The sequence below is a fragment of the Zonotrichia leucophrys genome, chromosome 12 (genome assembly GCF_028769735.1).
Source record: "Zonotrichia leucophrys gambelii isolate GWCS_2022_RI chromosome 12, RI_Zleu_2.0, whole genome shotgun sequence".
Taxonomy (NCBI): domain Eukaryota; kingdom Metazoa; phylum Chordata; class Aves; order Passeriformes; family Passerellidae; genus Zonotrichia; species Zonotrichia leucophrys.
The window spans coordinates 4,424,535-4,485,482 of NC_088182.1; the positions used below are offsets into that span (position 1 = coordinate 4,424,535).

General features: G+C 43.6%; 2 protein-coding genes and 1 long non-coding RNA gene across 3 annotated transcripts; 1 reads left to right on the forward strand and 2 right to left on the reverse strand.

The window, feature by feature from the left end:
• Positions 1 to 15,921: 15,921 nt before the first annotated feature.
• LOC135453401 (D-threitol dehydrogenase-like) lies at positions 15,922 to 42,019 on the reverse strand. Its single transcript, XM_064724424.1, has 9 exons — positions 41,813 to 42,019; positions 34,686 to 34,922; positions 33,984 to 34,061; positions 32,587 to 32,803; positions 27,733 to 27,941; positions 27,148 to 27,220; positions 22,384 to 22,501; positions 16,154 to 16,388; positions 15,922 to 16,066 (listed from the first exon to the last, which is right to left on the reverse strand). Exons 1-8 carry the CDS (start codon positions 42,017 to 42,019, stop codon positions 16,193 to 16,195), a joined length of 1,335 nt encoding a protein of 444 aa, XP_064580494.1. The 3' UTR covers positions 15,922 to 16,066; positions 16,154 to 16,192.
• A 1,062-nt stretch (positions 42,020 to 43,081) lies between these two features.
• Positions 43,082 to 48,784, reverse strand: LOC135453383 (uncharacterized). Its single transcript, XR_010441850.1, has 3 exons — positions 48,571 to 48,784; positions 44,802 to 44,961; positions 43,082 to 43,153 (listed from the first exon to the last, which is right to left on the reverse strand). It is a non-coding gene; the product is annotated as an uncharacterized LOC135453383 (long non-coding RNA).
• Positions 48,785 to 50,631: 1,847 nt separating this feature from the next.
• On the forward strand, positions 50,632 to 57,569 carry LOC135453101 (2-epi-5-epi-valiolone synthase-like). The gene is made up of 5 exons (XM_064723795.1): positions 50,632 to 50,807; positions 53,144 to 53,777; positions 55,153 to 55,386; positions 56,043 to 56,295; positions 57,430 to 57,569. Exons 1-5 carry the CDS (start codon positions 50,632 to 50,634, stop codon positions 57,567 to 57,569), a joined length of 1,437 nt encoding a protein of 478 aa, XP_064579865.1.
• Positions 57,570 to 60,948: the final 3,379 nt, after the last annotated feature.

Below are 60,948 nucleotides of genomic sequence, written 5' to 3' on the forward strand. Positions count from 1 at the left end.
CAGCTGTCACTGAAAGGAAGACACTGACGAAGAACCACACAGCCTTTTATTGAAGAACTGTCAAGATTGATCCTACAGCACTCAGTTTGTCTGTAGTATTTATCAAAGACCTAGATCAGATGAAGGAAATTTAAAAAAATAATAAAATTCTATCCACTGGACATTTATAAATGGTATCTGAAAATGCATCACATTTAAAACACCTATGAGAATGGTTTTTTTAACAGTTCAGGGACTGGAATGTAAGTACACTGGCATTTTTCACTAGTCTTGGAAAACAGTAATTTGCCATTGTTGAACAAACCCCCTTAACTGCTTGCAAAGTTTTAAGCAGCAAACTTGATTAAAAATCATTCTGTGCTAGGAAATAAATTAACTCATAAAAAGTTCAAAATCTCCTGAAAAGAGAAGCAAAGCAAGCAATGCACTCTTCTAAGTACTGATATTCACATCACAGTTGCACTGCAAGAGCTGAAAACAAGATCAAGGCACAAGAGTGCCAGAACCTCCCCAAACATCTGGGCAGGGGGCAGATGGCCACATGAGCAGAGGGATTAAGGTGTTTGCCCAAGGTCACACAGGGAGCCCTTTGGACAGCCAAACCTGCATCCCTGAGGATTTCAATCCAATATTCCACCACAAGGCCAGCTGCTAACTGAACACCCTTGCTGGCCTAGGGATGAAGCATGTGATGCATTTCTCACAGGACTGTCAGTGAATGGCATTGAAAGGATATTGAAAGCCAAAACCCTCTCTGGATCAATACCACAAGTCCTGATCCTGAGCTCCTGGAGAAGCCAGCACTCCATGGTGGGTAGCACAGCAAAACCTGTGGTTACTGTGTGATGTCTCTTGGCAAATGCTGACAGTTTAATGGTGTCAGCTCTGGAGTTATCTCCAACACAGAGAAAGACCTCTACTTAAAAGTAACAAAAATACCTTCTTTTCTTTCAAAAAACAGCCTTTGCTACACAAGGTGCTCTGAAATATTATTCAAATGTTAATTAACACTCAGATTCTACTCATCTACACACACACACTTCAGGAGAGCAGGACAGATTAGGGTTTCTGTCAGCCATGGGCAGAAATTGCACTAAATGGAAGTTGCACTGAGACACAGAAACCTACATTAAAAGAAAAAATGCTTTAAAGTGCTTTGTGCCATTGCCCTTTGTGAATATGTACTCCTGGAAATTATGGTGTGAAGTTCTGCTTCCTGGGCTTTCTCTGGCACTGTTTCTCATGGACTACAAGAGGAGTTGCTGGCCTTTCTTTAGCTAAGGCTCACCTGAAGTCAGAACAAATCTGCACCTCATTGAGTCCAGGTCCCTACATCACCCTCACAGATTTTCACTCATGATGGTTAACACCTCCTAGCTGCCAAGGCTGCCAAAATTCCCACCTCTCCTCCAGAGCAGTAAACCCACGTCCCTGAGCAGGGTAGGGCATATGGCCAAGGGAGGCAGATATAAGGAACATCTGAGAGCTGCCCACAGAGGGGTCAGGCACTCTCCTTGCACTGCGAGGAGGGATGCTTGCTAATAAGGAAGTCAGGCCTTCATCATTAATTCATGTGCCTAGGGATGAGCACAGCCCTGGCCTGCCTCTCCCATGAGAAAGGGCCCTGGGAGACGTGGCAGTGGGTTAGGCAAAGCAGGGGTTAAGGAGTTGGATTGGGAAGAGACGTGTGTCTCAGTTTGACAGTCATACGCTAACTGGGGATGGGTGAACAGATGCTCTCCGAATGCTAATGTCACTCATGGTGTTCTACTTTGGGCAGACTTTCTCCACCAGCACAAGTCATTTGGGAAGCAGCTGAGCTTGGAGGAGCTGGTGGCCATCCTCCTGGGACGCTGGGGCACTGCCCAGCCAGAGCTCAGCCCAGCACCCATGGCCAGACTAAAACATTTTGCTCAAACATTGCTTAAGTGCCTTAAGCCAGCATTGCCCATTTTTGCCAGCCCTTGGCAGGGGGAGGGGGTAATTTCTCTAAATCACCTGGGAATGTCGCCTAAGCCATTCAGATACTCTTGGAGGAATTAAAAAATACATTGGACTTGCCATATACCTTGTAAAAGACATTTACAAGTCCTTAGCCAGCATATCTTCATCGATTTAGACAGCAGTTCTGTATTCAGACCAGCTCCTACTCAGACTCCACTTCTGAAGCACCTTTTGAAGCTGAAGTGTCTGTGCTATCAAAGCCAGTGCACGGTCAAGACCTCAAATAAGAGGCTGCTTAGATCCAGGATGTACCATGGCGACCTGTGACATTGGACAGTGATCATTAACGAGGCTGGCTTAAACTGCAATGGGAGAAAATAGATATTTATATAAACTTTGAGCAGAAGACCCCGAAATTTTAAGATCACATTGGAGCTGTCCATAATAAACAAAATAGCAGAGCTCTTCCCTTGCTCTACCCATGTAAGAAGCAGGCAGAGGCTTTCTCACATATGATGCTGTCAGTGCAGTAACACTGCTTTACACCACTGAGAATCTGTCCCAGAAATTTGACTTTTTCTGAAAAACACTTCCCGCTGTGGCAGACATAACGCCATATCAAAGGCATGTGCTGTAATACACAATAAAGATATAGCTTTCATAATTTTCAATTACACTTCCTCTGCAATGATGTTAGTGAATCTCACCCAAAAGTAAATTATTCAGTGCAGATGATATAGAAATCGTTTGATGAGTGTCACTTTTCCATTTAAAGTTTTACCAAGATCTTCTTGGATAAAGGGTCTCATTTTTTTTTTTTTCACATGACACATTTTATATTTTGTTTCTCTTCCTTACCTTCATTCAGCAGGCTTTTTCAACTTTTTAATATACTTTTCTTACAAAACATTGAGTAGCCATTCAAATAGGTCTATTCAGGAGAAGTGCTCTTTCATTCTGCCAGAAATACTAATATATATGTTTTATTTCGTTTTAAGAATACTATTTTTTTCATTTTGAGAACGTTGAAAGCTGGAGCCAAATATGAAAAGGCAACCTTCTTTCAAGGCAAGCTTGGAGGGAGAAGTATTGTGGGCTGCACTGGAAATCCTTTTCTTTCATGTAAATAAATAGTTCATTTACAAGAGCTTTTTAAATGGAAAAAACATATCCAATACACCAATACATTTAAACTCAATCATATGGTAAAATACAGCAAACTGAAAAGCTGAATTCCAGAATGTTTTTATCTTTCCTTTCACAAAGTTACAGATACATTGAAATCTAATTCCAAAAAAATTCAATGTCCCTTCAACTTCACAGGGTTTTTTTCCTACTTGCTGTGCTTCAGAGATGTACAACAATTAATAATTTCATTTTTCAATCATTCCATTTTCCAATCTGGTCTTTCTCTTCTACCAAGCTATTCAGAATGCTGCCTATGTAACATGCCCAGCAAAGGATATCCAAGTAAAATTTTTATATGATTCAAACTCTTACTCTTACGTCTGGATGACTAAAACATTCCTTATTGCCTCAGTTTTCCTGGTCAAGAAACAGGTACCAGTCCTGTAAGGGTTCTGTCAATTATTCCTGGTTGGAAATGAGTGGGTAACCCTTTATTCCAGCCATAGCTATTTTTTCAAGTGTGGAAGCAAGGGAAGGAGCTGGAGGAAGAAAAGGAGGCTTGTACATTATTACAGTGTTTAACCAATAGACAAGGAAGCCTCTGTTCCATTGTAGTAAGTCAGAAAAAAGGCCCCATCTCTATTTACTGGTGGAATGGTGGAATTCCACTGATGAACACAAGGTCAAGAGAGATCAAGAAGAGCCTTGAATAGGAAGAGCAGCAGCTTGTGTCTAACACTAAAAGGGGTTACAACAAAAGAAATAAAAAGGTGATGGAAGTCTGGGCAAGAGAGATTTAGCTTGTGTTGATGTACAGGAAAGGCTGCATCAGCCATGAGGTGAGGAGAGATGACTTTCTTCACTGTTTTGCTCCTTCTGCCTTGAGCACTGTGCCTGCTTGCATTTCCCTGACTCTAAAAAGGGCCTGGATCTATCTGCAGCTCATGACAGGTGACACATACCCATGAAAACCTCCAGGCTGCAGCATCTGTCACTGAACACATCCAAAGCTTAGCAAAGTGTACCTGTTCATCCTGGCATTTATCCTGTACTTGCCTTATTTTTGCTCTGCTCAGGCAGTGCAGTGCCAGTCTGGTTCCAGCTTCTTGTAAATAGCCCACAAGCAAAGGTCAAAGGCAGACTTTAATCATGTACCTTATACTAATGTTGTTTTTCTTGATGCTCTAGAAAAGCTTCCTGAAGATTAAGAATTCTCACTAGTGCCCAGATACATAAAAAATTTTATCCTCTACAGTGATAATCTGGCAACAGACATGCAACACCTTTGAAAAAAATCAGGGAATTTTTCAGTAGGAAAATATATCATTAACTTCTGTAAGTCCTACTGAAGTTTTGCATATGCAAATGATGCAGAACTTTTCCATAAGAAACCACAAAATTTGATTATTTTTTCCAGTGTATGGATCAGAACGTGTGTTATGGGCTAACACACCAAAGCTACTCAAAAGTAATTTATAGGTGAGTGATAGAATAATCAAGCCTGTGCAAAAATCTTTATGGGAAGAGCTGGAAATTAGTTAAATTGCATACCTTAAAGGAAAGGACATACAAGAGAAGCAGGTAATAGAGATCAGCTAGGACTTTTGTTCTCCCTGAGTTAAAACATAAAAGGAACATCAAAATGGGAAATTAAAAACTGATGGTTACTTGGATTTTCCCAATTCCTTCAAGGGCAACAGAAAGCTCTTGAAGCCTACAACCCTGTGAGATTCAAGAAGGGACTGGATATCTGGACAAACTATCCAGAGAAGTTTTAGCTCTGCTTAGCAGCCCTCTGGTAAACTCAACACATCTCAATTTAACTATTCTTAGATTTTTAAATGGCAGATCAGTGTGAAAATTGTAAATGGCAAACCAGTCTCCCGGTTGCTGGGCTTCACAATACAAATGTGAGAGTTCCCAGACTCCTGGGGCCCACAGGCCACCACAGAACCACTGATGTCCCTACAGATTGCTACCCTAGCAGTGGAGAACTGATAGACTTGCTAGTCTTGCCATCCAACACAGACCCATCCATCAGCTACAGATCACATCCCCTTGCCATACAACCAGATTGACAGCCCATGCTGGGAAACCTGCTACAAACTTTGACTACTGTTGGCGTGCTCCTCATGCAGACTTTGATTCAAATGTGCACAGTACTCAGAGAAACAAGGCCACAGCTCAAAAGACAACGGGACACCCCTTTCTGCAAGCCGGCTTATCTCCCTAAGCCAGTGATCTATCAGGAACATGATTCCTCTCTACCACAACCCCTCATCTCTGAAAGAGGATTTGTAATTCCCATTCTTGATTTCCTTTCAACCTGTTTCTCTAAAACAATCTTCCCCTCAGGCAACGTGAGTCTCCAGCCTTTGTTTGGCTGAAGATGTAAATATTTGGGCACTCACTGATTTGATATATATACATATTTGTTGGAACATTTACCACCTGCTATTCAAAGTTAAATCCATAGATTACAGAAAACAAGTTCTTTATCACTTTTTGTCTAATGTAAAATTAAAGACAGCTGAAAGCCTACAAGCTTTCTCTTGCTTGTGAATCACTTGTAGCATAATTACCCCTCCAAGGCTTGAGTAGCAGTGAAGAGCCAGATCTCTGCAAAGGCCCATCATCCCAGAAAGAGCTTCAGGAGTTTCTCTGCTCCTGAGGACATTAAAGCAGAGGTCATTAAAGCAGAGGTCACAGACTAATGGAAACTCCTTGACTGTGCTCTGTGTGAGCTCTCATCTGCCAGTGCTAAAAGCTCCCTTGTGTCCTGAGGCAGGGAGACCCAGGATCTCCACAGAACATCATGTGCCTCCTTCTGAGACCAGTGCTGATGCCACTGCAGTGTTGCTTTGCACAGGGTTTTCTCAGCCCCATTCCCAAAGCTGAAAGGAGTTTATAGAGGTCCATTAGATCTTTACACAGCTAAACCCTGCCTACGTGTGAGGTCAGGTCTACCAAACCTGCATTGCTTTCCCAGGATTGTTTTTCTTCCATAAGGCACTGAAGCAGTTCTAGGAACAAGGTCCATCCCTTGCTATGGGCAGGTTTCTCCTCACTCCAGGTTTTTTGGAAACTTCTTCTAACTCAAAATTATCTGGAGACACTGCAGTGAAGTTCGGCCAGCACTCAAAATCAAACTAACAAAACACCACCAATCAAAAACCCAAGGACGTGTTTTCCAGGAAAAATTTGCTCTGTTCTTGTGCTTATTGTTTAAGTAGGTTTCCAGATGGTGATCTGGGGTGGTATGAGCAGAGGAGAGCAAACTACATGGGAGCAGGATGTGTGTGGAGAGCAGGGTAAACTGGTACAAACTGCATCAATGCCATGACCTCCAGCATCAAACTTGGCTTGATGGTCAGTGCTACACACAGGCCTCTTTAGGCTTATTTCACTCTGAAAGGTTTCAAAATATGCTTGAATTAAAAAAATTATGTCCCTAAAAGACACCAGACTTACTTCAGACATTTCAGAATTTCCCAGTCCTTTGTGACTCCTCCCAGCAAACAGGTACCAGCTCTGTTTCAATGCCCACATCCATCCAGACTCCAAGCACAAAATCAAACTGGTCACCTGGTAACTGCTGGTTTGCACTTAATTTTATGTGTGCCAATATTTTGGAATACCCAGCTCTGTGTATGGGACTGACACCACAGGACACACAACAGCACAAGCAATATCCTTCAACCTAGAAGGCTTAGAAATCTGAGAAGCAGAAGAGCTGATGGCTGGTCATTAAACTGACTGTTATAGGAGAGGAAGGGAATGTCTCTGCTCCCTAATGAAAAGGATAGACAGATATTGAACTGGAGTAAGTTGGACTTTAATTACTGGTTTTGATGTCTGATCTATAACTCCCTAAAAGTTTTGTACGGGAGTAATAGGGAAGCATCAGAAAATTCCACTGGGATAGAGATGAGGTCCAGTTTGCAAAAATATCCTCTTCATAAAGAAGCTCAATGCCCTCTTTTACTTGGCAAACCATCATGAATTTATGATGCATTGCATTTGGAAGGCAACACGGCGCACAGCTGAGGCAAAGTAACTGAAACGCCGGGAGAGTAAAAGCAAAATGTTCTGAGAGTGAGGGTGCATATGGGGATGTATTTGAAAAAAAATTATATCTATATAAATATACACACACATTTGCTAGAGAAAATGTATATGTATTTATAAAAAAATCTAAACTTCTCACCAGTCAAAAGTTAGAAATGATGCAAAACGCATCTGCTTTGATAAGTCTGTTATAAATCTCTTAGCTTGAAGCTTTTAACTGACCCTTTCCAGTTCATGAATATTTTAAGGGAACCCAGTTTAATTTAAAACAACCCTGGATCAATATATGCATTTTTTCTGGCACTGTCCAAATTCCAGATCCTTGTATTATCAAAAATTGTATCATACATCTCAAGTTTGGCTCCAAATATAGGGTTCATTCAAGGCTGGATCTCACATTAGGGGTAAACCTAATTGGACTGAGACCTAAAAATGTCTGTATGGAACCTGGGCAAGGAAGACAATTTGGTGAACTATACTTAGAGCAATACTGTGACATAAAATCTCCCCTATTGCCCTATGCTGACGTTCAGAGAAGCACAAAAATGTCCTGGGGAATGGGTCATTTCCATTACCACTTTTAGATGGCATTCAGCATTTCTGCATGCAGAGGAAGGCCACATTCCCCAGCTTCAGAAACTTACCTGCTTCTTCCCCAGAGCAGTAATGGGGAGGGGAAATATCTGCCCCACCAAGAACTGGCATCTCCAACCTCAACAGGAGTTCCTCCCATGTGAAAATCATTTCAACAGCCCAAAACTGCAACTGCCATAAACACCCTTTGGAAGAAGCCCAACATCAAGAACTGCAAGAAGGAGGCTGAGAGCAGCAAGGCTGACTAATAATTCTTTGAAGATTTTTAGGCTCTTGGAGCATGGGCATGACTTTGCAAAGCTTGCAAAAAGCAGCTATTTATAAGAAGAACCCCAAACGTACTGCCCACTTTAAATATTAATGGCATTAACAACTCTTCACTGTCCCACAGATCAGTGTTCTCTGCCTCTGAACTTCACATAAGTAAGAGGCATTTCTTAATAACTACAGTGAAAATTAAATCCTGCCTTCCTCTGAAAGTCAATGAGAGTTTTGCTCTGAGTCATGATTTATTGTGTACTTATGTTTTTCCTTCCTAGCACTGTTCATTTTTTTAAAAAAAAGTTCTCTTGAAAGACACTAGCATATATCCTACTGCAATAAATATGTTTTTCATTTTAGAGCCTCTCTTTCCGTACATCTCCGTCCACTACAAAATTCATTTGGTGCTGCTAATACAACACAGATCCTGTATTAATCCAAGCAGGATACTTCTATCACCATTAGCCTTTGTAGCAGTGATGGCTGCCTGGCAGTCACCCTCTCACCTGGTGACAGGCCCTGCAGTGGGACACCCTTCTGGGCACAGCACCCTTCAGAGGCTTCTTAAAGTCATGGGCACAGATTTACAGGTGTCTCTGGGAAGGGCTGTGGTGTTTTTTTCTTCTCAGGCATCATTTTGATGCCTGAAAAACATCAATTTCCATAGGAAGGGGAGCCTGAATCAGCTTCCAGATGCCTTGGTAAAAAGAAAAGTTATTGGTCATTTTAAATGAATGAATAACAGACATTAAGTCAAGACTGCATCCCAACACCAACATCTCCACCTTATCACACATGCTACCCATGATAAAAAGGCAGAAACAAGCACTGATTTTGCATTTGAGGGGTATCTGTGGGGGTTTATTCTGTGCACAGATTGTGTAACCAACCTCTAAGGAAATACCTACATAAACATCCAGCCTGTGACTTCATTAAGCTGCTCCCTGACTCCATGGGAAGTCCAGAATAATCTCTATAGAAAGAACACGATCAATATGTTATCGAGAAGATAAGTCAGTGTCAACGTTAATGTTTAAATATTCATCTACTTGTACCAACATCTTGTCTGTTACTGAAACAACAGGAATATTCAAAGATTAACTCTACATAAAAGATTCGGTAATTTTTTTCTCCAATTCCTTGTTTTTCTCTCGTCAGTTCCACGAACAGTTGTTAAGTAGAACAGGTTGGCATTTTTTCATCAAAACGTTACTTATTTGAAAAATGGGTCTTGGAACAAACCAAGACTTTTGCAGGAAATTTTCATTTGGGGAAATTTTTCAGCTTGTTGTCAAGAAAAGTGAAAACTGAAAAGAATTCCTTTTCCAGGATACACAATAGTTCTGAATATATAATCAAAAGAGCTAAAAGAACCAGACGGTATTTGTTTTAATCCAAAGAATTTGAAGGGAGAGAATATAAAAGGACTCATATTAACTGCAAGCACATTTATGAGGAGCTTCGGAAGAGAGAAGATTTGCTTCTTCATTCAGGACTACTTAGACTAACTCCAGAAAGTACCGGAGGAGAGAAGGAGGGAGGATGACTCCCGAGCATCTGCGACCCACTCAAGCCATTTCTAGCACTGAGAAGAGACTTTCCAACATTTCTGCAGTGAAAGATCTGTTTAAAATTAGAAATTTAGAAAAAAAAATCTATGTAGACGATTCAGGAGCATGTGAAATGCTTGGACAGAAAGATGCTGAAGTTCATTCAAGCTTGTGTTCTGCGTGGTGCTGCTTGGAGGATCTAAATATAACCAAAGTTTCTGCCACCAGAGGCAACAGTCCCCTGCAAAGGAGGAGAAAAGTGGTCTCCCAGATGATCATCACACTGCCCTGAGAATTCCTGCTGAAAGGCACTGACGTGGTTTCATGCAAGATGATGAGTACATCTGAGGTCTGGAAAAAGTAATGTATAGTGGTGAACCAAGCCCCACATCTAATTCCTGTTACAGCATAGGCACTTTGCAGCGTGCCAAAAGTAAACCAACACTTCCAACATCTTACTCACAGGTAAGCATTAAAGTAGAGCCTCTTACCATTTCTTAGGTGGGATTTGAACATCAGAATTGGATGAGTGAAATGGCAATAAGAGGAGTAACAGAGACAAACCACACTGTCATCAAAGGAAGGCTTGTAATGAAACAGTGTAGTTTTGCCATTTTGCTATTTACCAAAAGCCTTGTTTCAATCAGGGCTGTAATTAAAGCCCTTAATCATTCTGAACAGTTTCAAGTGAATGGCTTCTCTCATGCATTAACAGATCATTGATGCAACAACTGTACATGTAAGGTAGTGTCAGAAGTCTGTCTGGACATTAGAAGTAGCCTATGGAAACATAAATCTATTTCAGTAATTTAATACAAATCTGAAAATGCCAGCTTACACATCTAAGAAGCTGCTACAAACTGTTGAGAAAAAAAAAATATGTATCTTGTGAATTAATGAGGCTTCCCAAAGACACAAAGTGTGTCTGTTCACAGCCTGCTATGCCGGAGACAGGGGAGCAAACAGAGCATGGCAGAGAGCACTTGCAGCTGCAGTGTGGGGTTGTGTCCCAGAGGACATCTCCCAGGGGAGGGAATCTTGCCCTCACACCCAGCATATATTCAACAGCACTTTCATATTTTCAAATAGGAAAGAACTGAAGTGGGAGTTGCTTGCACTCACTCATCAACAAGAGCCTTCCTGCTTTTACTGCCACAGGAGTCCCAGCCACCAGATACAGCATGGATTATGATGGAGTGGTTTAGGGGGAAAGTAAATGAAGGTTAAATCCAGGCCTTGGAATTGAGAGGCATTTCTGGGCAGTCTGCACTCTGCTTGGCCCCTCTGCAGTGTTCGTTTCCCTGGTGTGATGGGGCAGCAGCACTGACAGCAGAGCAGGGGAAAGAGGTCAGGTAAGGCAGGTGGGGAAAGGAGAGCTCTAGAGAACAAGGAAACAGGTATGAATGGACAAAAGACACCAGGTAGATGAGAATCTAGCAGCAAACACTCACTGTTATCCAGGAATTTTGAAGAATTCCAATCTATTGTGGTGAGAAGGCATATACTGTAGGACTGCATTAGGGTTCTCCAAGGAAGAGCATTTCCTTCCCTGCTTTAAAGAATTGAAACAGTGTGAAAATTAGTATATAATCAGATTTATAATTACAGTGTAAAACACTTATGATATTAGGCAAGGCTGGGAAAGTTAGCTAATTTTCAGTCCTCAGCTCCTTGTGTTTCCCCTCCCAACAACAGTTTAACTCTCTTGAAGTTCATAACTTCCTTGTAACTGGGTACTACTGCTCCATTTTGTTCCTCTGAAAAGTTGCTGGAAAGGCAGGAAGAGCCTCCCAGAGCTTCCTGCTCCCTAAAGCAGTGAGAAGGGCAATCCCTTTCTAACTTGCTAGTCAAAGGTGTGGGAATTTGCCAAAAAACCTTTTGCCCTAATTGCACTCCTGAGTTCTTTAAGAAAATGTTTACTGGACTTCCAGTAAAACACTGGCATGTTTCTGAGGAAGAACAAGTAGACTCTGCTGTAGTGGACTTCACAGGGAAGTGCTGGCAAGGGGACGGACTCTGCAAGGTGGGCGTGTCAGAGCCTGGGCCTCCCAAAAGCAGAAAAGCATGAGGACTTGGTTCCTCACAGCTCCTGGAAGGTCCGGTGTTCTTCACACACAGCAGCAAGCCCTGAGAGCCACATCTCATAGTGAAATGTCCCCTCTCCTGCTTCACACTGGAAATTTGAATGGTTCCCACCACATGTGCTCCAGTCCTGTGCTGGAGCAGAAATTTGAAACACACCTGGATGAAACACTTTACTGACCTGCTGCCCTTGGCCTTCCACACCCACATCCTTGAGACATCCTTCTCCCAGATGTCATCCAGCACCAGAAACATGATGTTGCACTCCGGGGCTGCAGCAAGGGGTACAATCAGCAGGTACTGCAGGTCACTGTCCTTGGGTCACCAAATGTCACTCTCAGCACCTCTGCCTTCAGAGGTACAACCTTAAAATATTTTTTTCCATGTGAGCAATGATGGATGGGCAAGCTAAAGGTGAAAAATCCCCCTTTTTCTCACAGAGACCACAGTAACATTCAGCCCCACTTCCATGTCAAGCTCAGGACTGCATTTAAACATATACATTAAGGAGACTGTATTTAAAAAAAAAAATCTAATATTATGCTTTTGAATAGAGAATTTACCTAAGTAAATAATTATTTTTAAACCCAAGATTTAAGCAGCTTTAGTATTCCACATTATGCTAATGTTTGACAATTACTAAGTGTGGGTATCAGCCAGCATTTTTTTTTAAGTTTAATTTAAAGCAATTTGACATGGAAAGGTTATTACTTTAGTTGCCAATAAAAGCTGTACTTTTAACATAAGTGTACACCAAGCCCTAGGGTATGTGACTATTATCTTTTCTGCAATTATGTGGTGTTCTACATAAATGTTTAAAAAAAAAAAAAACTTAGAAATATCAAAAGTACTAACTTAGCTGCAGTATGAAAGTTGAATAGCAAAGCTGGGAAGCCCGGCTCCCGCAGACACAACACAGGTTGAGGTTTCCTCCTAGAGGTACCGCCGGGAACGGCGCTTTCGCCTGCACAGCATCGCATCCCCCGCACTGCATCCCTCTCTCTGCATCCTCCTCACTGCCTCCCCCCTGCACCACATCCCCCGGCTCTGCATGCCCCCACACCGCTTCCCCTGCACCCTGCTGGAGGGGGGAAGGCTTTTCTCACATTGTTCACAGAATCACAGAATCACCATTATGAGCTCTTCAGCCAACAGAACTGTATCAACATCACTTGAGCTGGACTTGGTTTACACCCAAGAGTTGTCTTCAGAATTTTACAAGAGGAAATAGAAATTATTTGGAAGATGACCTTTGCTTACTTCTATCATGGAAAACAAAGACCCAGTTGTATCAACAATTAAACATGCATTTAACAAAGTATTTGAGCAGTCCCTTTTGTGGAAGGGACCACAGTGTGTCTCCTGGTCTCACCTCCATAATCAAGGACGGTGATTGTAGAATACATAACATGGTGTTGAAGCCAGATAGATCTGGTATATCCCCAGTGAGGGAGACTCCACACCCTCTCTGGATAGTCTTCCTGTGGTCTGTCACTGCACAGCAAAGTTCTTCCTTGTGTTCAGGTGGAACTTCCTGGGAATTATTTTGTGCCCACTGCCTCTTGTCCTTTGACTTGGCATCACCACCCTCCTCTTGACACCTTCCTTTTGGATACTTCTAGACATTGGCAAAAACCTCTTGAACATTTTTTCCCTTTAAAGTGGAAATTGGTGCTTCCACTTGGCCTTCGGGCTGCGTCCCAGGAAGAGACCCCATGGCTGTAGCAATGAGGCTCCCCCACAGCAGAGTGTGGGGAGCCCCATACCCAAGGAGCAGTCACCCCACAGCTCCCAACACAAATGCCAAGTTTGGTGCTACCAGACAGAAGCAGCACTGCATGGTCACAGCCTTTGAGTGGAAATCAGCCATTTTCCTCAGGAAATTCTGTGGGAAAGGGTGGGGAGCCACACTGCCATTGCCAGAGCTCCCAAAAGGATGAAGCCCTGGATTCAAGGCCAGGTTGGATAAGGTTTTGAGCAACCTGGTCTTGGGCAAGGTGTCCCTGTCCATGGCAGGGGGGCTGGAACTAGAAGACCTTTAAGATCCCTTCCAACCCAAACCATTTGATGACTCAACAGGCCTGTGGAGGAGAGAGATGAAAGTGTTTGCTTAGGAAGAGACAGACCAGCTCATACATACAGGGAGAAAGACACTTCCCTTCTGACACATGGTCTCCTCCAGGATGTTTCCTTGGCCAAAGCGAGGGTGCCATGAAAAACAAAAGTACTGTGAGGGTATTTGCCAATTAGCTTTGAGACTTGGCACCAAGTGCTGCGTCCCCTTGGGCTGCTTAGTCCTGAGCCCTTCCTGTGTCACGGAGGGAGAGACAGCCCCTTCCACCAGCCTCTCTGGGCCAACATGGGGCAGGGCCAGGGCCCACACGGGCACACAGCAATGCCCCCAGACAGGAGCCAAGCCCCACACCAGCCTGTGCAGGTAATCTCATTCCTGTGCTCTGCCCACTCAGCCCTTCAAAGGCAGAGCCTGGGGGCAAACAGAGCAGGCGAGACAAGCTCTAGTCCAAACACTGGAGGCTGTTTAGTTAAGAGATAATTTTGGTTTTTTTTTTCTAAGTCTAGGTGATTTTTTTTTATGTCTGGGTTTTGTTTTTAACTTGAAACTTGTGAAAATCACAGCATGACCTTTGCTGGCTGAAAGTCTTCCGAAACCAGGGCAGTGAAGTTCAGCTTCCTGAAGTGCCCTGACAGTGCCTTTTGATGCTGAACTTCAACCATCTCCAGGCAAGGAATGGAAGTTCAGCCTTAGCAGTCCATTTAGTCTTTTGTCTTTCTGCTGAAAAAGTGAAAACACTGCTCATAGTTCCAGTGCCAACTGTAGTTCATGTTTCAAATTAACTAAAGTTCATTATTTTACACTTTAGGTAGAAGCTGCAACAAACTGTTCACCAGCAGTCCAAGCAATAGTATACAAGCCCCTCTAGGATCCTTTGGAAGAGCTCCTGATGAGTTCACCAATGTTTGCACATTAACCTCTGGGTGAAAAGCCAGCCAGAGGGATGTGAGAACTCCACCGAGCCCTCCAGAGCATGACACAAAATGATGCAAGTGTGGGAGCTAGGAGAGAAAAGGTTCTGTGAGCCCAGAAAAATAATAAAACGTTTAAATCCTTAATTGTTTTTCTTGAAGATTTATCCAAAATCAAGCTCTCCTTAAGCCTGTGAGTTTGCAGAGCATTGTCAATAAATTAGATCATGCACACAAGGCAAGGATTTCATCCAAAAAGCTCTAGCCCTGAGTCGCTTAACAGCAGCACTCCCCAGAAAAATGACTCAAGATGAAACATGAGATATGTATTAATTATCAATGGTCTAATAGAAAATTTAATGAAGACAAGTATCTTCTTGCACTTTATCCACGATAACGATGATAGTACGTCAGCGAGGCGCATACCTTACAACGTAGCAGTGAATGTGAAGTCTGAAGCCATTACAGCAATTCCCCACAATAATGGCCAGCCAATGCATGGGCTTGTAGCACTTAATCAAAGTAATGACATCCATCCACAATTATTTATGTTATGGTAACAAAGAGCTGCCAAATGCAAAACAAATGACATGAGGATTTGCAAGTGAATTTCTTCCCGTAAATTCTCCTTAGGTTATGCTTTAGGGCCCTCAGGATGGAAGTCTGTCTTTATTCAGAGCAATATCAGAACCATGGGGTTATTGTGCCACATTTTACTGCCTATAAGCAATGAACCCAATGCTATCACTAAAACAAGCTCTTCAGCCAACAGAACTGTATCAACATCACTTGAGTTGGCCTTGGTTTACACCCAAGAGCTGTCTTCAGAATTTTACAAGTGGAAAAAGAAATTATTTGGAAGATGACCTTTGCTTACTTCTGTCTATCATGGAAAACAAAGACCCAGTTGTATCAACACTTAAACACGCATTTAACTTAAAGTATATGAGCAGTCCCTACTTACCTCAATAGGTTTGGATTAGAGCCATTATAATTACCAACCATGAATCTCTATTAAGTGCAGCACTGTTCTTTCAGGGGCATTTATGTGGGTGTTTGTATAAAAACACTGTCAAAAACTAAAGAACACCAGTAAATATTAAATGGCAACATTCAGGTTCAAATGTAATGAACTAATTTATTTTTTTTAACACTACATCCAACTGTTTTTCACCACTCACAGATGTCACTGGAACAACTTGAATACAAAAAAATTGCCTAAGAACAATAAACTACACAGACCAGCTAATATTGATTGCTTTTAAAATGCCCCCTGTTAAACTTAAATAATAGCCAAATCTCACTGCAGTAAATGTACTTTTATATCATTAAATACTAATTTAACAGAAACGTGACTGCGCAGTGAAAAACACGAAAATGCTGGAAAACTGAAAGATTGCCCTTTTTTTTTGCCTTATTCTTCATGTGCATTATACAAGTCTCCAAATTAACACCTGAAAGAAGAAAACAATAATTTCATATTAGCTGGCTATGTAGTCACACAAGGCAAAGCTGGGGCCGAGCTTAACTTTAATACTCACTTTCCAAGGCCCGTGAGAAGGGAGACTGCAGGGCGCCTCTCACCACAGGCTCTGGCCACCCTCGATGACCAGGTTGTGGCCTGTCATGTAGTCGGAGGCTTCGGAGGCCAGGTAGACCACGGCAGCCTGCAGGTCCGTGGGCTGGGCCAGCCTCCCAGCAGGAATGTCAGCCAGCCAGCGCCGCACCAGCGGCCGCAGCTCCTGCGAGCGGATCAGCGGCGTGTCAACGATGCCCCTGCAGCGAGCACACCGACCAAGGGTTCAGCTGTGAGTCCTGCCCAGAAGGAAAGGCAGCACCCACAGGTGTTTTATATTAATTCAGAAGGAAAGCAGGGTAACAGCACAAAGGAGATGAGCACATCCTGCCTGCTCTGCCCTTGCTGAAAGTCATGGTGCAAACTTCCATAGTGCTCCCTTCCTATCGTCACCTTCTCGCTGCTGATGGGCAGCTCAGGGGCTTCCTTTCAAGCACACGTACACTCACACGATCTTCTCAGCTAATAGCACAACCCCCTTACTTTCAGGTTACCCATAATCACCAGTTTAAATTTATTTTCCAGAAAACAAGCACAACATTGGGAGGGAAAGTGCCTTGAATTGGGTCTGTCGCGGCTCTTGGGAACCGTTGTCCTTCCTTTCTCATCACTCTACAGCTAATGTCATACAGCATACTTGTGTACAGCCCAGAAACTGAAAACAGACCAATTCCCCATATGTCAAACAACGAGGGGAACAAAAGCCAGCACCCTTCTGGGCACCAGAGCCTTTCCACACAAAAAAAAGGAGGGGCAGAGATAAGCACAACACACCCAGTGTGATCCCTCTTAAACCAACACCTGACAAATCACACTGATTTACTTGTCATGCCTCTTTTGCATTAATGACTGACTCCACTATTTACTAAAACTCTGCTAAGTTTGTTTTTTTTCAGGTGCCCTAAAATGCTGCAGGAAGCACAATGCAGGGCAAAGATTTGGCTGGCTTTTATGACTTTAGCTGCAACTGATTTGTCATACTCCTCCTTAACAACATATTTGTATTTTGCGAAATGTATAATTTTTTCAGCCCCTGAACAAATATATTTACATAACTGTGTCTAACGAGAAATTACATTTAACTTCTCAGAAATGACAATAACTAAAACCTGAACTGCCAATTCCACTTCATTAGTGTGGTAGAAATGCATTCCAAATGTTAATAAAAATTCCAACATGCTGATAAATTAGCGCTTCTAAGGAGCATGTGACACCTTGGTTAACATATTCAACCTCAATTATATTTCTCTTCAGCACCCTGTTATCTGGAACCTTTGCTGGCAATCAGAGGTGCTGTTTTTCAGCGGCCAATTTTCTAGATAATGTAGCTTATCAACACTGTGGGTAAACTTGCCAATGAAATCAGGCTGCACTGAACCACACACACGCTAATTGCATCTCTTTTTTATGCATATTTACAGACTGTCACTTCAAAGAAATCAGTGGCCCATTGAGGCAGCCAGTTAGCTGGAAGAATTGCCTCTTGCAAATGAAAATTAGCAAACAAGCTAGTGATAAATATGAAATGAACAAAGTATAAAAATACCCGTTTTGTTCTGAAACTTCATTGGCATCCCAATTTAGACTTCCAAGGAAATAATTTTTTGAGACAGACTGGATTCTGGGTATGAGATTTACCTTTTGTTTTAAATGAAGGCTGAAATCCACTATTTACTCTGTTATGAAGTGGAACTAATTCAGATTTTCCCCCAAACATTTCTGTTCGCACTAATCAGGCAGGATTTAAATATCAGCTTTATATTTTATTGTAATTGTCAATAAAGAGCAGAGCAGTTCAGAAACACTGAGCGATGCAGCTCACTTAAGTTCTGGCAATGTAACAAAATCAAGCACATTCCAGTATAGGACTGTGAATGCTTTACTTATTTCCTTCAAGCAGAGCCCCATAGTCTCCTTTGCTTTTCTAAACTCCTCAAGAACTGGTTTTCTTCAGAGAGAAACGTGCTTTGAGCAGCAGACATGAAATATATTGAACTCCTTTCCCTTACGTGCCTCTCACTGAGCTTACAAAACCGTCACCATCGTCATCATCATTCTGGCTTTACACTAGCAGAGACCAGAATAAGATCCATATGATTTTCTTGTTTTTTTCATTTACAGATACATTTTAACCTCAAGGGAATGCAGATTAGGGAATAAAACACACAGTCCTCCAGCACAACAGATTTTGCTAAAAAGAGGACGTTTTTCAATCTGTTAAGAAAAATGATCTTTGGTCTGATCACTGCAGTCTGTGAATCACCGCGCTGTGCCTCTTGCTGGACCTTTCTTTAGGTTCACTCCACGTAGCAAAAATTTAGATGTGAAACCAAACTTCACTACAAATTTTTGTTATAGAAATGAGAAAAAAATACAGCGCAAAACTTAAAAGTTGCAAACACACATACTGATGGCACTATAAATATTAGGCATGTCATTGATACTACACATCTTCTGGGAAAGCTTGGTGCCAAGTTGGGCAATTTAACGTTGTCGAACCCTTTTAGGCAGATTTTAGTTGGCTCCTAACCAGTTCCAGCAAAGACAACTGCCAATGCATTAATTCCCTACCTCATCTCATATGCAGTGCTGAGCCTATCAGTACTTTTCTGTTGCATGTCAATGTAATATCAAACTGCTGGTTCCTTAATGTTAGATATGAGCATCAATATTTCATTATTGATACACAGGAAAATTTTGGACATGAAGGGGAAAAAAAAAGACCCCTAAAAATAAAGGAGAAAAAAACAATTGCCTGAAACAATTCCACTTCAAGAGACACATTAGGAAAAATATCACTTACCAGATACTTAACTGGAATTGTTACGTGCACTCAATCCCCAAATGAGAGCAAAAAAAGATTCCATCTGTGTGTAACTTGATTTCTTTCAGATGAGTTATTAATTTGAATGAGTTAAGTACACTCCACTTAATCAGGAAGTGTTTAATCACAAGATCCACTTAATTGGGACATCTCCCAAGGAATTAAGATTTAAGTCCAAAGATACTTACCAGCAACGACTGCTGCTTAATGGGGATAGTAATGCTGCTTAATTGGGATGCCTTCAGGTGATGCTGGGGTGCTCCCTCACCTGCCAGCTCTGCCTCTCCTTCCCCCTTATGGAGCGTTCCCCAAACCTGCAGTGATCCTGCTCTGCCTGCTTTCTGGGGCTACAAGCCTGGTGCAGCACTGTGTGGCTGCCTTCAGAGGAGCAGGGCAGGATGCAGGGCACACAAAGGCTCTTTGCCCAGCAGCCCAAACCCAAATCCCTGCAGCCCATCGGGAGGGAACATGGTTCATCCCCCAGGGCTGCTGGCCTGGCTGCGAGTTGACCTTAATATCAACTTCCACCTGCCCTTCCCAAAGGTCATCACATAATGGCATTTCATGTCTTGCTAATCAAGAAGGCAGTAATCAGCCAAAACAATGGACATTGATTCAGTGTAATGGCTGCAAAAATGACTTGTTCAATGCTGCACATGCCAAAAAACAGACACTTTCCAGAATTTTCTCTTCCATCACACCCAACACACTTCCATGTCCTGAAACCAGCAAAGGGCAGCTGGGCATCAGTCAGTGCTCTGTAAAGTTCTCTGATTACACCCAGGTACCCGCTGCAGTTCAACCCCCACATCCCTTTCAGGAAGACTCCAAGACCTTCTTCACTTTTTGGCATCTGTGCAGCAGGCTATGAGGTGATGGCACTGGATGGTGGTGCAAGCACTGAGCACAGGTTCCACGATAGCAACAGCATAAGTCAGCCAAAGCATCCAGGGAATCTCAGCCACCTTCTCTCCCTGGGCATCAGGTTTGCCTGGCCAGCAAGAGAAGCCTGCATGTTCAATTTTATAAATGCAATAAATCATCCTAAGGACTCTGTCATAACATTTTATGCATTGCTAACTTTTATGCATTGCTCTGCATAAGTTTTATGCACTCATTAAGAAATTAAGTTGATAAAAAGTGACCAGATAGGAAGAGGGGGAAAAGGCCAAAAGGTTTGCATGGTGAAATAATGTTTAAGGCCAGACTGGAGCATTTGGAGCTTCAGACAGAGGCACACTGGGAGTGCCTTAAAGCTTTAATGCAACCGTGACTGGGAGGGGCAAAGTACTTTAATACACAGATATTTTACTTATCCAGAGCTGATCTTGGGTACCATAATGCCTTATATCTACATCTGTTCTCCTCAGACTCCTTAAAATCCCATCCTGTTATATGATGACACTGAGGCACCTGCTGGTGCTGGGTACTCAGATCAAGTGGGTCAAAGGTGTCCCTGGTCCTCGGTGAGTCACATCAAGAGACAGTGACACTAGTGGGGTCCACAGTTCTGGGGACGAGTCCAAATGTGCACTGAAATGCAGGTTCACATCTCACACAGGCAGGACTCTAAATGTGAATAGTTATTCACTCAGAAGCAGATGTGGTTTTTGCTCGTGTGATGGAGGATCTGAGCTCCATGAACTGCTGCAGGCTCCTTCCTCGTGCCCAGGGGTTCCTGGGCAATCCCATCATGAGGGGCTCAGCCAGAGCCTGGAGGCTCTGTGAGGGAAGTTCTGCTGGTCCCAAAGCATCTCAGTCCAGGTTCTCACCTGCTTTGGGGAAACTGCTCTGTCCACAACAGGGGACCTCAAAGACAGCAAATTATTTGTTCTCTGTGTGTCCTTCCTGGTTATTCCTCCAAAAAGGCAATATATAACTCCCTTTTTGTGGTAGGATTTTGAGCTCAGAGCTAGAGTTTAAGACAGGTAGAGATGATCAAAAATGCAACACTGTATTGCCTTGAAAATTAGAAAGAGAAGCTGTCTATTTTTTCTCCATGCTCTGGCAACTGTCTCCAGAAACATAACTTCTCTAGAAGTGAGTGCTTGCTTCCAAGCTGTACAAAACAATGAGTTTTGATCAATTGGTAACTATTTTTTAAATTTATGTAAACTCCTAAGAAATGGGTAATTCCTCCTGTAAGAGCCTTCTCATCCATAATTGCTGTGAATGTGGCACAACTATCCCACCTCTGCTGGTGCAGATTACCCGTATGTTTTCAGACACAATTCCTGCCAGGTCCTGCTGAGCTTCCCTAATTCCCTTCATCTCCCCAGCTCCCGAAAGCCAGTGTAAATTCACTAGTGCTAGTTGTAGGAACACCATTACAGTGCTGCTAGCATGGGCATGGGGAAAATCCCATTAGGAAGTAAGATGCTGTTGAAAGAATCTGTGGATCACGTAGAGTGACGGCTGGAGTCTCTGGTATAATTAGTAATAAATAATCATAAGGAAGACAGCTAGCACAAGCAAGGGGAGAGCAGACCAGCAGTAGAAAAAGAAGCACTTGCCATTAAGCTCTGTGATTTTTTTCTCCCCCTCCACTTTGTGGATTAAAATATGTAATTTGTTTTCCCTAATTTGATCTACATTATTATCTTCATTATTACAATTTAACTCCTGGGTTAAAATCCTGCCCTTCTTAGTTACTCTGATTGACTTCAATGGTCTACAGAATTTGACCGCTTCCAATTAATGCTATCCACTTGGGTTTCTGCTCAGCACTATCATGCACTGCTAATTGTTTAATAAAATGACTGGTTGGGCATGTGTGTGAGAAACAGGGAGAGGCAAAGTGGATCTGGTAGGAAAACTTTTCTTTGTGAATAAATACCCTAAAACATAGAGCTTGAAATCTCCAAAAATAAGGAAAATGCAATTTGCAATAAATATATGTGTATATATATATTTACAAAACTACGCCAAGCCTCCTGTGTCTGTTGGAGCTGAACAGTAGCTCAATAACAGCAATAAAATGTAGCTTTTAAAGTGCCCATGTATTTGTCTCAAGTAAAAAGGGAAAAGAAGTATTGTCTGTTAAGTGTCAAAACCCCTTTCTTTAACCACAGAAGGCTTGAACAGACTAAGGAAATATTTCATCTGGAAGGAAAATGCTAAAAACTACCCTTCACATTATTGGAAAACCTATTACCAAATGCTAAAACCTCTCCTTAAATCCCTGAGTATACACAGCAACAGAGCAGGCTCGGTTCTAAGTATTTAAACCTTTGTTAAGGAAAAGACAACATAAAAAGGGATGCAATCCACCTGCTAATTAGAAACTTTATTTGCTGAGATAGTGTTCATTTGAGCTTTGTAGAACATTTCATTCCCTTTGTAGTTTCAAAATGAGACTACATTTTACTTACGGGGAAATGCAGTTGACTTTTACTCCTCTGTCAATCCACTCGGTTCCCAATGTCTGTGTTAATTTTACGACCCCGGCTTTGGAGGCGTTGTACGCCAACTGCTTCTGTGGGTGAGGGACTACAAGGGATTCAAAAGAAGAAAATTATTTATTCTTCCCAAATTAAAATAGCTCAGGCACTACACAGACAACTCCCTGCATTGAGATGAGCTATTTGCCCTTTTCCCAGGTAATAGGCAGGGAGCAGCAAGAATTCAGCCACCTACAACACAAACCCCTAAACATGTATTTTGCCATCTAACAATTTTGTCTCAGCAGATGGGCTGCTGGAAAACAATGGTGAAAATAAAAATAAAGACATTTAAAAGATCCCATATTTGGGCAAAGACAAAAGCGATGTATTAAACATATATATGCAATACTTGACTGCTCTGAAGAAAGATAAATAATCATATACACACAAGCACATTCATATATTGTACATATATTTATATTTATATATTTGTGCACTGTAATACTAATAAAATATATTATCATATAATTCTAAAATATTATATAATCAATAATATAATGTCTGACATATATTCTGTGTTATGTAATGTATTAATATTATTTATAATAATATGTGGTAGATAATATTTGATAGCTGAATGTAACAGTAAATTGTTTGATATGACATTATATGATAGAATATGATATAAGTGCATAATAGATTTTATATAACATATTATATATAGCTTCTTGGAACAAATTATTCTCCCTAATTTTTAAATTATCCATAGTCTGAGGCAAACACATATTATCATCTAACAAATGTTTGTGTGGATGTGAACACAGGTGCATCCCAAAAATTCAGAACACCCACCACTTTCAAAATCTGAAGCTTTTGAAAATGTTTCAGAGATGTCACATGTCAGTCAAAGACAGAAAATGATCAGCTTGCTAATTACAATGTTCAAGCTTGTTAGTGCCGTGTGCTCGGTGGCTCTGCCCCTCTCCAGCTCAGTGAAAGCTACTTAAGGACAAATCCCCAGTGGGTGTAAAGTGCCTTAAACCCACGGGAGTCAATCCAAATCAGTCCAGGTGCTGGGATTCACACCCACAAAGTATCTCTCCTTGGACTTTTCTGGCTGCCATTAGGACTTCATTAAAGAAATCCAGTGCAAAGCATCCATCCATAATTAGCTCTGTATCAGCACAGAGCTTCACTGAGCTGCTGACTCTGATGGAGAGAGAGAGGGGGAAATCAGGGCAAATATCAGTAGTCACAAAGACAGGCAATTCCAGCCTCTGGGGTTGGATAACGCTCCACCCTGGAAGAAAAGGAATCACTGGGTTTGTGCAAGGTTCAGCAGCCAAACCCCAACTTCCAGCATTTTGATAAAAGCACATAAGCAGCACTAGTAGCTGGCATTAAACTGGTCTCAATAAATTAAGCTGATGCATCAGTTCTATATCACTCCCACCCATGGCATCCCAACACGCCCACTACTGATTTTATTGACTTAAACTCTTGGGTTTGAATATGTCAATGTAAAGGGTGGAAACAAGGTGATAACTGAGTTATCCAAACTCCGAAAAAGCCAAAAAGCCCTGCTGCAAATCAGTGAGTATGTGAACAAGGACCTTTGCCTTGAACAGAGGTGTTTGTGAATAGATTTAAAGCACACACATGATGGCAGCAACAATTAGAGGGGGTTTTTTCTGCATATGCTGCAGGTTTGCTCAGAATTCAGAGGCCTTTTCCTTGCTAAAAAGAGTGTTTCCTATCATGGCCCTCCTCTGCCAGCATTTATTCTGTGCTCTTTTTCGTTCAATATGAAATAATTTGCATTTTGACCAGCAGAACTGCCTTGCCCTCAGTGTGTGCCTGCTGCCCCCTGACGCAGCGCGCCGTGGGGGCTCTCAAAGAGATGTGGAACGTAATTTCTTGATTAATTGCCATCCATCAGCTCCAAGTTACATACAACTTCGGTAGTTAACCTTGTAACCTCCCAAAAGCAGTTCTTTGCTAAACTTTCCAAACATGTCTGTCTGTGATAAATCATTTTGGTGGTCACTTGCTAAGAGGAGAGGAGTTCTGGCACTGGCTCTGCACCTACAGGGCATGGGGTTGAGAACAAGTTGCTGCAAGCCACGAGAATCAGTTTCTGACTTGCGTGATGAGACACAGCTATCAAAAGTCTTTCCATGGACTTTTGTCTTTACAAGAATATCTGAGGAAGGTAATTAGGAGCATGAAATTTTCCCCCGGTGAGACACTCAGCCCCTCTCAATTGGAAGAACTCAAGGAGAAGCCAACAGGTGCTGTGAATCTCTGGCGTTGGATGGGATTTCTGCAGCCAAGCACCCCACGCCACCTCCTCTTCCCTCACCTAAAGTGGTCTCTTACAGAGAGAAGAGCAAATCTGTAACCCTCCAAACTCATACAAAATGGGATTTGTGAATAAAGCTATGCCTCCAGCAGTGTCACCAAAAAATCTGCATTGCTAAGGCTTCTGAGAAGGACACTCCTATTCAAAACAGATGATAGGAGAAAGCAGATAAAATCTCTGCCAACATTAGCTGTATTATGTTTTAAACACCTTTGTTCTGACTTTGGCTGGGGTTTTTTTCCAGCAGATTCTCTCTCCCATCCTTGGGGGAGAGAGGGAAGGGCTGTGGGGTTATACCAAAACAACCTGACACTGCTGCTGCCCCCTTGTTTGGTGCATCAGGCTCCCAGCCTGACCTTGAAGCAGCCACACAATATTAATGAGAGGTGCCCACAGAGCAGAGCAGACCACTTCCCACTGAAGATATTCATTGTAAAAATTACAGCTCTGAGTTACACCTGTGTGAACAGCGCTGCTGATGGAGTGAGCGCCTGGAATAATTCCATTGGAACACCAGAATCAAAATGCACATATGCAAAATGTATGCAGCTTATCTTCGATTAATTAAAGCTGATTCTGAGCAGTGTATCTGGAAAAATCACAAACAAAAACCTCCCTATCCTGCTAAGTGTCTCCTCATTTTCCTGTATCTCTGAGGAAGGACTCAACCTACAACAACAACAAAAAAAATATCCCCTAACTATTTCTAGAAACATTTCATACTATGCCAGTTGGCCAACGTACTTAAATAACCAACCAACCAACATATTTATTTAACATTCAGCAGATGGACATGATATGAACATCGTGGTTTTCAGTCGTAGTTTCATAACTACTAGATTTTCTCAATGCCAAGATTCAAACAGGTTCAGAAGGTAAACACATCTCTCCATCTCTTAACTTCTGGCCTAGCACACATTAACTTTCACTGACATTTAAATGCATCTTGGGATGACCCTTCCAGGTTGCTCTCAGGGCTGCTTTCCAATGTTCCTTTCTGTTCCAGGACAGGTACTGCCCTCAGATGTGATCCCCTCTGCTTGGCCCACCAGCCAAGGAGGTGCAGCTCCAAGCTGGGGCTGGGATGGATGCTGTGTTGGAATGGCATCACCACCCAGCTCAGCAGAGCTCTGCCAAGCCCCGACTGAAAAGTTGGAAAAAACCTCTCCTTAAGCAGAGCAGACCACTGCTGGGCTGCAGCGAGGCTGGGAGCTGTGTGCCAAACCAGCAGATCCCCAGTTTGTGCCAATTCCCAGAGCTTCCTAACTTTCTCCAGGATGGACTACGTCCCAGGAAATTTTGCTTTGTGACAATGATGTGGATGGTGACAGCCCAAGCACAGACCAGAGCCCGACTGTTCAGAGCAGAGCAGGAAAGCCTGAGGTATTTGAAATTTAAAGCAACACAATCTTGTCAGAACTACTTTTCTTGGGGAGTTTTTGTAACTTTACAAAGTTGGGATGAAGGGGTGGTGCCTGTGTTTAAGCATAAGTAAAACAGCTGGTAAAGACACTTGAAAAAATATTAACAACAACATTATAAATGGATTTTTGAAGAACCATTTAAAGTTACTGTGCAATAAACTGAGTAGAATGACATTGAATGTCAAACTGGGCACAGTAAAAATAAACATTATTCCAAAGGAAAATAAAAAGACTGCATATTTATGTAACATTCAGCAGATGGACATGATATTAATACAGGGGTTTTCAGTTGTACTTTTATAGCTACTAGATTTTCTTGCCTAACTTGGCAACCCAAGGCACCATTTGATTTTTGGATTTGGACAATACTGCAACAGATGTCCAGACCAATAAAATAAATTCCTAAAGGGCTATGCTTAATTTGTGTAATTGATCAATTTTTGTTACATGGGCTTCAGCTCAGCAGCCTTCCAGATTAGCTCAGCAGTAGGGATTTCATTCCATATGTTACAATGGTTTATTGGTCCTTTTGATGACACTGCTGATTCAGCAGCGTTGGTGCAGGCACCTGTTGGCAATGAGAATGTTATAAAACCCATGGGTACCAGGGCAAATATTGGCACAAAATCCTTTGGGTGGCCTGTAAGCATCTTGTGGGCTCAGCTTCCCACATGCCAAGGAGTTTGCCTGGAACAGCTTGGAGGGAACAGCACCTCTCCTGTGGTATCTGCTCCAGAGTCAGAGAAGGTGACTCCACCTTTTCTATAAAAAGTAATAAGTGCTCTAAAACATTGAGGACAGATAAATGTTGAAAAATGATATCAATAAAAATTTTGTAGTACATTTCCTCTAATATGAAATGTCAGTGATTTACTCCTTCCCAATACAGGTTTAATTGATTCAAATAGCATCGGTAGTAATTAAAATATGGATTCTGAAGCACAACTGTTAGCTCTCATCACTCACCTATTAAACTTGCCATAGATGCTGTGTTAATTATCTTCCCATATCCTTGATTCAGCATAATGCGGCCTGCAGCCTGTGACAGAAATTAAAGGAAAGACCAGTGACCCTTTCTGTGATTGTGCTAATAATGACATGATAATAAATTAGTCTTTTCAGAAGAGTTGATGTGCTAACACATTTTTTTTAAGTACCTGATATAAAAACTTGGTATAAAAATGGCTGATGCAGGGAAAAATCCCATTGCCATTTCACACCTCTCCTCTGCTGGCAATATTTTTTCCAAAAAATCACAAATGTTGGGAATTCCCCTCTCCAAGCTTTCTGGTTTTTAAATAACCACCCTTCAAAAAAATTTTGGCCATTCCTTAGTGCCTGGACTTGGGTAGCCACCAAGTACCAGCTGCTTTTGAATGTATTGACCAAAATCTGTAAATAATATAAAGCAAATCTCTCCTAAACTCCACCAAAACTAGGACCAATTTTGTTGTGAGAATTATTAATAAAGTGCTATTATATATTGAGATAAAGGAAACAGAATATTAATATCCATTTGCAAAACTAACCAGTGCAGTATTTCACACTTACTTGGCAGCACAAAAATAATCCTCGTAAATTAACATTAAAAGTTTTGTCCCATTCCTCCAGGGAAGTCTCTTCACTTGCAGAGTTCAGATTGATGCCTGCATTATTGCATGCAATGTGGACTGTGCCCCAGCGAGCAACAATTGCATCCACCATCCTTTGCACATCCTCAGGCTTGCTCACATCTGCTGCCAGGGCAAGGCTCTTAATGCCTGCATAGAAATAAGAGTATGGAGTCAGCACAGGAATTCACGAGGGGAAAAAAATCCTATTTTATGGTTGTTTTTTAATTCACATATAGAGATATTTTATATATGGCTGTATTTTATATATACATGTGTGTGTATATATATTCCACCTTAATTCATTGCTCCACAAATAGTAGCAAAAGGTGTGTTTGTTACTGCAATACCATTATAAAGCTGCTGACTGCTGCGAGGTTTGCTGGCTGGAGAGCAGCCTGGAGCCCAGGTGTGGGAGCCACGGCTGCCGCTCGGGCAGGACGAAGCGTGGAACACTGCACCATCTTCTGTCCAAACCCTCAACTGCAGCTTCCCCAGCTCCCAGCCGCTCTGCAGAGCCTTTTCTTCTGCCAGGTCCCCCCCAAAGATGCTACAGAAATCGAATTAATTTGTCTCAAACTGCTCTCTGGGTGAACTACAGCACGCAGAGAGATGGGAGCCTCAGACAAAGCCAAAGTTTTAGGTGGGAGCTAAGTGAGAATACCTGCAGGTGCACAGGTATGGCAGTCATAGTGACTTATTTACTGCAAATCACACTGCCAGAATAATGCAACCATCTGGAAGTGATTTGCCAAATTTGAAATATTAAGAAGTTTTGCATTTTTTCCTAAAAGAATCCAGCCATTGACTTTTGCACCAGGGCTGATAGGTAAATAACTTCAATTAATTCATTATAAAAATCAGCTTTAAATAACCTTATTGTTAAACAGCATAAGAAGCCTGCTGAGGCCAAGGAGATTATACCAGACCTGATGGCACTGGGATTATACCCATCCTCAAAGCCAAACAGGCTACACCAGTAAGGGCTGTGGTGAAATGAGTCTATAATTAAGGAAGGAAGGAGGCACCCACTGGGGTTGGACCATGATCAGCAGTCTGAGTAGGAAGTTGCAGCTATTAAAGCAAGATCTTTTTCTTCTATATAAATGACAAATTTGTTCCACACTGTTACCTCTTTTAGATCATTCTGATAAAACATTTAAAATAAGGGATAAGCCTATTCCAGGAAGACTCTCCCAAAGTGAAGCTGAGATGGAGGCTTCCAGGAAAACAAGGCAAAGCAGCAATTGCCCAGTGGTGTGTGTGGAAAAGTGGCAGGAAAGAGGCGTTTGCATGGAAAAGCTCTTCCTCCTCTCCAGTGCCTCCAGGAGCCTGTCAGAGTGCACAGCCCGAGGTGATGCCACTCTGGAGTGCCAGGGCACAGGAGCTCCTGTCCCTTTCACTGATGACACCGTTCTCTTGATTTCCATGGCAGAGAAAAAACACAGACAACTAAAAACTGGATGCAATTCTCTGCCACAAAACAAGACATCTTATTTTATGGCAGGTTTTATGCTAAACCCGCGGAAAGATTAAGAATAGCCAGACAGGCCCTGTTGCTCCCCCTAATTGTTATCAAGGCTTGTAATGCAAAGGGAGTTGCTGCAATCTTCCTTTTTAAATTTACAGATAAAATGGGTGCAAGTGTGTTACTAATGGTAACAGAAAGACTCTTCACGTGCCCTCCAATTCTCACCCCATTTAGAGCTTCATCTTCCAGGTCAGTTTATAAAAATGAGACAAAAGGTGCCACATGTGTCTAGTGAAGAAGAAGTAAAACCACGCTCACTTCAAACCAGAGTCCCATACTCCACCTTAGTCAATTCATCTGATATTCCTGCACTCTGAGAGGGGGGAGGAAACCTCTTTCTGTCTCTCCACTGTCCCCTCAAACCACCTGTTAAAAATAATAAATAAAACAAACTATGGGAAAATAGCCTCAAATCTATAGACGCAATCAGAGGCAAAACACCCAGCACAGGATGATGCACAGGATGATGCATCTCCACAATACTCAGCTCACTTTTGTGGGGCTCATGGAGGCAGGTTTGTGATGAGGGGGGCAGGAAAGGAGCCCAGGGACTCTGTGCTGCAGACAATCACTGTGCTGGATGTGCCTGTCTGAGGTGTCCTTCTGCAGGGACACACACACGTCCCCCTGCCACAGGCTTCATCTCTGGTCTCTCGCTATAAATGGAAGTAACATGTTGCATATAGACAAGAAGATCAGGAGTGACATTGCACAAGGCATTTGCATAGTTTACAGTGAAAATGCACATTTTAAAAATCCCATCAGACTAATTCTTCCCTTAGGGTACAGGCAGTGATTCCCCCTGAAGACAGAGGTGTGTGTAGTGGAAGGTAACCCTTAGGATTTTTTGGTTATGTTTCATCATTTTTGGTTCTTCAGTCAGGATCCATTAGTAACTGTTGAAAAAAGGTATTCACACAGGATCTAAAAACAAAGAGCCCTGCAGCCAAGGGACATACACCCGAGCTGTCTAACAAAGCTAAAACTGAGATCACAGGCGTTCTGATGTTTAAAACTCATCATGAAATGATGGCACCATCCCAAAAGGCAGGAAAGGGCTCCTTGGTATAAGAAGCAGAGCTGCTCTAAGCAAGCTAAGTAAAATGTTTTGAAAAAGTATCAGTATGGGAATGACTTGGGGCACTGAGCTTCCAACTTTGAGTTAGAGATCTACAGCCATAGAGGGGGAAAAAAATCACAGCCCCTTTGTCCTTATTACAGCAGGAAAAATATGTATTAATATTATGATTGCTTCAATTTACTCATGTGAATATTTTGAGTGTAAAGCTAGCTGAACCTTTTTGTCAAAATTTATTTCCAACAGAGCATGATACTTCTTTGAAGCCAAAATGTTTCATGGAAACATTGATTTCAACAAAAAGTTTTCAGGGGAAAGCTTCTGAGGTCCAGGCTAGAATCTCTAGTTACCTCTGGAGAGAAAGAGATTGAAAACCTGACCTTTTCAGATCCTTTCCAAAAACGGGCATTTGGATATAATTCCCTTTCACAAAAGCTTTACAAAGTTTGGGGGTTGTTCCAACAGGGAACGACAATAAATTCAAAACCACAAAACCCATCATGAGATGGAAGAGATGTGCCCTGACCAGCTGCACTGGTCAAATTGATAGATAATATTTGACCTCAAAGGATAAAGATGTGTAAAGAGTGAGCAGTGAGATTTTCTTTACTTTAGACTACAATAATATTTGCTATGCCTCATGACCTCTCCGACTGCATTTTGGAACAGTCCCCCACCTCCTTCAGGCTGGCAGCCCACTGCTGAAGGAGCAGAGATGTAGGGCAGCCATTGAAGGGTAGATGATCAAACTCCCACTGAAAATGCCCTGGAGATGAGTTAAGTTCATTTTCCAACAGGCTGTTGGCATCCAAAGTCTCATGGCTCTATCAAGTAGCCCATTTCTATCCGAATAGCTCTGCTTGATATGCAGGGTCTCACAGGGAAAAAATGTCCAAAAGGAGAGTTAAGGTGTAGGGCACAGCCACTTTGTGCCAAAACCATATGGCTCTGGTGCATAAGAGAGTGAAAAGCTTCAGGGAAGGAGGGGCTGGATGACTAAAGAATTTGTAATAGGAGCTGGACACTTTCTTCTAGGTCATTATTTGGGATCAGAGCTTTAACCATTGCACTGACACTCAGTGTGAAGTGTCTCCTGCTTAGCAGAGCTGGGGTTGTGCAGACAGGGATGTTTTGTTTTAAATGTTCTCTGGGGAGCCCCAGGACTGTATCCAAACCAGAATGACACCAATCTTTGTCTCTTTCTGAGACTGAGTGATATAAATACATCTGCAGGGGCTGGTTTTGCTGGGGAATATGGTTTCTAATGGCCCAATTCCCTTACAGAAGTCAGAGCACAAACAAATACTGGTGACTTTATCCATGTGGGAGTGTGAAAATTTCCTGCATAATTGTCCATCTTTAGAGACAATGAAGTACTGAACTTTGAAGAAGGCTCAGGTGCAGTCTCACAGAAGAAATTATAAAATGAGCAATACTTCCTTTCTTTTATCATTAAAATTATATTTCCAGTTTTCTTTTTCCCCTTTACAATTGCAGTTTAGCACAGCTCTAGGGGGAAATTTGATTTTATGCTACATTTTCTGTTTTTACTGCTGAAACAGAAGTGGCTTGTAGAGGATTTTACCTCTTATTTGGGATTTTACTTACTATGTCTATTAGTATTTTGTTCCCATATCTGACCTTGCACACATGTTTGAAGGAGAGCTTGAAAAATGACTTGTCTTCAATTTAAAGAGCACAGTGAGAGATTCAGACTGACAATAGAACTACCCTGTTTGGGGGTTTTGGCTCATGGTAGGAAGAGGGTCTGGAAGAGAGGATAGGTGAGTTTGTGGCTGTACCTTTCATTCATCCATAGTGAAGCCTGCATGATTTACTTTGAGCAGCACCATCTCTGTTCAGTTCTGGTCATACAGATCTCACTTCTACAAGGTGACTCTTCTCTGTTCCTGTCAGCCATGGCTCACCACTTTGGACACTTTTAGATAGAGAGGAATTTTGTTTGGATCGCTTTGCCTCTCTAGAGGAGTTTATATTGATAAATAACTCTTGCAGATGGTGTGGTATCAGTGACTGCTGGCACAACACTGACAGGGCAGGAGAAGCTCCTCTACTCTAACCACTTCCCCACCAGGGCTGGATGGGAGGGGATTGCTCTACAGAGCAGTGTCAGGTTTGAAGGATGAAAGCCACCCATTACAGTGCCCACCATGCTCAGTGCTTACCTTTGAGGCTGAGCTCACATGCCACCGCTTCTGCCTTGGCAAGGACCAGATCCACCACAGCCACTTTAGCCCCAGCTTCCCCCAGGGCGTGGGCAAAGGCCCTGCCAATGCCCTGCCCTCCTCCTGTGACATAGGCGACCCTGCCGTCCAAGCGCAGCCGCTCCAGGATGCGGCACCGGTTGCAGCCCCAGAAAACCTCATCCTTCATCACTTGTGTCTGCAACAAGAACACAAACACCTGCACAGTGAGGGGCAGAGCTCACTGACAGCTGTGAAGGACTCTGCTGGTGAGAACAAGGTGGGAGCATGAGCAGGGATGCATGTTTTCTTGGCCCATTGATTAATACAAAAAGCATCTCTAATTCAAGCCAAAAATCCCCCTTATCCATACAGATATTAAGCTCAAACAGAGCACTAAGGTGTCAGACAATGGAGCAGAAGGGCTGTGCTCTTGGGAGATGGTATAACCACTCCATTTTCAGGAAAGTAGCGTATGGCATTTCCTAGCCTGGCTTGGGTACAAAGTCTTCCAGTTGTTTCATCCCCAGGGCCCAATCTTGCCCTGAGGCTCAGCTAAGAGGCTGAAAACAAGGTTCCAAAGGCAGGATTTGGGTCAAGTAGAGTGCAATCAAAATATCTTCACAAGGCTGGTGCACAAATAAAGATATCAGCCAATAACTTAAACCAAGCTGTCATCTGATCAGCTGCCATACATCATTTCCCCCCGACTGGAATCAAAATGCAAAATACAAGATGTTTAAAATATTGAGTTCGAAATGCCAGGAATTACCAGTGGGTGTAGCTTTGGGAGTACTCAGAAACTGCAAAACAATCAGGATGTTTGGGTCTGGGTTTACTGAGGTAGGCCATTATGATTCCAGATGGGAATTTCATTACAGCTGGATGAGGCCCACTACATAAAACAGAGACAGATAAAACCACCATTTTTTCCTTAGGACAAACAAAATGTAAGGCCATGAAAACATCCAGCTCAGAAAGCACAGGAGGGCGTCCTGTGCTGCCTTTGAGCAAAAAACTGAACTATTTCAGAAATGTATTTGTTCATTACTGGTCCTCAGCTCCATCTTCCCACACTCCTCTGCATGGGAAGGATGGGAGAGCACCAAACACTGAAACCTGGTGGGCAGTACACCAGTCCTTCCAAAGACTCATCACAGGACCAGCTGATCTAAAAGACTTTGCAGGGAATCAGCATTTATCAGCTTTAGTGCAACCCTGGAGTGGAGATGCTAAAGGTGCCCAGTTCTAAGCTGCTAAACCCATGATCACAGTACCACATGTTTGGGTTCTTGCCACCAAACCCTTGAAAATTCTTTTGTCCTTGTCCTTGGCAGAGTCAAAATTTTCCCAGAAATGCTCAGAGAGGAAATACCCACCTTGGACTCAATCACTGCATCTGGAGGCACAGGGCTCTTTCGGATGAGGCTCAGTCCACTCTGCACAGGCAAAATCACCTGCAAATATAACACAATTCTCATCTGCTTGGTACCTGGCTTTCTGTCACCCAAATTCCACTGATATGAAGGGTAATCCTCAGGCCACAGTAGCTTTTCCCCTACTCCTATTTTGAGCTGAAGCTCCCTCCAACACAAACATTTCAGGCATTTGTATTTTCTCCCATTCGTCTTCCAAACTCATTGCTTACACAAATGCTAGGGGAAAAAAATGCAATCGTGTTTCTCCAGTTTCTAAAATCACAACATATTGTTTGTGCATCCTATTACTTCTTCTTTTTATTCTCTTTGCTGACTCCTGTTGTGCTGGTGATGCCCTACATCCCCCAGAGCCTTCAAAGCAGAGTGGTGATTCTTTAGTTGTGCTGTAGAGTTGATTATTTACTCTTAAGTGCTCTCCTTTTATCTTGCCTTTAACACACTATAAGATGTAGACAGAGCAGGGACCACTCCTGAATATAGAAACTTATACCTAGAGCTCAAGTGAGGTGAATTATAATAAAATCTGAGTTCATTTTAGGTCCTTTGGATAATGGCACCAACAAAAGAAGCATTTTAAAGAGTACTTTGCAAAATCCATAGATAAAGCACTGCGGGCACCTTAACCAATGGCATTGCACTAACCTGCTCAACACGAGGATCTGAATTAATCACTGCATTTAATTTTCTGACAGCTAGTACATTTTCATCTGATACATTCTCCAGGTAGACTTGTCCTTTCATGAGTGTATTCTCTACACAGATCACTGCATCCATGCTCAGCAAGTGGTTATCCATGACAAAGCTGTAGTACTGAACAGCATTCCTTTGATCAGCATCAATAAAGACTATATCAAAGTGCTCGTCCTCAGCATGTAATGCCTGGGGAAAAAAATTGATATTGGAGAAAACACTAATTATTTACCTGAAAGTTTAACACGTTGCCATTAATTTGTTGTTTGTATAAACCCCAAACCAAACAGAAACTTGTTCTTTTAAGGTAACACTGCTAGAAATTATTCTGGAGATCTTGGGAGTTTTCCACACTTTGCAAACAATTCTTCAGCAGTGAATCTCTGAACTTCTCAAGGAAAATCAGAATATAAAAGAGGATGCCTCATCCCAGTTTATGGTGTTGGGAGTCACAGCAGAAACACCTGCATACCTTGAGTCCAAGTAAATTGATCCATCAGGGTAAGACTGACATCAAACCCTGACACTGAGGTGCTGCAAGTAAGTTCTCTCTTCTCAAAAGAGCAACTATCAACAAATGAAAGAGTGGCAATTATATCAGTCTGGGGGAAAAAAAGAGGCATAAGGCAGATCTGGGAATTGCAAACTAGTGTGTCCCACTTCAGTAGCAGGAAAAAGGTTGAAATCCTAATTAATATAGAATTATAAAGCACATGAAAGAACAGGTCATGATAGAGATAAAGCAGCACAGCCCCTGTGAAGGAAAATGATGTTTCTTTAATCTAAAAAAATGCTTTGGATGGCTCAGCAACAGAGAGGATAAAAGAGAACTGGCTGCTATCATCTAATTGGATTTTCAGAAATGTGGCACACCTTCCCTCCAAGCAGGCTGCTGATGATAATGTATAAAAGTGTTGATGGATGACCAGATGGGAGCCTTTACAGCCTTCTCCTGTGGCAGTTAATGCACTCGCTGCCCAAGAGGCTGCTATGGAATATTTCAGATTCCATCTGGGACTATTTAACTGCATCTGTGTGCGTTGCAATGAAACAACAGCTCATCCACCTATCTCGGCGAGCAGAAATGCTTTCAAGTCTTTGCATTTCATGGGAAAAGAGAAACAGTTCTGTTTTCCAGAACTCACTGTCTCTGCCACGACTTTTAACGGTGTTTCTTGCATCCAGATTTCCCTTTTGTGTTTAGAGACATCGTGCACAACGAGTGATGAGGCATCCCTTGGGATGTACCAGCAAAAGAATCAACAAAGGCAACAGAATGTGAAAAACTGGTTTGGTTTTGGGAGTAAGTAAGGTTAATGGCTCCCAAAGAGAGATTTCAGGAGCTTTTCTGAGGCAGGAGTGTGTGGATCTGACAAGGAAATAGAGGAAAGTCATTGTCAGCTTGTTAGTGGTGGGGGAATTAAGCTTGGATAGTCACATTTAACTGGATGCTTGATAGCACAGAAACTCTGCTGAAAGCATTCACAAGTCCACATTTAGGACACATTATACCATAATGAAAGAAGACCTTAAGGCCAAATATATGCTGGTTTGTTATAAATGTAGTAGAAACTGGGACATCTGGAATCCTGGGATTCATCTTTTCATTTTGTGACCAACAAGAAAATCTTGCCCTGGCTCCCTCTTGAGCCCCATTGGTGGAAAGTAGCAGGAACATTTTTGCTACTGTGGAAGAGTATCTTGTGTCAGGTTGCACCTCAGTCAGTCTGTCCAATATAGGCACTTCAGGAAGGGGCAGAGGATGAAAGCTGGGTGCAGGAGCCCATCACAAAGAGAGGTTAGAAGTTTCATTCCTCAGGGAGAAGAGCCAAAGCCAAATTCAAGTAATTATCATGACTTATCACCACTTTCTGACTTGTAACCTTCCTGGGTGGAGGAGGTGGGGGGCAGACATTAAGAAACAGATGTGGCCATCACTGAACATATGTTACTTTTGCTCTGTGGGATGGCTCCCTAATGAAAAAGAATCTCACTTTTATGCAATGACTTCATTAGGTCCATATGGAGTTGTGCAGCTCTCTGGATATTAGCTGGACTTCTCATTTCAGCCCACTTTCTGTACTGCCTACCTGCTGACAGCTTATATCTTTCTTATCTGTCTTCTGATACAGATAAACCACCTTTCAACATCACAGCATCCATCCCAGGAGGGTGCTTGGGTTGGATGTGTAACCACTGCACACCAGCCTTGTCCTTGGGTGTGCCAGGCCATGGTTTCTAAGGCATTTTTCTTCTGCCACTTCACTGAGTCCTGAATGGCCATCCAGAAATGTCACTTGGGCATCCAGATACCTGACACATGGAAGGAATAACCTGAGTTTGTTGTGGGACCTGCCATCATTTGGGCTTCTTGTTTCCACAGCTTCATAATTGCTGCTGGGTTTTCCATATTTAGCTAGCAACAGCTCCAGGGCTCTAAGAGGAATCCATGAAATTCCTTAAACCAGCCTTACCTTTAGAGCAGGGTCTAAACAGCAGGATAACAGCCACAGGGACCTGGAGCCCCTTGGCTAGCAATACACAGGTCACCCAGGCAGGTGGTCACCATGGCCAGGGCACCACCCTGGAGAGGGTTTCCTCACTGCCAGCACCCACTGCTGAACAAAAACAGCCAGAAATTAAAAAATCTGCTCTAACTGCAGAGCCAAGCACTGGAAAGATGGGTGCAGTGCTGGAGAGGATAACTCCATGCTGTCCAGTATGGATGAGGAGATTTAGAAGGAGGGATTGACACCCTGGCCCTCCCAGCACAGACTGGGCCAGGCCCTGCCTGGGACCTCACAGCACTCTGGAGATGCCATTGTCCTTTGCTTGGCGAGACAGAGCCCAAATGCCTCCAACTGTGAGGAAAGCTGAGATCCAGAAGGAAATAATCTGCCTGCAAAATATCCTGCTGAAACTAATTTCCTGAGTGTTTACAGTGCAATCCCTGCTCCTTGCTACAGAGTCATCATAGATGGTAACAGATGGCAATAAGAGTTTTAATTCAGAGCAAACTTGGCTAAAATTAATGCTTTTGCTTACAGTGAGTCATTAACTTCCTTCGAGATTAAAAAAAAAAAAAGTGCAACACTGCATTCCATTGAAGAGATGTACCAAAAGTGACCATGAGAAAGGGCACAGCAGCACTGCTGATGGATACAGCAAAAGATATGGAAGAGGACGTCTCAAATAAAAACATGAATGAATCTTCTGCCAAAACTCAGAGCAAACCTGATTGGAGTCCTGATCAGAGAAAACACTCTCATAAGGCACATACAAACTCAATCAGAAAAAAAATGACTGCCCAGTTCCTTTGATATGGATCATACAGTCAGCATATTTGTAATAAAGATGTACTCAAAACTTATTACCTTTCCTGTGCCTTGTTCTTGACCTAAATGTAATAGCAATCCATCCTTGGGGTGCACAGAATACATGAAAAAGTACAGTTTCCTTTTAAAACACCATTAGAATATTTTACTGTGTGTGGACATACACTCTTGTTACTCCTAAATGCTATTCTATTGAGTACAGTTTATATTCACCAGCAAAGCAAAATCTCTAGGGAAGCCAGAGAGGGAATGCAATTTCTAGTAATAACAGCTCACAACAGTGAATACTATCCACTTATCCCCACAATTTCCAGCTATTTTGGACTCCTTTCTGAATTAACCTTTCATATCAAAAGGAGCAATTCTAGAGCACACTAGAGACTCCGACACAATTTCATGCATAATTTATTCACTCAGTTCAACATTAAACGCAGAGTCCTTGACTTTGTCAAGGTGGATTCTGTTGGCAGACTTCACAAGCAGCAAAACAGGAGAAATGAGATCTGCAGCTCAACCTCTTCACCTATTCTGTCTGCTAACAGGAGGGAAAAAAGAAGAAAGCAAACCCTGACATGCTTCCACAATGCCCTGCAATCAGCAGAATTGGCTGCAAACACTGTGTTATTTTTTGTGTTGCATTTTCAATTTTAAAATGGAAGGATCAAAATAATGGATGGGAATAATTTCCCAATAGTTTGCATTCCCTCCAGACTCAATCCTGCATCCATTGTTCATCAAAAGTCCACTGGGATTTGAAGGAAGCTCTTTGTGCAGGATCAGGCTCTTGCTGGCAGCAGATCCATGGCAAGGCACATTACCCAGGCATAGCTCAGCAGAGTTCAGACTTCAGGGAAGATTTGTTGGGAAATGTTTTTAAACACTGGCCCAGGACATGTTGAATAGGTAGCTAATTCTCACCAAAGACTCCTGTACCTGAGGAAAGGCTTTCCCTCAGTCCACATTTCAAAATATAATGTAGAATTCCTGAGCCCCTTGGGCACAGAGGGTTGTTTTGAGGTCTGTGTGAGCTCTGTGCTCTGCTGGGTACCTCACTCAGCTTGGCAGTGTCTGCCCCACAAGCATGGGGAAGGTGGAATTTTATCACGTGCCCTCAGGTACCAAGTGAACCCTACCATGTATTTGAGCTCTCTGGCTCCAGTCCGATACTTAGCATTTACAGGTCAAAATGCCAGCTGTTTTGTGCTGGCTGTGATCTGGGACAAGAGGGAGGGAAACAGGCCAACCCCACCAGGGCTGTGTGATAACACAAGGGACCACCAAGAGGCTTCAGAGAGGCTGGCCAAGATGCTGCCATGGACTGCTGTGCTGCCTTTGCTCTGCTCTCTGCCTGCTCTCAGCTCTGCTGAGCCATGGATTTAGGTGAAAGAGCCAAAGCCACAGGGGTGACATAATGGCCCCACTGTCCGAGGTGCACTGGCACAGATTTGTTGCATCCTCATGGCAACTGCTGCAAGATCTGCCTTGGAAAGGGCAGAAGAAGTTGTGGGGCAGCCCTGGACATATCCTGCAGCACCTGGATGATACCTGAGGCTGGGATGCAGCTCCTGGGTAGCCTACTTTTACATCAGAAGGAAGAGATCATATTCCTTCTGACAGTTTGGACATGCTAATGCTTCATGCAGCAGAGAAGGAGTTCCCTGACAGGTAGTTAATCTATAGACCAGATGACATTTTCCTGCTTTGAATGGACCAGGGCAGTGAGGCAAATCCTGCCTCAGGAGGAGGATACACAGGAGTAATACACAGGAGCTGTATTACTGCAAAAATTTGAGGAGCAGCAGATAAGCAGAAATATTGCCTTGCTGTACTTGGGTTAGAAGTAAAATTCAGCCATCATCACCAAGCAAGAAAGCTGCATCAGACACCTCCAAAGAGCAATTGGTGGGTGACCAGCTCTGTCCCCTAGTTTCTACAAAGGGACTAGAATGACACCTAGGGCTGCAGACTGTGTAGGCAGCAATGACAATCTTTGCCAGAATCCAGCTGTTCTAAACCTCACTGTGCTCCTCAACAAATGTTAGCCAGCTCTGCTCTAGACCAGCCTCCCTGCAGACCCTGAGGGACTGAAATGTTCTCCACCTCCTCTGTGAAGCTGAGCTGTGAGAGCCCTTCTGTGCCATCCCTACCCCATCTCCTGCCTTGTCCTCCTGCCTTTCAGCTGCCCACGAGGCAGCAAAGGAAGCCTGCTCAGTCTCCAAGCTACACTGGACATCTGGGAGGGGAAAGGCAGCATGCTGCCCACAGGCTGAGCCTCTTCCACATACCCAGGCATCCCATACAGCTGGGCAAACCTCAAGAAGCCCAAAATGTAAGTGCACCAGAGAGGCCACCAAATTCATTGCTTCAGCATTTACAGCCATTGTGGATTAAACCTGTAGGACAATCCTGACTGTCCTGATACTGATGACAAAACGCCTGCCACACTGAATAGCAAAAGTTCAGAGCCCAGTGCAGAAATCCTGCGCAGAAAGGTGTTCCCATGCTGGGAGCTCTCCTGCCAAACACGACCATCTCTGTTCCCAACAGCTCCAAGAGGTATTTGAAGTTCTGAGCACCTGCAGAACTGGGGTCAGGATGTGCCTTCATGTTGCAATTGGAGGATATAAAATCAATTGCAACATTCTGTTTTAAGGATTTAATTTTCATGTCTTTGCTCCCTTCTTTAATCTCTACACAGCATGTACTCTGCCTGCCTCTAGATATTTTAATTCAGTCACAGTAAGTCAGTTGCACAGAATGGGCACTAGAGAGCAACAGCAATTCAATTAATTTCACACTCACTGCGGGGAGCTGGGATTTTAAATGCTGCACATTGCAGGTGATCTGTAACATTTCGTTTTTTCGTATACCTGCAAAGCTCTTTGTTTCTTTCTTATCAAACTTGGAGGTCATGAAAACCAGAGGTCAGAAAGCTCCTGGCCATTTCATTTTAGAAATAAATATGGTGCCTGCTAATGCAAATAAAGTTACAATCAAGCTCACACTGACACATCCTGATTGAAAATGAAATCAGATGAAATTGATTTGTATTAATAATAGAAAGGCTTTTTAATGAACCTGATATAGGCACCACCTGTCTCATGCTGGACCCCCAGCAGCATCCTGGAGATCCACAAACTGGAATTAGATGTGAGCTGCCAGTAATCATAAGACTTCTCTGTCTTGGAACAAAGTCACCAGTCAGAATGAAACAAGTACAGCAGTTATTTGTCTGAGGCTAATCACATTGCTCTGGAAGTGAGAAAGTGGGGTCTAATTCATCTAAGCGTTTGCTGTGGGGAAAAATAGTGAGTGGTTTTGGCAGAATTGGAAACTTCTCCAGGAGTTTCCCAGCTCTTGGGAGCAAGCTGTCCTTCTCAAAAGCTGGCTCAGCAGGGTACAGATCCATTCTTCCTGTTTGTTATATTTGGAATTAGAGACCCGAAACAAAGCCAACCCTTGTTGCGTTAAACTGCCATTGAAGCCTACCGACCTACATTGAGAGCCTGTGATCCCTCTGATCAAAAAGCTGCAGGATTTTAGTTAAAAGGGAGAAAAACTGTCTTGTGTGACAGAGCTGCCCCATCATACATTGAAAATAAGAAATAAGTGCAAGAGTGTGTTCACACATTTGCAAGCAAACCAGAGCCACCACCCAGCATCGTGTGGGCAGGGAATAAGACCTGAAACTCTTTAATGTGCTCTTCACAAGAACTCCCAAATCCCCTTTCCAGCTGATTTTACCTCCAAGGTGTCTGCCACTGGTCCCACTCGCAGGCTTATCTTTTTGCCATCTGAGGAATGATCAAATGCCTCCTGGCTGTACACTCCGAGATAGGGCTCTTCTGCACAGGCAAAGATTTTGCCATTGTCTGGCAATTCCTCTGCAATAGCAAGGATACTGTAACCTTTAGGCTTGCCAATTAATAAAATCTTCCTGGGTCTGATCATATGGACAAACATCCTAAAAACTTGGCCTGTGGAAAGACAAGAATTAAAATTTGAAAATAAAACCATGAGAAAGACTATACTTTGTTCACAATAAAAATTAGATGTGCCTTTTAAGTGATCATTAAAAAAACCCTAATCTTAAAACACTCTCAAATAAGGGTTTAACCACAGAATCTGACAAAATTTCATCTAAAAATGCAGCTAAAAGACAACAGAATAAAAGGACTGATTTTAAATGTAGAACCTTTATCATCAATGCTGCTATTGTTCAAGTGCTTGTTAAATAGTGCTTGAAATATTGCATATTTTAACATTCCCCCCATATGAAAATGGCTTTGAGATGGCTCCATATTCTTTCTGGAATCCAGCATTAAAAAAAAAATCACTACATTACCTTGCATTTGCTCTTAGAGTCATTATCCCTAGACAGCACCATCATTTAAGAAATTTATCATCAGTGGTGTCCTTCGAACAATGTATTAGTGTAATAGATTATAAGAGTACTTCACTGGGATGATATATTACTCCAAAGATGAGAACATCTGGGAAGAATGAATCTGGGAATAGATTTAGTGTAATAGGCTTTATAAGAGGATACAAGCCTGGGTATTTCTACTTGTAAAGGTGCTGTGCTTGGCCACAGCCACCTCCACCACAAAAAGCATATTAACCCCTATCAGACACCCCAAACCCAAACCAGGAGCATTTTTCCATCCCTTTCCCTTCCAGGAAGGATGATGTTCTCTTTGCTGTTGACTGAGTGTTGGGGCTGACACTGGGAATTAAAGCACTCGTGTGGGCACATGTGAGAGAATACAAGGCCATGGAGGGCAGGATACAGGAAAACTCATGCCAGAGTTTTCAAAGCCCACAGAATGCTCAGGTATTTCTTTATAAGTAATTTCCCACATTTTCTGAGCATTCCCATGGCATTCATCCTCCCCTTACTCAAGACAAAGTAGAGGATGATAGCTTTGCTTCAACTCCAGTGACAGCTTTACACCAATCTGGTGCATTTTACCCTCTTGGCTGAACAACTTGCCATTCAAAGAGCCAGAGGCACGTGTTTCCTGCAGCCTGACACTGCTTTCAACTCCTTCAGCATCCCCTGGGATGTGCTCAGGTGAAGTTTTTCTGGAAAAAAAAAAAAAAAGACATTTCAGTATTATGATAACAACCAAAATCTGAGCATCCAGCACAAAGAGCAACAACAAAGAGGGAACTCCTAGAAAAGCTCCATGTGAGCATGACCATAAAAAATTAGCCCAGAAGCATCACAAGTATCCTAAATTCCAGTTCTAAGACAACCTAGTTTGGCAATAAGCACATCTCAGTGCTGGCAGCCACCGCAGCCATAGGGGCTTGGGAAGAAGGGAACAAAGAATTCCCCACTGTTCAGCCTGAAACCTTTCCCATTTTCAGATGGTCCCCAACAGATCTCTATCTATCTGCTGCTTTGGAGTGAATTAATTCAGTTATCCTGGCCAGGTTTTGTTCAGTTCTGCAATTATTAGTTTTATTCCAGCCAAAAATAAGGTTTCTTTGCAGAATAGAGGGAAATATATAAAATCTAAATTTTTCTTACAAGGCAGGAAAAAAAATGTTTTTCCTCACAAAGTGCTCAGAAAAGCAGGGTGCCTGCAGATGCTATTTCACAGAAGTCAGGCCTGTGACAATGTCTCTGGATGAAGTGAGATGTTACCTATTACATGGGGAAGGCAATAGAGGACTGGAAGAAGTCCATAGCCTCCAGACAGGTTAGATTACCCCATGTGAAGAAAGTAACCACCAGAAATGGATGATGATCATTCTTTGGGCCAGAATTTAGAGCTGTTTCAGTGGGTTTATTCCTCCAGCTCCCCCCCTCCACTCCTCAGTAAAATGAGAAAGAATTCATAACCCGTGTCAGCCACAGTCAGATAATCCAAGACTTAAAGAGTAGAACATTTCATATAACCTTTTTTCTGCCCCTCACAAATGCTTTAACAACTTTAATAAGATAATGTATAGCTATTATCCTACAGCAAGTGTAAGTCAAACAACTATCAGCTATTATTTCAGCAACAGAGAGAACGCTCAGCGTTCCCATAATCCATAGCCCGGAACAGTTTACACATTGTCAATTTTAGACAGAACTGGCTTTTTCCACATATCAAAATGTACACTGATAAATGGGAATTGTTTAGCAGACCCCACATGGCTGGGTAATATACTGTAGCTCAAAAAAGAATAATGAGGGTATCAGTTGGACTTCTGAATTAATGATACCTTAAATTAGTTTAATTAATTAGTTTAGTTACCAGAGTAATTTAGTTAGCAGATTAATTAATGTTTGTTGAGTGCTTGCAGATAAAAGCCACATATAAAGGCTGTTATTAGAGGGTGGATCCAGAGGTGCAGGATTTCTTCACTCCTAATTTATCCCAGCTGAATCCAAGGGCTCTCTCTTCGAGCATCCAGCAAGCACAGTCTGGAGGTTGGTGTTCCCCAGGAAATGCTGCAGCTCAGACACTGCCACAGTCAACAGTCAGTTGGGAGAATACCTCCAAAAATTTACACTTAAAGCTTTTAGTTCTCACCTAAGGAGGTGCAGGTTTCCTGCAGGCTGTGGGCTCACACATACCCATTCATGCACACTTTGCTACATGTTTGAGTGCACTTAAGTCTCATTCCACTTCCTGCTGCTGTCCCACACATTTCTGGCATGTTCTGGACAGAAAATCTAAAAAGATATTCATCCCACCACAGACAAAAGCACCAGGTTACCAAGGAGAATCTGTACCTCTTGGAAGCTGCCATTGCATCCAGGTAAGGGTCTAGTCCAAGAGCAACATCAAGAGCTTTTTGTAAGTAATTCCTGAGCTGTTCAGGTACATGAGAGTCACTGAGGGCTATTTCTTTGGCTTTGAGAAGGTTCTCAGCAATGTGCCCAGCCGGAGTTTCTGAAATGGAAATTAAAAGGAAGAATAATGATTTTGTAACTGCTCAATCAGTGGAAGTGGAGCTTAAGTACATAAATACAGGTGTGCTTTTTTTTTAATACAAAATATAGGGTTTTGGAGGGCTATGAAAACAATAATGAAAACCTTTTCAAACTGAAAACATCCTATACTTCTAATAGATTTTTGCTGCGTGCATTCTCCCTTTTTCCCCTCAGAGCTGATCAAGAATAAGAATATTTTAAACACATTAATTTTGCTTTTAAAGCTCCAAGACAAACATCAAACACCAAACAACTGCACATAAACCCTGCTCCTCCAGGTCCAATTTCCCTTGGAGGAAATAGAATGCTTCCAAAACTGCTCTTGCCAAACCAGGCAGGAGATGCAGAAAGTGGGTGAAGCTTTGTAAAAAGGAGGATCTCTGTGTCCATGGGATGCGCAAGTGTCCCCAAGCTGTGTCTGTGCCAGGGAGGCTGCTGTGCACCACACAACGTGTCAGCATTTCAAAGGCTGTGGAAACATCTGCAAGATCCAGATCACCTGCTCTGGGAGCCAAAGCAATGCTGCCAATAGCACTGAACCTGCCCTGAGATGCCAGAAAACCTTTATGGCAGCAATCCACCACGGATCACAGCAAGCTGTGGCCCCAGAGGGTGAGGCAAGGTTCAGAGAAACTCCCCCACTCCGCAAGTGTGAGAGCACGTGCTGGGTTATGAAAGCACCTGTGAGACACAGGCCAAGGCTGGGGTGGAGCAGATTGCCCCTGGCAGGGCGTTATTGCCTGTGATAGAAAAGCTGCAGAGAACTACATGTAGTAAGTGAAAAAAGACATCTCTTTTACTTCTGTGGCTTTCCAGTACCTGAAGGGAGCCTACAAAAAGGATGAAGAGAGACCATTTACAAGGCGTGTAGTGACAGGACAAGGGGGAATGGCTTCAGACAGAAAGAGGGCAGGTTTAGATTAGTTATTAGGAAGAAATTCTACTCTGAGAGGGTGATGAGATCCTGGGGGTCCCGAGAAGCTGTGGCTGCCCCTGGATCCCTGGAAGTGTCCAAGGCCAGGCTGGACAGGGCTTGGAGCAGCCTGGGATAGTGAAAGGTGTCCCTGCCCATGGCAGGGGAATGAAATGTGGGCTTTAACATCTTGTCAAACCAGCCCATTCAGTGATTTTGTGATACAATGCCATGATTTATATTTCATCCCAATCTCTAACCATCAGGGGAAGATTTTATCTCTTCCAGCAGTTTTATAACTAATTGCACCCCTTTCCCAAACTATGCTGGTTTGCTGACCTCAGCCCAGCTACATTTCCAGTGAAAAGGACACAGACTCTCCCTGCAGCATTTTCACCATTACGTGAGGGAGCATCCCTGGGCTCCCATTGCTCAGGCTGGAGAGTGCTGGAGGTTGGGATCTTCTCATCCTTCCTGCCAAGCACTCGGAGGCTTTCTGCTAATTTAGGGGTAAAAACATGTTTATAATCCATGTCAGCTTTTAGTAATCTTCATGTTCTGCTTCTGGATAAGTAACAGACAGGGATTGCCTGTCACACAAAGGGGAGGAAACAAGACTTACCCTTGGCTGTTTTGTAAGCTGTGTTATAACACCAAACGTGAGAGCCAGGAGATGCTGCAGGGAGAGGGCACAGGCCGGGCATGCCAGGAGCAATCCCCCATCCAAGCTTACACAACCTTTGCAGGGAGTGCTGCATTTTTTGCAGCTTGGTGATGCTCTGGACCAACAGCAGAGGTCAGAATTGCCCTCATTTATGCAAGCAGCAGACAAGTCAGAGCAGAGCTCAGGGCTGGCTGCCCGGCCCAAGGCTCTGAGCACTAAGGTGAGCTAAACTTTATGTAACTACTTTTTTTTAAGGTTATTCCAGGAAAAAGTGCTTCATTTCAGTGCATAGTTTTACACAACCCCAGAAAAACTGCTGGAGTATATTAAGCACTAAATTAGATTTCCTGATTGTGTGTCTATGGATCTATATATGCACAGATATCTCTTTCCATTTCCCATCTAGTTGTACATTATCAACAGTGGAAGAAAAGAAAAACAGCTCACTCAGAAGAAGAAAATGCTGAAAATAACCCTCCATGAAAGAGCAGGAAAGGGCTTCTTTAGGTCTCCAGCAACTTCATAAAGGAAGATAAGGTGGCAATTCTTAAAATGCACCATTCTTGCCAGCAGAATGGTTCCCAGCATCTTCCTGGGCAGGTAGTGAGAGCACAGCCACCCTGCTTTACGCTAAGCTGAACAATAAGTTGAAGCTTCTACTCTGTCTGAAATCAGGAACTTTTAATTCACACCAAAATCAGGAGTTAGGATTGCAAGATTGTACGTGTGGGGCATCAATGTCCCCTGAACAGACAGGCAGTGCAATGCCATGGAGGAACCTGCTGCTCCAGAATCTCAATTAAACTCTGCAGTTTGTGCTCAGATGGCACTTTTTAGGTGAGGAAAATAGGAGAACACTTTACTGTTTGCAGGGGAGCACCTGAAGGAGGCACAGGGATAAAAGACCATCTGGATTTGGCAAAAACAAAGCAAAGACATGAGACCAAAAAGACCAAACCTTTGGTTCCCATTTTAGGATTATCTTTATTTTACCTTCCAGGCTCTAGATCTGTTCTGCAGCCCCAGAAATGCCTTCCAAAAAAGCTCCCCTTCCCAGCCAGGGCAGAGCACTGAACCTGATCCACCTGCACACTTTGCTGCCAGACTGTTTGGTGCTCCTGTGCCAAGCACTTTGGCAGGAGCTGCTTGGTGCTAAGCACCTGGAAATCCACTCTGCTAAAACCATCCTGAACAGCTCCAGCCATCATATTCACCAAAGCACCTCAGGCACTGACAACAGCTTATCCCAGTCCTCACCTCTTTGCCTTAGTGTGTAAACACGTGTCCCAGCACAGGGCTTGTCATGGCCCATGTGGGGACAGGGGTGGGTGGGCAGCGTGGCCAAAACCAGAGTGGCCATCAGACATTGCAGAGGGCATGTCCCAGCAGAGCTCAGCCTGCTCAGCCTTAGCCTCAGCATCCACAGTGCCAGAGCCTGCAGAAAGCCAGCAGCGATGGCCTGGGGACAGGTAGGAGCTTAGGGATGGAGTGGGTGCATGAGGAAGCAGCCAGAGTGAGGATGCTGCTGCTCATGGCAGGAACCAGGGATCAGAACTTCAGGGGAAAGCAAGGAAAATACACACTAGCTGATGCATTTTCTACAGGCTCTACTGCTGGAAAATAAGTTGAAAAGCTGAATCTCCCCAGTGCTCCATTAGGGAGAGAAATTATTTCTGAAGAAAGCATGACAATCCATCAGAAATTAGTCCCAGCCAAAGCTCTCTTGACATTGCAAGCGTCCACCACCCCACTATTCCTTTCTCCTGGGATTGTCCCACTCCCTCCACTCCAGGTTTCTGCAAGCCCATCTCCTGTTCTGAGCCTCTCTCCTCTCCCTGACAAACCCACCCTCTGCTCCTTGCTGTCAAGCCACAGAGCCTGCAGGCACCCTCTCCATGGGGAAGGTGGGGACCCAGGACTAGGGCATCACACGGTGTCCCCTCCTGTCACACCGCTCTCCTGGAGCTCCCCACCCCACACAGGGAGTTTACCTGAAGGGCTGTGCATGTTCCTTCTTGTCCCCTGGCCTCAGAGGGTGCTGTGGTGGGTTTGCTGCCTCTGCAGAGCAGGAGGTCGGTGCTTGGGTGCCCGGGGAGGGGACAAAGTCTCCTCCCTCAATCACCAGGGCAGAGCCCCAGCCCTGGGGAGAGGCTGTGTGGGGAGGATGGCTCCAGGCTGGGGCTGCACCTTCCTGTCCCACCCAGAGCACACAGGCAGCAGGTGAGATCCAACAGCCTCTGACATGAGAAAGGCACAACAAAAGAGCCGACTGTGAGTGCCTTTGCTTTACGTAAGAGTAAGTTCACATCTTGACCTTGGGAAGCTGCTGGCTCTCAAGAAAGTAATTGGCAGTTTCATAACCTTCTAGTTACATATCACAGACATGCCCCAGCTAAACCACCAGGTATGGGGCCAAAAACATCCCAAGACTGAACCTCAGATTATCTACAAGGGGTCCTTAGCCACAAGGTCACCACTGCCCTGTACAGGGACACATTGGAGTAACCAATGTAAATTTGTCAACTTCTCAAATGTAACAGAAGATATTTCAGTGTCCCCAGAATAGAATAGGGAAGTGTAAATAGAAAATAAGTAAATGCACATGATGAAAGAGTAAAATGAAAGCAAATAAAAGAAGACTCAATGCTGACTGTATTGTTATTAGTTAAAACAAATAAACAAGATGAAAAAGACAGACCTCCTGGCATACCTAAGATTGTTCTATTTTATGATTTAGTAAACAACAAACTGCATTAGAATTGCAGTTCCTGCTGAAAGCAATAAGAATTGTATTTAGATTGGGAGTTAAAATTTCGGACAAGTATTTGGTAAACAGGCTACAAGCTTTAGTGTGCCATCTGAAGGGCACTAGCTTTAAGGTGACTTTGGGAAAGTTATTTCACTTCTGAGACTCTATTTTCTTCTTCTACAAAATGGGGTTAACAGCCTGTCCTCTTTAAAAAGCACTTTGCCATCTGGAGATGAAGCCAGCAGTGAGGACTGGAGTCAGGAGTTAGGCACTTCTTGGAGCAGGGCTACATGGCTTTGGAGGTTTTTCTGGCAACTTTTTCCCAATATTAATTTTGAGATAGATGAAGGTTCCAAAGTGAGTTTGGCTGCAATTAAGCCTTCAAAACAATGACACAGTGTTGTCCAATGGGTTCTTTAAGACTCATTTTTTCCTGCCTCTGCTTTTACATCTGATTTTGGTTTTCTTGATCTTTGTTTCTGAACAAGGACAGCTTTCAGAAACACGGCTGAGAAGGTGGCAAAGACAGGTTTGTGCCTTCAGGCACTGCTGGTGAAATCAAAGGAAGATCTTCCTGTGCTCAGCGCACAGAGCTGTATGCCAAGGGAATACTTTGTGTGGCAACCTGAGCCTGGGGCCCTCCAAAGGCCCCAGCTGGAAGATCACATGGAAAAGTGAATTGTGCATCCCCCAGTCACGTGGGGATCAAAACCCGGCTGATGCTCCAAACAGCCCTTCAGGAGATAAATGCTCTCTGATAATTTTTTTAAACCCACCATAAAAGCAAAAATATCTATTATATATATAGTTTTGTTCCTCAATTCAAGAAAATCCCAGTAATGTGAACTCAAAAGAGGTTTAACCAGCTGGTATTGATCCCCACGCTTCTGCTCCTGTCTCATCCCATAAGAGCAGTACAGAGCTGCAGCCAGATCAGAGGCTCTGCTCAGCAAAGGAGGTTCCTGAATGATGTGAAGAATCACACAAACTGCCTTTCATAACTTTAAATTTGCTGTAGGGCATCATGTTGGAAGTTAATATATGCACTTCTATTGTACATCTTAAGCATTATAAAACCAGCTGATTACACAACCCCATCCTGGTAGTCGCACGTGTCTTCAAACATCCCTGCCACCCCTCACATGCATCCCAGATTAGGTAATCTCAGTTTTGTAATTAGTCTCTCACATGGAGACGAGACCTCCCCTCCTGATGCCTGGTCAACCTGGAGCCTTTAAAAAGCACCTCAAAGGCACCCAGTGATGGGAGATCTCTGGGTAGGGAGATTTCACCTTCTGGAAGCATGCTGGTGACAGAGGAGGTGTGTGCTGCAGCAGTCCCAGGAGCCACCATGCCCCAGAAGCCCCAGCAGACAGATTTCCAGCTGGTAAGAGTCAAGAGCACATGGAGCCGCATCAAGAAAGGAGAAACCCTCTCCAACAACGATGAGGACGAGGTCACTCTCTCTGAGGCAACAATGTGAGTATAGGAAGGAGTCTGTGTTTTTCTGGCCAGCCAGAACGGGCAGTCTTCTTGGTGGGATGGAAAAACCGTCTTGGGTGCCATGGTGGCTTCAACCCGCAATGACAGAATTACAGAATAGTTCAGGCTGGAAGGGATATTTGAAGGTCATCTAATCCAAACCCCTGAGATGGGCAGGGACACCTTCCACTAAACCAGGGTGCTCCAAGCCCCATCCAACCTGACCTATGCGTACAAACCTGGGAACATGTCTTGGGAACATGGGCAGTATGGCAGCGCGGGCGGATGCAGTGCTCCTTGACATAGCTCGGAGTTACAGAGGGAATTTTATCAACAGCCTCCATTTATGTAGACAGGAATTTTCTTTAAACTTCTGAACAGCTTACACAGGGACATCTGTGTGCTGCACTTGGGCTCATTTTCTCCATTTCTGTGAAAATTCAATCTGTGTGTGCGCAAAATCTCACGCCGAGGCATGGGAGGCAGATGGGTTTATAGAGGTGGTTGCAGACAAATGAAATGGGTAGGTGGGAAAAATAAACTGTCACTGACAGGAGCAAAACCCTTAACACATCCCTCAAACTGCAGAAGTCACCTAATGCTGCTTCAGATAGAGCAAAGACAAAACTTTCCCCCAGGGATACACACAGCTCTCTGCTGATAGTATGTCTCCTCAGTTAATTATCTTTTAATTACAGCATACTCCTTCTCACAAGCACATGGAGCTCCATTCATGATGCAGATCTTTTTTAATACAGTTCTCTGTTGCATGTCAGAAGTTTTCCAGCCTTTGTCACACTCAGATTTTAATGTCATAAGTCTAACCCTCTTCTCAGTCAGGTCAAAGGGACCTTCACCAGCACCAGCAGTGACCGCACACGAGCATCACCCAGGCAGAGCTGCAGCAGCTAGAGCAGGGCTTTAGCAGACCCAAAACCAGCCTGCTGGACCTCAGTCAACAGAAGGATGAACCTAAGGCCCAAGAACACGCAGAAAAATCCTCAGCTGACATATACTCCTACAAGGGCATGTTCAGTCCCAAATTCCCTGATTTTCATAGAGCAGAGGGGTTGCCATGGGTGCCATCCAGCACCCAAAGCTGATTCCACCAAATAATATTCCAAACTATCCTGTCTCTTAGAAGAGTCACACGCCAGAGATGAATGCACATGGAGTTAAGTACAGCTATAAGATGGTGTATTGAAATATACACAATGCTTTTTCTGATACCATATTTGAAAAGCCCAGAAAAAAATTTCTGGAAGGTGTAAATCCTCACTGTTTTTAACAGCTTTGGAGTTTAAGGGCTTAGAGACTTTAAGAGTTTAAAACTTAGAGACAATTTGGTAAAGAAAACAGAGAAGCATCTATTTTGACCTCTAAGTGAATGTTCAGGCATGTGAAAAGAAATTGGGCATGTAGGGAAATCTGATTATCCAATGAATATCACAGAAACTCATTTTTTACCAAAATGCAGCTCAAAAAACAGCCTTACATAAAATACATCTGCCTTTTTTTTTTCTTTTTTGATTCCCAACTTGTTTTTTCCCTGGTTTGCCCATCCCACAGAAGGAAGGGGTTGTAGGGCTGTGTTTTTCATTAGTTTAGATAGATAACTAATTTTGGCTTTTATTTACCCTTGAAAACTCCAGTGTGGAATTATTTCCCAACACCCAGATCATTTTCTTTGCTTCTCCAGGAGCACTTCCTATTTCTATCGCACCTATTTTGAGGTAGAGATCTGCGAGTTCAACTAAGGCATTGTAGAAACACCGGTTCTACAATGAATGGAGAACCAGTGTTTCTACAATGCCTTAGTTGAATGGAGATGTGATGTGTGGCTGTGTATAGATAGACAGGAATAAATTAACTCCTACCATCTAGATACACAATCAGAGAATGCTTCTTCAATGAATGTGGAAAATTTTGGCAACCTCTTCTCTTCCCCACTTTCTTTCTGAAAGCTGAAATGATTGGGCTGGCTCATTCTTTATAGGTTTTCAACTTCTAGCATGAAAAACATGCCCCAGCCCTTCTGGACTGTATCTTTTTAATGTTATGTATGAATTCAAACATTTAACTCTTCACTTAGACCTCAAGAGAGCTTCTCCATGAATAAAATTGGTGAGCCCTGACACCCATGGGGGTGTCCCACCCTCACAGCCCCATGTTTCTGCAGTGCATGGGCAGGACACTCAACATTCTTTATCTCCCAGATAATATCCTTAAATATTTAATATTTAAGGATATTTTAATATCCTTAATTTAGCTCAGACATGCAAAGATCAAGCTAGGAATATATACTGATTTCAATGTTTTCTGATCCTTGCCAGAGGTGAGTGCATCTCCGAAGGTGGGATTTCCTGGATTGTTGAAGCTCCCATCTATTTTTGCTACAAAGTGGTAGAAACATACAACATCCTGGAGCCCTCTAACACCACTCTGCTCTGGGGCCACATCACTGACCCCCAGCAAACAGAGCTGGCCACAGCCAGCAAGAGGAAACTGCGGCGCTTCATCGTCATTGACGAAGTCGTCGACAAACTTTACGGCTCCAAAGTCAGAGAATACTTCGAACAGAACAACGTCCAGCACAAAATCCTCGCCCTGCCCACCACCGAGGAAACAAAATCCATGGACTTGGTGTTGAACATCTTGCACGAGGTGCAGAGCTTCAGCCTGGACCGGCGCACGGAGCCCATCATCGCCATCGGCGGGGGCGTGTGCCTGGACATCGTGGGGCTCGCCGCGTCGCTCTACAGGAGACGCACCCCCTACATTCGGGTCCCCACCACCCTCCTCTCCTACGTGGATGCCAGCGTGGGGGCCAAGAACGGGGTGAACTTTCTGCAGTGTAAGAACAAGCTCGGGGGCTACACCCCACCCGTGGCGAGTTTCCTGGACAGGTCCTTCCTCCAGAGCATCCCTCGGCGACACATCTCCAACGGCCTCGGGGAAATTTTAAAGGTATGAACTTTTGCAGCTGCAGTTTTCAAAATTGAAAAGTCATACAATGGTTTGGGTTGGAAGGGACCTTTGGAGGTCACCAAATCTGACCCCCTTGCGATGATACCTTTCACTCAGTCAGGTTGCTCAAAGCCCCATCCAACATGTTCTTGAGTGTTTCCAGGAATGAGGCATCTACCAGTCCCTGGAAAACTCATTCCAGGGTTTCACTATCCCCATTGTAAAAAACTTCTTCCTCACAACTAGCCTGAATCTATCTTCTTTCAGTTTAAACCACTCTCCCTGTTTTAGCACAACAAGACCTACTAGGAAGTCTGTCCTCATCTTTCTTGCTCCTTCTAAGTATTGAAAACTAAAATGTCCAGCAGAATCCATGGCATTCTATAAAAAGCTTAGAGGAATCAAGGTAGGCTATCAAGGGTGCATGAGGACTTTTAACTCTCATTGAGTCTATATACAGTTTTTTACAGCTGCTAAATTTGTTAGAACATCCCTTACACTCAGTGTCCAGTGCTAACCCTGTGGAGGAAACTCCAAAACTCACAGTCAGAAACAGCAAAAACTCACAGGAGACACAGCAAAACAAGGGAAGAAAAGCCTCATCTTTCCATTGAGGCTGATCCATAGCACTCTGTAATGAACTCCTGGCAGAGAATCTGAGGCTCATTATGCTGGGGATTAATAATCTGCAAGATCATTTGCACCTACCTCAGTGGGTATGTCGAGTGTGGTCAATCAATCTCCTGCGAGGCAAATTCTACTTCTAAAATTACCTGGAAAGTGCTCAGTAAATGGCTTTATGTCTGGAGAGCTTTGGAAACTTTTGATAAAGCAGAGTTCAAGCTATTAAAGTGTATTAGACATGAGTTCATCAACAGCAATTTTCAGTGCTTGCACAATGAGAAATCCCCAGGATATCTGGAGGTTTCTGGCAGGCACTGTGAAACCCTCAGGTCACCATTCCCCACTGCAGGGGTGGGGCTAATGCATGAGTCAGAGAGGGAAAAAATATGTACTTCTAACAAGGACATCACTTCTAAGCCCTCATATTCTCTATACTGCAGTGTTTCCCCTCTTTCCATTGCCCTAAGAGCAACTCCAAGGTGGTGGTCCCCACCGCCCAGTCCTTGTCCTGGGGATGGCCACCATCTAGTCCCAAGTCTCCTTCCAGGCACAGAAATAACCAAAGCTCATTACAAACCACGTGCTGGGCTATGGAAGCATGTAGCAACCCCCAGCATGGGCAGAGCTGCCCAGCAGCAGGGGAACTAGTGTAAAACATGTTATTGCAGTCCAATCTACTGAAACACTCAAGTTTCCAACAGCACATACAAATATCAGACAATTATCATTAATTATCTCTTCTTTGTCCCAGATGGCCCTCATGAAACACAAAGGGCTGTTTGACCTGCTCAAGAACCATGGAAAATACCTACTGGACACCAAGTTCCAGTCCTGCAACAGCTTTGCTCACCATGGGGATGCTGCACTGCAGACTACCAGGATTGCCATTGAAACCATGCTGGAAGAGCTGGCTCCCAACCTCTGGGAGGATGACCTGGACAGACTGGTTGATTTTGGCCACCTTATTAGCCCAGAGCTGGAAATGGTGAGTGACAGACTTTATATTGCAATATCCACTTCAAAGATAAAAGAAAAAAATCAATAGGCCTCATGAAATACCTTGTGAAAAGGAGTTGAGATAAACTCCAGATTTGCACTTGCTAGGTCACCCAACACACCGTATCTACTAAAGAGACTCCTTCTCCTGCCCCATTTCCCCCACAACTCCACCCATTTCCAATTCCAACCTTGATCCAGTTGTTGCTTCTTACTGGGCACTTACTGAAGCTCAAAGAAAACCAGATTGCAGTGAAGCCACTGGAAATCACCAACATGAGCTGTAACAGCACAAAAGCATGTAGGCCACAGCCCGTATTGCTGGGGAGGAATTGCCATTGAGGAATGAGGGGGGACACCTACATCTTATCCAATATCCAGAGCCCATCCCTCCATCTCATGGCACTCTATCAGTGATTTAGATGGGAGGAGAACGAGATCCTAGATCCCTATGGGAGATTTTTGCTGTGATTAATCATGCGCAAAATGGATCATCCTAGCAACCCATAAATCACAAGACGTCAACATCCAGCAACCGCAGTGAGTCAAATGTCGATTTTCAGGGACACTTTTAGCAATACACCCCACTTGTTTCCCATATGCCACCCCAAACCCATTGTACCACCCACCTTTGCTGTTCTGCAGAGGGTTCTGCCGTCACTGATGCACGGGGAAGCCGTGAACGTCGACATGGCCTTCATGACGTACGTGGCCCACGCGCGCGGGCTGCTGGCCGCCGAGGACAAGGAGCAGATCCTGCAGTGCATGCGGGGCCTGGAGCTGCCGGTCTGGCACAGCGGCTGCAGCTGGGCCCTCATCCAGAGAGCCCTGCGGGAGCGCCTCAAGCACAGCGGGGGACAGCTCCGGATGCCCCTGCCCACAGGCCTCGGCGTGGCAGGTACTGGCCCTGAGGAACACCACGGGAGTGTATGCTCATCTCTGCCCCAGGCAGTCACCAATTATTATTTTGCAAAGGGAAATGCAGTGCTATGCTCACCAGTCTCTGGGGCCCAACTGGGGCAGGTAATGGCCCTGAGATGGGACCCCAGGGAGACCCCCTGAGAGGGCACTTGGCGGGCAGTGACAGCCTGGGAAATGAGCTCTGTGGTTTGCAGTTGTGCATTTCTTGCACTCTTTTGTATCTGAGAGACAGGATCCCTCCTGTGTACAAGCCCCAGAACTCCATTAAGGACTGAGGTCTAATTAATTGCATTATGATTAACCAATTCATTTTGCAAAGGGAAATACCGCGCTTTGCCCATAGGCCTCGGCATGGCAGGTACGGCCTGAAGGACCCCAGAAAGTCCCTGAGGGGACAGTTGGCACCCCAAGGGGACACTTAACCAATTCATTTTGCAAAGGGAAATATGGTGCTCTGCCCACCAGCCTCGGCGTGGCAGGTATGGCCTGAGGAACCCCGGGGAGGCCCCCAAGGGGACACTTGGCCGGCAGTGACAGCCTGGGAAATGTGCTCTGTGGTTTGCAGTTGAGCATTTCTTGTGCTCTTTTTTGCATCTCTGTAAACCCATCGAGAGACAGGATCTCTCCTCTGTACAAACCCCAGGACTCCTCCATTAAGGACTGAGGTCTAATTAATTGCATTACGATTAACCAATTCATTTTGCAAAGGGAAATGCAGTGCTCTGGCAGGCAAACCAGCAAGGGGAAAGGAGAAGAACAATTCCTCTGCTATACTTGAAAATATTTTTAAAATATCCTTGGAAAAAGGAATCTAATTTTTTACCATGCCTAGAAATAATATTTGCAAATTAAATGATATCTGTTCAATATCAGGGATGAAATACTCATAAGATTTAAAAATAAAAGCTAACCAACCCCTAACACAGAAGCAATGCATGGTACCAGGTTGTGATCTCTGCCATCTCTTTCCTTTTCACACCAATTCCATGAAGCTCAGTCTCTACACAAAAGACAAAAGGCTCCCACAAACTGGAGTGACAGCCACAATCAGTGTGTACAGACAGGAAAAGCTCCTCTGGATGTCCTATTGACCACAACTCTTATTTTCCAGACATATTCAATGACACCAGTGAAGAGACCCTGGAAAGAGCATATGAGCTGTGGGTCAAGGACTGCAAGATGGGGCTGGAGGAAGAGCTGCAAGCCCAAGGTGACAGTCCTGCCCCAAGCCTGAGCTGTGTGCCACTGTAAGGCTGTGGGCAGAGCTGAATTTTGAACAAGATAAATCCAGAAACACCTGTGACACTGCATACACTCCTGACCTGCGTGGAACAGCAGAATATTGGCACCTGATGTGATTTGCCTTTTTCAATTGCTTTGTTTGAAAGGGAATATATTATTGCTGAAGGAGTGATTGTTCACAAGTGAAACCACAGAGTGCCAGTAGTGTAGTTCATAGCCTATGGTCTTCTTTCAAGGAAAGTGACCAGGATTATTCATTTATTTAGTTAATCCAAGCTGGTAACTGCCATGGCCCTTGCCACTGGTGTCCCACCATTGCTTGTGCTTGGACCCCTGACACAAGCAGGTGTAGCTGGTTCATAGACCATGGTATGGCACCATGCAAAATTTCTATGCTATATAAAGTATTTCAAGTAGGTTACCACCTTCACTGGTCATTCTTTGCTTCTTAGTGGTGTTCTTGTTTTCTCTCACTGAAAAGATCAAAACAGAGAAGCTCATCTGCCAGCCTTTGCACCCAGTCTAAGGGAATGACACACTCTGATTAGAGGCACCATCACAAGTCACAGACCAGTAAATTTTGCTGCTGTGGAGCACATGGGGACTGTCTTCTGGCAGTGTCATAGTCTTTTGTCTTGGGACACTCAGATACTGAGGACATGCTGGCAAATCTCCTCTTCCTGCCCAAATATTTGTGGTGGTTTCACTTTGTAACCCCTGCAAGCCAAGGGGGTGACAAACAGGGCATGGTTTGCAGCACTGCTGCCTAAAAACAAAGCAGGGCTCCTGGCAATACTGCAGAACCCCCTGGTGTCCCCACATCTGCCACAGGGCTCCTCCTACCTGCCAGACCCTGGCTCCTTTCCCATCTCAGCCTCTTCTGGTTAGATAAGGCCAGCTGGGGAAAATCAAGAGAAATTAGAGGACTCCAAGCAAGTTCATCATCTTCAAGCAGCTTTACTGTCATGTCTCAGGATCCTGGCAGACTCTGAGCAGATTATATAATGGATGCTGATGGTGAAAAATGGAAAAGTAATGTCATCCTTCTCCCTGGAGGTCCAATCAAAGGAATTGCAATCAACAAACAGCCTTTGAATTATTTACAACATTATTTGTTTTTTCCTCTGGTGTTTTTGTCCCACACCAGTTTGTGCTGATGTGCTGGCTTCTGTTTTGCTGAAGTAATAAAAGCTACTAAAATTGAAAAACTTTTGAACTAATGATTGCATTGCTGCCCACAGTGTGTGCCTGAGTACTTTTGCACATGCTTGAGAGACACAGACTGGAGAAGTGTGGCATAGACCTCACATATAAATCCCTTTTCCTCTTAGTCCTGGAGAAGAGGTGCTTACACAGAAAGCCCTGCTCAGCCTTCTCCAGAGCAGTGCATCTCTCCAGTTTCAGGACAGGCTTTCACACAGATGGTACCACCTTACCAAGGAACTTTAGAGCACATCCTCAGAGCCACAACTTCTTAAAAATAAACCCTGATTTAAATAAGTTGGGGCGAGGATATCAGTGAACTTATCTCCTTTTTCTAGACCAAACACAGGCTCATTCAGTGGGTTTCTGACAGCAGCCACTGTGTGGGGAGAGCATCACTGGGATCTCAGGGATCCACCAGCTTTGCTGGGACAGGGACAGTGCAACAGGAGAGCAGGTGAGGGCTCATGAGTGTCAGAAGGAAGGAGCCAGAGGATGGAGGAGGCTCTGCTCAGTGGTGCCCAGCAACAGGACAAGAGGACACCGGCCGAAACTGACGCAGAGAAAGTTCCACCTGAACTTGAGGAAGAACTTGGTTGTGCAGTGACTGTGCACTGGAACAGACTGTCCAAAGAGGGTGTGGAGTCCCCCTCACTGGGGGTATTCCAGAAAGGTCTGGGCACAATCCTGTGCTCTGGGGTGACCCTGATCAAGCAGGGAGGTTGGACCAGATGACCTACTGTGGTCTCTTCCAATCTGAAATATTCCGTGACCCCAACTTTTTGGGAGCATGAGAGAGCCTCAGGAACAGCACTCTGAGGGGCAAAGGTGCTGAGAGCCATTTAATGCTGTGCTTACAATGATCACCTGGGCACACTCACAAATGGTCTCCTCCTCTCCAGCAGCTGTGTGGGCCATTTTTCACACCAGATAACCTAGAAATGAATGAAGCACAGGATTATCCCCTGCCCAAGTCAGTGTCCTGCAGCACAGTGTCCTGCTCCCATCTACCTGCGTGGAGGAGGTACAACACTAACATCAACCTGAGTTATTTTAATGTCCAGGGAGAGAATCCCAGGAGCCCAGACACTTTTGGAACTCCATTTCCAGGGAAAACCGAGGTGCAGATTAGCAGGGCTGAGGTGAACTGAACTAAAAAGAGTCACAAAAAAAAGCCCATTAAAAGCCCAGCATCCAGGACTAACGTGTTATTGGTGACACTGACCTGGCAGTGGGTCACCTGCCAGCCATTCCCCCACGTTGGCTTTGCCTCTGCCTTCAGAAGCCAGTGGTTGTGTCTGTGACAACACATCCAAGGACCTGAAGCACAATTAGGACTGAAAAGTGAACACATGATTATTATTATTTTTTACCCTCCCTTCTGCTGTGGGTGACAGAACACAATCAGCCCCTGACGTGCTCGGTTGCTTGGTAGCAGACAGGCACATTTTTAATTATATATTAAAATATGCTAAAGAACATAAAACGGCTGCGTGACTAATATGTGTGTATCAAGAAAGGCACATGACAGCAGCAAAATTGCTTCAGTGTCTGATAAAAAGTGCCTTTGCCAGGCTTGTCATCAAAAGATCAAGGGAAAGGGGTGGAAAGTATTATTAATAAAACAGTGACTTTTTAAAATACCCCTCATTGTTTGAGGTGCATTTTTTTTTAATGTCTAGCATGAATTTAATTCTTTTCCATTTATTCAGCATTGATTTAGTTCCTGCTTTTTCAAACAGAACTATTATATTAGACTTAAGATCTCTGCTTATTCTCTTATGATGCATTACTCCAAAGAGAAAAGCATAAAGTCCCAGCTGGGTCCTTGCAGTGCAAGTTCTTCATGGATCTGTTTGAACAAAATTACCTTAGAGGTCAGAGAATAAGAAGTTATTTTATTATTTACAAGTGCTGAAGTAATTCCTTTTGCAACAACCTGCTCTATAAACTGCTTTTCAGCAGGGAAAAAAGAAGAGGAATATTAATAAAGTCCCAACCCAAACCAGTCTATGATTCTGTGGTTCTGGAATGCATAAAGGAGTATCTAAGCAGCAATCACTCATGCCCAGTGAACAGCAGCATTCAGTGTACTCAGTGTAAAATGAGGATCAGACAAAAGGTCTTGAAGACATTAAAAGATTTTGACTAAATGTATTTGAAGTGGCTAAAGGAACAGTGCTGA

Excerpts from the sequence above, each read along its gene's own strand:
- LOC135453401 (XM_064724424.1), bottom strand. The coding sequence starts at position 42,019 with ATGATCAGACCCAGGAAGATTTTATTAATTGGCAAGCCTAAAGGTTAC. Across the intron at positions 34,923-41,812 it reads CAGTGGCAGACACCTTGGAG|GCATTACATGCTGAGGACGA; the intron begins GTAAAATCAGCT and ends TTTTTTCCCCAG. Across the intron at positions 16,389-22,383 it reads AAAGTCAACTGCATTTCCCC|GGGCATCGTTGACACGCCGC; the intron begins GTAAGTAAAATG and ends TGCTCGCTGCAG.
- LOC135453101 (XM_064723795.1), top strand. The coding sequence starts at position 50,632 with ATGCTGGTGACAGAGGAGGTGTGTGCTGCAGCAGTCCCAGGAGCCACC. Across the intron at positions 53,778-55,152 it reads GCCTCGGGGAAATTTTAAAG|ATGGCCCTCATGAAACACAA; the intron begins GTATGAACTTTT and ends TCTTTGTCCCAG. Across the intron at positions 56,296-57,429 it reads CACAGGCCTCGGCGTGGCAG|ACATATTCAATGACACCAGT; the intron begins GTACTGGCCCTG and ends CTTATTTTCCAG.